The following is a 72,089-nucleotide window of genomic DNA, read 5'->3' on the forward strand; positions in this document are numbered from 1 at the left end:
AAAGAAAAAGTTATAAGAACTGTGGGGGTAATAAAACCCAAAATGTGTAATTGTTATCATAAAAAAGAGAGGAAAGAAAGTGATCTAAAGGATATAACTGCATGTATATTTAAGTGTGTAGGATAGAAATCCATATTACTCAGTATTTGTTGGATCATTGAACAGAACTGTATGCAATCTCACTGTATGAATGTCCACTTTGTATGCTTTAATTTTGTAATCTGGACAAATGTTTCTGAGACGACAATATGTAATCTCTTAACTAGTGATTTCTTACTGAATATTTTTTCTCTTGAAATTCTGTATTACTTGTACCCTTTTACTGTTTTGTTTTGTTTTTCTCTCTAAACAAAAAAACAAAGTAGTTGTTTAGATGATAAGATTCAGACATGAAAAAATGATCAGACAATGAAAGCATACACTATTCTTTTTGGTGAACTGAGATTAGTAGTATAATTATCATATATGTATGTATAAAATCTTTTCCCTTTTTTCTTTGCTCCTTCCCCATCCCAGTTACTCTTTCCTTGTGAGCAGTTTCTTTGCCTTTCACTTTCACAATATCTATTGTACATTTTGGATCTTATTTACTCTTTCAGTTTTTTTTTTCTTCTCCCATTTTTGTCTTAGTGTCCAGAATAATTTGGGTCAACTCTTGGCAACTAGAAATTGGGCTGTAGATATTTATGTGAGAAGACTTTGTAAAAGTGGACCTAAAAGAAAAGAAAGAAGGAAGGAAGGAAGGAAGGAAGGAAGGAAGGAAGGAAGGAAGGGAGGGAGGGAGGGAGAATCTGGACTTGGTCTTTCTAATCTGGAGCTCCAGCCCTCGTTAGTAAACTGGACTCCTGACTCAGGGTATAAACCCATAACCTGTGTCAGCTAAGCTTGATTGCTGACTCCACTGCCTCGGGATCAGGCAGGATGGGTGGAGCAGGGGCTGGGTGGGCCTGGGAGTGTGACCTTGGGTGCCCTCTGCACCCTGGCCCCTTCCTCTTTGGCACCATTCTGCTGTTTCAAGGCTGCCTCCATCCAACAAAGCAGCTTTACTTCACTGTGCCCCGCTGCCAGGTGCACACTAAATCTAGAAACCTCTCCTCCTTTAAGGTGTGGGTGTCAGTTCTGTGTCCTCGGTGGGAAATCTGACAACTGTACCACCAGCACGGTGGTACAGCACCAGTCTGAGACTTTCTTCTCTTCCAGACATCGCTGGAGGTTCAGCTATCAGCTCCATGAGTGGGGAAAATCAGTCGGTGTTGGTGGAGTTCCTCTTCCTGGCCTATCCCTCCCGCCTGGAGCTGCGTGTCTTATGCTTCTTTGGCCTCAGCCTGGTCTATGTGTTGATCGTCGCTGGGAATGTGCTCATCGTGGTGTCCATCCAGACCGAAGCCCGCCTGCACATGCCCATGTACTACCTCCTGGGCAGCCTCTCGGGGATAGAGCTGTGCTACACCGCGGCGGTGGTGCCACACATGCTGGCCAATGCCCTGCGGTCCCAGCCGAGCATCACCCTCCTGGCCTGTGCTGCTCAGATGGTTTGCTTCATTGGCCTGGGCAGTGCAGACTGCTTGCTCCTGGCTGCCATGGCCTATGACCGATACGCTGCCATCTGTCACCCCCTGCAGTACCCTCTCGTCATGACAGCAGCTGTCTGTGTCCGCCTGGTGGTGGCATCTGGCATCCTTGGCTTTTTCCTGTCCTCACAGCTCGTAGCCTTCATCTTTTCTCTGCCATTCTGCCGCGCCCGGGGTATCCAGCACTTCTTCTGTGACGTGCCCCCTGTCCTGCAGCTCGTGTGTGCCAGCGGCCGCATCCACGAGTGGTCAGTGCTGGGGGCGGCCACGCTGGCCATCGCTGTGCCTTTCTCCCTCATCGCCGCCTCCTATGCCTTCATAGTGGCCGCAGTGCGCAGGGTTCGGTCAGCAGCAGGGCGCCGCAGGGCCCTCTCCACCTGCACCTCCCATCTGGCGGTGGTCCTGCTGCAGTATGGCTGCTGTGCATTCATGTACCTGCGCCCCGGCCGCAGCTACCGCGCAGGGCAAGATCAGCTCATCTCCCTCGTGTACACGCTGGGAACCCCGCTGCTCAACCCCGTCATATACACCCTGAGGAACAGCGAGATGAAACGGGCGCTAGGGAGAGTCCTCACCAGGACCTGCCGCTCCTGCAACCTGGAGAGGCCAGCGCCTCACAGGCTGGGGTTTGGTGACAGCCAGCGTGCCTCCATGTGCAGTAAGGGAATCTCTCAGCTGATGCTCAAATGAAACTTAAAAACAGTGTAAGTTATAAATCATTGCTTATGGGTGTGCAGCAAAGGCCTTTGAAATGCTCCTCCCCTCTCCACCCAGTAACTTCTCCTCGAGGAAAGACATAGCAGTAAAAGAGCATAAAGTAACACAGAATGGCAAGTATAAGGCCCGATGTAGCTGTCAGCTGGAAAATGAACAGCTCGGTGGTTAGGTATTCGATTTATGGAAAACGTGACAGTGGGATTCTCTGTGACCGCTGTGAGTCAGGAAGCAAGGAGGTCCAGGCCAGCCATCGCAGGGAGTCCGGCCACTCCTGAACCTGGAAGGGGAGAAGGGACACAAACTTATCCAGGGCCATGCAGAGCTGGATACACACGGAACCAGCGGGAAGAGCTGTGGTTTCTGGGGAGAAAGCAGCTTCTGAGGAAGGGAGGCCACGCAGACACAGCGGGATGCGCCCCTCTGCTCCCAGCTGCCCCGTCCTGCCCTGGCTCCCGTGGGCCAAACCCACCTGAAGTGACAGGACCAGGGCACTGGGGACACTGTACGCTCTGGTCATGCTCCTGGGGGGGCAGTGGGGCACAGACAGGGGTCAACAGAGAACAGGCAGGATGAAGCCCTTTGGTACAGTACAGCAGTGAGGCAAGAATGAAAAGACGCAGCGGCCGATTGCTTCTCAGTGAAGTGCTGGGGGAGCAGTTTCAGTGCACAGGTTGGATGGGAGGGCTCAGCGTTAAATTGTGCTTTGAAGTACTAGTTACTAGTGGTGTTTAACTCTAAGTGCTTACTGTGTGCTTTATATATTATATGTTATACCTATACATGCACATATACACATACATACATATTATACATATATACACATGCACATATATAGTATATTTTAATGTATACATATATATTATACACATATACATATATTATGCATATATGCTACTTGTTTATACATATACTATGTATTGTACTTATATATTATACATACAAATATATTATACATATATACACATACACATATATTATACAACTGATATCACTTGTATAATGTATAAAGTACAGGAATATCCATTTTCTATCAATCTTCAAAAAGCCCATTGTTTTTTTCATTTTTGAAACTATTCTGGGACAGGATTGCTCCCCATATTTGGACCTGAAGAGCTATAAATAAAGTATCTGCTCCCAAAATACAGCCGTGGGACAGTTATAGGTACTTGCTACAGACATTCTTACTCCAAAAAAGAGAAACTAGAAAGAAAAATACTCCAAAGAGAAACTGAAATCAAACAAGGCAAACTCCCTTAGTTTCTAAGACCTGAGAATAATCACTGGAGGACATACCTGTGCCCCTGGATTGTCAGGTCAGCCTGTGACCCAGGATTCCACACCCAGGGGCCCAAATAGTCCCTTGCTAGGCCATGGTTCTGTCTCCATGGTCATACTTTTTTTTCCTCCATGAAAGGTAGAATATTTTATCACCTGCATAGTTTTATCAGGCTTTTTCCTGTTTGGAGAATTTTGGGAGTCTGATAGCTTCCCTTCATTTCTGTCTCTTTTGGTACAAGCAGTCAAAGTTTCTACTGATACTTTCTCAAAAGCCTTATGGGTTTCCCATGTATGTCACGGGGATTTACCCCGTTAGCCTGGAGGGTCCTCTACAAACCATTCCTGATTAATCTTACCTCTGTGGCTTCACTGAGGTTGAGGGAGTCACACAGCCTGATGCCCACACAGTCTTCTATGTGTATGAATACCCTCATGTTTTTATTTTTACCAAAGCACTCGCAAAGCATTGGCCAGCTGCAACTTTGGCTTTTCCTCTCAAGCACACTTTCTTGGCAATGCGTCTCCTGAATTTAGCATCTTTTGTAATCTGAATAAGCCAAAAATTTCCCACGGTATCAAGTCCTGGTTCCTTTTGGTTTAGCAGTTTTTCCCAGAGGCGAAAACAAGGGCATCCTCAGAAATCTGGGAGGAGGAGGAGGAGGCAAAGGAGGCTCATGATGGGGTGGTGACATTGATCATTCAGATGATTGATGATGATGGTGGTGATGGGGATGATGACAGTGGTGGCAGAGTGCTGGCAGTCATGTAAACTATTGATGATAATGAAAATGTTGACTAAAGAGACACAATAGTAGTGGTAGTCATAGTAATGACAACGATGTTGATGATAGCTAATCTCTGACAGCTTATGTGGTTTGATGGATTTATATTATTAGCAACATTTTGGGATGGTGATACCATTACTACATATGATTTATAGATAAGGAGACTGACACACAGAAAGGGGAAAGGATTAATTATCCAAGGTGACAGAATGAGCATGAGCACAGCCAGGGATCAAGCTCAGGCAGCGTGGCACCCACACCCCGCATCTCATCATCTCTGTCTTATCCTGTTCCCCGCTGCTTTTCACAGAGCACAAGGAGGCTGCATGGCTTGAGGCTCCCATCGAAGGGGAGCAGCAGGAGTTGACATGAAAGGAGGCAAAGTTGAGGATGCTGGCGGATTTATAGGCCACACGAATGACTTTGATTTTGTTCTAAGCAGGATACGAAGCCCCCAAAGGATTTGAACAGAAGAGCAGCACAATGAGGCCTGCATTTTAAATGAGTAACTTTTCCCACAGAGGAGGAGAAGAGCTATTTTGTAGGAGTGCTTCAGGATTCTTAAGCATCTATTGTAGCAACGTAGGCAAGCAATCATATTTTGGATGCATTTTAAATGTAAAGCCAATAAAATTTCATGCAGACTGTATTCAGGGTGGAAGTTCAGGGAAGTGGCAAAGAATTATTTTTCTAATTTTTCCATATTTTTTTTCCTAATGAAGTGGACTAGTGGGAGCCACTTAGTGAAAAAAAAGAAAGTCGAATAAGACCTTCAAATATGGTGGAGAAAATTAAGAATTAGGTTTCGGTTATGCTGCAAAAATATCTTCTGGCTGTCTAAACCAGGATTTATAGCTGCAGACATAAATTTATAAATTGCCAGCAGACAGAAGGCTTTCTCAAGCTTTCTCTCAGACAGTTAGTAAATTAGTACTGTACTTGGGTCCTGCTAACTGAGTAGGTATTTTTTGCTCTTATCACTAAAAGGGAGGTGGGTGACATTAATTTGCTTCTGTGGGATGGTGACATTAATTTGCTTCACTATAGCACAAGTTTGGTGATTTATATGTTTACCATAAGGTTGTGTACCTTACTTTAAAAATCAACAGCAATGACAAACAAAAACTACAACAACCACTATCACTGAAAAAGACCACAAACTTGCTTCCCTCATTTTTATTTCGTTTTCTCCTTACCTGGATTCTCATTTTTATCTTAACACTCAAATTTTAATGTGCCTTGGGGATCACTGGTCCTTTTTCTTTCTGTTTTTACAGACACCTGAAAGAAATCTCATTTGATCCCAACAGTGACTCACTTTTATTTGTATTTATTTATTTATTCTGCCTTTCTTTGAGACAAGGTCTTTCTATGCAGTTCAGGCTGGCCTTCAGCTCACGTGGTAGCCCAGGCTGGTCTCGAACTCACAGTGGTTCTCCTGCCTCAGCCTCCTGAGGGCTGCAATTACAGGTGTGTGCCACTAGGTCTGGCCTCATTTTTGATTTTAAAGATATTCAAAATGATCCAAGGTGCCTGAACGGGGCTCATCGGTTGAAAAATACTGTGACTAATATGGCAAAGTAGAAGCCAGAGGCTCATCACAGCCTTGTCAGGGCCAGGAATTGAGATAACTAGAAGACAACTACTTAACAAGGAGAGAGAGAGAGCGAGAGCGAGAGCGAGAGCGAGAGCGAGAGAGAGAGAGAGAGAGAGAGAGAGAGACAGAGACAGAGACAGAGATAGAGAGAGACAGAGAGAGACAGAGAGAGACAGAGACAGAGACAGAGACAGAGAGAGACAGAGAGAAATTGCTGAGAGCACTAAAATTCTTGGAGAAAGAGAAAACGGTAGAGACAAAAGAACGCAGCAGATTGGAGCACTGAGCCTGGTTCCTGGAGAGCCAGAAGCTAGGAGAGGGCATCAGCCTCGGTGATAAAGAGACTAGGAGTGTTTCCCCAGAAGAAACCCACAGTTATAAGCTGCAAGTAGGCTGCAAGCTGCAAGTGGGGTTTTACTCTGAAGGTGACTCCAGCATGGCAAGCTCACTTTGGAGAAGAAATTTCTAGCACCCTGGATATTGAAGAGTGATACAGTCAAGAGCCACTTCAAGGAGTGGTCTATGATTTAACAGTAGGATACTCCAGGGCATTAATCACTTTCCGGTCAGTGGAGCAAACACCAGTACCCACAGTATAAAGGAGGAGAGCTTTCTTTTGGCTCATGGTTTTCAGATGGCTCAGTCCATGGTTGCTAGGCTCTGAGGCAGAAATAGCATGGTGGAAGGGCTTGGCAGATGACAGGCGCTCACATGTGGTGCCAGAAAGCAGTTAGAGAAGGGTGAAGCTGGGGGTAAAAATCTACCTTTGCTGGTCATCTCCCAGGAGTCCAACCCCAATGGCACCATCTCTGAAAACACGTGGAAATCAAACAATTCATTTTGAATGTTCAATAGATGATTGAAAAAATTGAAAGGAAGGGGGCTGGGGATTTACCTCAGTGGCATAAGCGCCTGCCTTGTAAGCAGGCAGTCATGAGTTCGATCCCCGGTACTGATGAAAAAGACAAAAAAAAAAAAAAAAAAAAAAAAGAAAGGAAACTTAAAAATTCCTAAAATCAAACAAAAAACAGAAGTCCACCACACCAGAGTTTCTGAGATACAGCAAAGGCAAGCCTGAGAAGAAAGTTTATAGCTATAAGTTCTACACTAAAAAAATCAGGGAGATTACAAACGAATACTCTAGTGCTGCTTGTCAGGGTCTTAGAAACATCTAAACCAAACTCAAGATGAGGAAAGAAGTAATAAAGGTCAGAACTGAAATAAAGGTCAGAACGAGATAGAGAGAAGAAGAATAACACACATGATTAATGAAACAAAGAGTTGATTCTTTTTAAATAAGATTTAAAACCCTTACCAAACCAAAGAAAGAAAAAGAGGGGAGACTTTAATGAGTATAATTAGAGTTAGAAACAGGCACCTATGAAATCTGGAAGATTCTCAAGGGATAATTCAGAATTCTAATAAATTAGAGAGTTTTAGATTAATGCAATCTGCCAAAAGGCAGCCAAGAAGACATGAACACTTGAACATGTCAATCACAGGCCGTGAGACTGAGACAGTAGTTAAATGTCTCCCCCAAAGAAAGGCCCAGGAGCAGAGAGATTAACAGGTAAATTTTATAAGGCCTTTAATGAAAACTAACATCTGTGTTCCTAAAACTACTCCATGAAATAAAGTGGTTCCAAATTCAGGGGCCAACATCATCCTTATTGCAAAAACTGGATAAGCGCAAAATGGCAATAACACCACAGACAGTGAGGATGACAGCAGTGGGCATGAGAAGGCACACAGCTAATGGGTCCAGGGAGGGGAAAACACACCGGGTTAAATTCAGGAGGGGAACAAGGAAGGGGAGAGAAAGAAACCAACAAACAGACAAAAATGTAGTTAGCTTGGGGGCTGGGGATGCAGTTACCACTGGAAAAAAAAGGAGAACGAGTCCTAAGGACCTGAAGTGTCAGCGGAGGGAAGTTTGATCAAAAACCAAAAATAAGTAAGATAAGGAAAATGAAGTCAAAGGTCAGAAACCAGGATTGGAGAAAACACTGCACAAATCTTTGGCTCTTCAGCCGTTCATAGCACTGCTGTTCCAGGAGACCCCGAGTCCATGTCCCCCCACTTTGCCTGCCACACAAGAGGAGGAAGCCACGCAGAGCTCCCTGTGGGCCCGAGCTCGGGGCCCTGCAGGTGCAGCACAGCCTCACTGGACCTCAGTGCCCAGCTATCTGGGCTGGCGCAGGGGTCACGGGCTCCCTCTGGACACCAGGCTGGCCTGCACTGTGCATGCGGGGGATGTGTCTGCAGCAAGATACTGGAGGCCTTTCTGGATCCAGGAAAGGGACTAAGACTCCCTACAGACTCCCCAGGGAGCTGCTGCCTGAGGTGACCACACAGCATAGCTCAAGGGCCCTTTGGGCCTTCGCACAAGGACTCTGGAATCCTTTTCCAATATTTTCCCTAGTTGGTTTCTGTCAGGGGGAACTCCTGGGAAAATCCTGCTCTTGGGACCCATTAATTTTAAAGCGATTTCATAAAGGACACTGAGCAACCTAACTGGATCAGGTGAGGCTGGACTCTGGGTGAATCTGGTCCATCTCTGCTGCTGAGGAGGACACAGGTCTTCCCAGGCATACAGAGGATTGCTCTGCAGAGTCGCCGTCCTGAGGGCATCCCTGGCTTCTAAGTTGTCTCCCTCTTGTGTGTCTGTGCCGAGGCCCCCAGCGTTCACTGGGCATCCACTGGGTATCCACTGGGCAGGTGATACTTGCTGTCCGCCTATCCACGCTTGGCCCTGGTGCATTGAGGAAGAAGGCACTTGGCTCTTTGTGGTGTGGACGCGCCTTCCACATGGCTGGGGCTCTCAGCTTTTCTGCGGAACATCCAGGTGCTTCTTGGTAAGTTTCCATGGGTGACCAAAGGAGTGGGGCAGCTATCACAGTGGGGAGGGAGACTTCATTTCTTTAATTGATTCAATTTTGATTTTCTTTCTCAGATTAATAAAAACAAAAAGTTCTAGTTTGCCTTCTATTGGAGACAAATAGTCACATAGATCAATATTGGAGTTTGTGGAACAAATTCATTAAGAAAGTAGATACATCTGTCCAATTAACAGGCAAGGGAGCCCTGATAAGTTGTTTAATTGCCCAGCTTCACCTATCTAAGCATAAATCCAGTATAAAGTTCAGGTCTTTTCATTTTCTTTCAGTGTCCCTGTATTACACTAAGAAAGTAGCAAGAAACGTATTTCAGGTATTGTCATTAATCCAGAAACATTTTAATGATTTTATGTGGAAACAATGTAACATGCAGTGAAAATTTTGATACAAAATAAAGCTGATTTTTTAACATGGAGGAATGGAAACCATTATTTGGCTAATTGATGTCATTAATCTTGGAGGAAAAATACGAAAATCTTTCAAACTACCTCAAAAACTTTCATTTCTAGAACACAATGAAGTTTTCCTGTTCTAGGGAACACAGTTTAGGAATCAGTTCCTCAGAAGATTTAAATTCTTTATTTACATGTTGTTCTCTTTCATGAATCCATAGTCAGCAGAGCTTCTAACACTGAAGCTGGGGAAGGTGAGGATCAGGGGCGGGTGACAGCTGACCAGCGCTCTGAAGGAGGAGTAGGCTGGAGCTGGGGTGTTCAGCGGACGGAAGTGTCCAAGGTACAAGGAGCAATGATGCAAGAGACCACAGCAAGGGGCTAAAGTGCCTGACAGAGCCGGGGCAGAGACAGCGAAGGGAAATGAAAACAATGCACTGCCCTTAGCCACCCCAGTGGCCATCCCCCAGCAAGTCCACAGAGCAGCCTTGTCTGCCCTTTGGAGGTTGTCACCTGAATTCTGCAGATTCCTGACTTTGTCCAGAATCTAAACCAGCACATGGCAGGCCCAGGACTGTCTACTTGAGACATCAGATGTCTCCTAAAAATGTAATAAAGTTACACAGTGGTCATTGCTATGAAGATAATTATTGCAGGATAAGATTTGAGATGTTCATAAATTACTTCAGAAAGAGGCTGCACCCCTCCTCTGTGGGCTTAGGGTCATATGCAGTCTGGCTTTGGTCTGGGTACATTATCAGAATCATATTAATAAGCCTTTTCTTGAAGGGAGACACTAAGTTATACACACACATTCTGATCTGCACTGCTCTTTTATTGAAGATACAACCGCATCTTGACACAGACGTCAGTTTATACATGCTGTCACCCAGCATGGAGGGTTCTGGCCAATCTGAGACTCATGATCCCATCTCTTGTGGTCGAGGATCTGGTTCATGACACCTCAGTGTCCACCCTTCTCCCTGCAGAGGCAGCATTGCTCATGCAAATGTCACATCCCTACGAACAGAATCAGTGTTGTATGTTTTCCTGAGCAGAAATCTTCCTCATTTATTGCTGATGGTATACAGTTACAATTTTTGTACTGGAGTTCTCTCCCATTTTGTTTTATTCTCCTTCCTTCTCTTTCAATCCTTTCCTGATTATTCTGATTTCAGCAGAGCCACTGCAAAGCCTGAGAGTATGTCGCTCCCAATGGAGCATCCCAGGACAGGGAGAAGAGGCAGAGGGGTGGCTACATGCACCGGACCCCTGTTTCATCTCAGGAACGTTATCCTGAAGAGTAGTCACTCTTCATGCATTCCTTATAAATTCCACATTCATGTCCCTAGCTGTGTTAGTGAATTGGGTAGCACCAAATAATGTCAAGGTGAAGATTAGTGAAGAGGGTCTGGGCTTCAAACCCAGATCTTACGAAGAATCCTATCTTCAGCTCCCTCCTTTCCTTCCTTCCTAACATGCTGTTGAACTACCAAAGCAGTAAGAAACTTTTCCAAATCACTGGGGAAGCACAAATTTGTGTATGGGTATTGTAAAATTTAGACATACAAAAAACATAAATCATCAACAGAAAGATCCACACTCCCAAGACATTGTTCATACCTTGAGATATGTTCTTTAACTTTTTATGAATAGATAAAATTATTTTTGAAATGGAATCACAATACAATGCTGCTCTGCAATCTACTTTTTCATGAGCCTTTCCAACCTATTAAATAGTATTTTACAATGTCATGTAAAAAATATTTCTTAAAGTTCCATTACCCAGGAGACCACAAGTAATGAGCATCCTCCTATTGTTGGTATTTAGGTGGATAAAATTTTAGCCTTTACACTGAAAAGCATGTTGAGAATTCCTGTCAACAATTTTATGCATATATTCACTTTATAAGAATAAATTCCTGAAAGCAATTTTGGTGAACCAAATGGTATGCTTTTTTCAAGTGTTTCATTGCGCATTACCAAATTGCACTCTGCAAAAGTTTACAGCAAGTCCTACATCCACCAGTATATCTGGGGATGTTTCTTTCTTTGCAACTTTAACGGCACTAAGATTTTCTTTTTTCCACTACTGGAAGTTTGTAACCCAAAACTAATATCTTGCTTTGATTTAATTTTATACTTGTCTGAATACTAACAAAATTGGGTTTAATATATTTGGCTCATTTTACATGCTTTGGTTATGATTACCCTTACTTTTTGCTGAATTGTAGAAATTCACTTGTTATTAGATTTGCTTATTGTGGTTTTTAGCCTGTTAAATTATCAATATTTTTAGAATCTGACCTTTTATCATTTGGTTACATATGTTTCTGTATGAACATGAGATATGAAAAAGTATTCTATACTTTTAATTTTATTTCACTGTTTAAAATATGAGTCAGTGCATCAGAAATAAATTTTCATAAATACACATTGATGAATTGGCTTTAAAAATGATTATTGCATTGTCCTGGAGCACTAGTAATTGATCTGAAATAACAAGTGCGGTTAATATACATCATATGTGTATTCTGTGCTGAGATTTCTCTCAGTACTTCACAGAATAACTTACGTTATTCTCACCACCACCTTCAAAGGGAGGTACTTGGGTTTTCTGTTCTGTTTTACAGATAATGAATCGGATACACATAAGAGATAGCATACTATAATAATTCATTAAGAAAAAGACTCTAGCATCAGATCACCTATGTTTACATTCACGTTCCAGTACACACTAGCATGGTTTAATCTCTTTGCCTTAATTTTGTCCTCTACAAAACTGACATAAAAGCCCTTTGACAGAGGGCCATATGAGTTGTTAAACATAGAACAGTATCCCCAGCAGAACAGTGAGCATTTATTGGTGATTGATTGATTAATCTTTTGCTACCAGGAATTGAATTCATGACCTCATACTTGCCAGGCAGGCACTGTGCCACTAATCCATGCCCCTCCCTCAGGGAGATTTACTAGTGACCACTCCTGATCCCTTGTGCTGGATCTCTGGTGCTCTTTCAGTCCCAATTTAATGAATGTGCAATATGTTTCATCTCCTGTAATTCTCTGATATAATTTTGTCTCACATGATGCATGTTTTGCTCCAGTTTAGTTCACTTTATTCTTAACATTCTTTTGCCTTTCCACTTGTTTGTTCTGGGATTTTTGATAGAAACTGTATGCAATCCATGCATGCTTTAAGATTCATTTAACCCTAAAAACTGAGCTTGTACATTTACATGCAGAGCTTAGTATCTTTTTCTCCAATAGCCCTTTCAATTTTTGGAAGTTTAATTAATTATTTTTGACATAAGCTTTCACTATTTATTTATTTATTTGTTTGTTTTATTTTTTGTATCAGGGATTGAACTCACCACTGTACGCTTGCAAGGCAGCCGCTTATGCCACTGAGCCATATCCCCATCCCTTAATTATTTATGTTTGAAGCTGGCCTTAAACTCACTCTGTGGCCCAGGCTGGTCTGGAACTCATGTGAGTCTCGTGCCTCAGCCTCTGGAAATCTGGGATTACTGGCTATAGAAATGTTTCAAAAACATTTATTCTTAAAATTTTGCAGATATTTTTCTATTTTTTTTTTTTTTGGATTCCTCAGGTGGAAATAGAATTGAAGTCATATATTATGCATATAGTCACTTTATAAGAATAAATTCCTGAAAGCAATTTTGGTGAATCAAATGGTATGCTTTTTTCAAGTGTTTCATTGCACATTACCAAACTGCACTCTGCAAAAGTTTACAGCAAGTCCTACATCCACCAGAATAGCTGGGGATGGGGAATAGCTTAAATATGGGGATGGGGATGGGGAATAGCTTGAATATGCTTACATAATGGATATTTTTCCACCTCAGATGTTTACAAAACTCTTGATTGTCCTAACGCATAGTTACAGACTGCTGTGGCATTTTTAGATTTCTTACTGTACTTTTGTATGTCAAGAAAATTCTAAAAGTTTCAACTTTTACTTACAGCATAGAAATTTCAAGTAAGAGGAACCATAAATAGACTATAAATGAGAAAGGACTAGAGAAAAGTATGTTAGCTTGATTTTATATGTAGTCAGAACAACAGCATGGAAATTGAGTTAAAACAGTGGCAAGCAGCATGAACAAGGTAGGAAGGTGCTGTACAAGGGCTTCTGGTACAGCAAAGAATGGGGCAGAGCTTTGCTAACTGAGCCCAGGAGCCTCCTCTAGCCCCAGTCTGGGCTCAGCACTCTCCTGGTGGAGCCACCTGCAGGGATGAGGCCACAGAGCTGTTACTCACCCAGCGACAAAGTCTGAAAGGGACCTGAAGGCCACCTATAGGTTCCTGGAATGGCTCCCTTCACCTCAGTAGTGATTAGACAGATGTATTTACTATGCAAAAAGCAAGACAGAAGGAGAGAACTAACAGTAGGACCCTCCCAACACCAGCACTGCATTGTGCTTGTCAGCTGGATGGAAAGTACTAGAACAGCAGGCTATGTCACGGGGCGTCCTCGGGTCCCCTCCCCAGGGTCATCGCAGAGGAGTCTCCGGCTGGGTCATGAAGGAGTCCAGGCCTCAGCGCGCCAGACCTTCCACCCCGAACTTGCTCCCGAGCTCTGCCTCTGAAACTGGACCCTAAGCAGGTAATTCCAGACCCAAACCCGGTTTCCAGTCCCTGGTTGCTGCTGGGCCATGAGCCCCGCGTGTCTTCCCCTCTGTTTCGCTGCAGAGATGCAGGCCTGGAGCCCCGCGCTCAACCAGACCGGCCCCACCGGCTTCCTGTTCCGCGCCTTCTCGGTTGCCCCCGCGCTGCAGGCCCCGCTGTTCCTGCTGTTCCTGCTGCTCTACCTCCTGACCCTGGGCGGCAACGCGGCCATCCTGTGGGTGGTGAGCGCGCACAGCGCCCTGCACAGCCCGATGTACTTCTTCCTGGGCATCCTGTCTGTGCTGGAGATCTGCTACACCTCCGCGGTGGTGCCTCTCATGCTTTCCAACACTCTGGGTGCCCCGAAGCCCATCCCCGTGGCCGGCTGCGGGGCCCAGATGTTCTTCTTTGTCACCCTGGGCAGCACCGACTGCTTCCTCCTGGCCGTCATGGCCTATGACCGCTACGTGGCCATCTGCCACCCGCTGCACTACGCCCTGCTCATGACGCGGAGGCTGTGCGTGCAGATGGTGCTGGGCTCCGTGGGCCTCGCGCTGTCCCTCTGCCTGCCGCTCACTGCCCTGGTCTTCAGCCTGCCCTTCTGCGGGCACCGCCCTGAGATCCACCACTTCCTCTGCGATGTGCCCGCGGTCCTGCGGCTGGCCTGCGCGGACACCCGCGTGCACCAGGCCGTGCTCTATGTGGTGGGCATCCTGGTGCTGACCGTGCCCTTCCTGCTCATCTGCATCTCCTACGGGTTTATCGCAGTCGCCATCGTGCGCATCCGCTCCGCCCAGGGCCGCCAGCGCGCCTTCTCCACCTGCTCCTCGCACCTCACCGTGGTCCTGCTGCAGTATGGCTGCTGCAGCCTGGTCTACCTGCGGCCGCGCTCCAGCTCCTCGGAGGACGAGGACCGCCACTTGGCGCTGGTCTACACCTTCGCCACCCCTTTACTCAACCCCTTGATTTACACTCTGCGAAACAAGGAGGTCAAAGCTGCCCTGCGAGGGGCCCTCATCAGTAAAGGGGGTCCCTAAGGCCGGCTGAAGCTTTTGTTATGTTAATCAACAAAAGGGACAAACAGAATCACATTGTACCCTGTGCCAAAGTTTGCATGTGGCATTTCTTCACTGTGTGGATGTCTGTGCTCCTTCTGTTTTTAGAAGGTCCCATTATACTGGATTGTAGCTCACCTTATTGATCTTGAACCTCTGTACCTCTCTAAAAGCCCTACCTCCAAGTACTAGGGGGTGTGAATTCAGGATAAGTACAGTTTTGGGATGAGGAGCAAACAGCACATATATGGCACTTAGGGTAGAGTCTCCATTTGCCTAGCTTTGAGGTCTGTCCTGGTGGTTGCTGGATCATATTCTGGGTGCGTCTGGGTGGACTATAATGCTGTGGCCTTGGAGTGCCTATGTGTGATCCATCGCTTGTTTCTTTCTGGCATTGTCCCCTTGCTGTACTTCCTGGTTACCATGACCAAATAGCTTTTCATGTCCCATCCTCTGCCATGATGTTCGTGGCTCATAGTCAACTGATAATAGATGGAAAGCATGACCAAATTAAGTCTCTCCTATAAAATTATGTGTGTTGGATGCTTTATCTTAGCCACAAGACAGTGGAAGGGTACAGAAAATTGGTACTGGAGAAGTGGAGTCATTGCTGTGACTGTACCCAAACTATGGCTTAAAAACCTTTGGAACTGGTTTGCAGAGGAGTTTGGAAAGTTTTGGAGACATTTGCTAGGGTTTCCTTAGAATACTATAAACAGATCTTGAAAAGGGATTTCAGTCAAAGTCCAAAAAATATAGACTGATAGGAATGTGGATAGTTAAGACCAGGCTTAGTATGTTCCAGTTGTGAACAAGTACATTATTGGAAATGTAATACTGGTGAAGAAAGTTTTTCTACGTCTTGCCCATGTCCTGAGACTTTGCTGGAGACTGGTAGTGAAGGCTGATGGACTAACTAATCTGGCAGAAGAAACTTCAAGACAGTGTAACATTTAGGCTGTGGCATGGATACTGCTGGTTGCTTTCTCTGACCTATAGAGAAAATCAGGGACAAAAAAATAGAGCATAAATATTTAAATTTTGGCCTAGAAAGAACTACATGTAAAATTGGGGCCAAAGGAAATGTACAAGAGATTAGCACGACTGAAAAAGAACAAAGTACCTTTTTTTTTGTACTGGGGATTGAATTTATGACCTGTGTCTCCAAGGCAGGTGCTTACACCACTGAGCTAAATCCCCAGCCCCAAACAGAGTACTTTGAACAAGCACAAGAAGTAAATTACCTTGAAGACATCTCAAGAATTAACAGGGATACATTCATCAGAGGATAAAAGATGTGACTTGGTTACTTTCCTCTCATTGCTGAGACAAATATCCAACACCCAAAATTAAGGAAGGAAAGGTTTATTTAGCTTACAGGTTTTGGAAGTTTCAGTCCATAATCAGCTGGCTCCAAGGCAGGGTGGCATGGTACCTGGGCAACACTTCAAGGCAGCAACTGGCAAAAGCAACCAGAGCAAAAGGTAGGGGGCCAGCTTCTTTTACTCCCTTATATTTTAAGCAAGCCACCCCACCTTCACCCTCAGAGTAGGTGTAACACTCACACTACCACTGTGCCAACCTCTTGCCCAGGATGAGGATATTGAACTCAGCTTCTCAAAATGACACAAAGTATCAATCATAACAATCCACCACTTGTCAACTTGGCAAACAGACATTTCTTTATACCAGACATGCTTGTTCTTAACATTTCACAACCTGAACATTGTAACACAGGTTTAACAATCCTTAAGAACCTGTATTAAGTCTACCCATATTGTATTACATGAGAATCATAACATTTTGCCCCTGGACCCCCCAAAGACTCAAATCCCTTTACGTAAAAGGAATTTAGTTCATTTGTAAGAGTCGCCAAAGTCCTAACAGTTTCAGCATTGCTTAAAAAGTTCAAGCTCAAAGTCTCTTCTGAGGTGGAAGGCAAACTCTTAGCTGGATTCCCCTGTACAAATGAAAACAAAGTTAAACACATCCAACATGCAAAGGCACAAGATAGACATTCTCATCTCAGACGTTACAAACAGGAGGGTACAAAGGATTGGGACAAAAGAATGTCTGAAGTCCAGCAGGGCAAACATTAAGTCCTGTATTTGCACATCCAGCATCTGAAGCCATCTGTGGCAAACTGTGACCTCTGAAGGGCTTGTGTGGTCCACTCCTATGGCACTTCTGGTGGTTATAGCTCCCACAGCTTCTCTCTTAGGCCCACGTTGTTCTATCCTTGCAGCTTTCCTTAGGTAATCCATGTTCCTAGTTTTTCAAAACTTCTGGGGTCTCTACCGCATGTTTGCCTTCACACTCACAGCTTTACACACTGGCCTCTCAGGGGCACACAGCCCGGCCTCCCAGGCCTTCTGAAATTGAGGTGAAAGCCTTTTTAATCTCAGAACTCTTGCGTTTTGTGTGCACCTAAAGACAGCACCACATAGATGATGCTGAGGTCTGCTGCCAATTGGCGCAGTAGCCAGGATCATGGATTGTGCAAAAGTGTAAACCTTTCATTTGAGAGAATCCCTTGGTCCCTTCCCCGAGAATGGCCATATATAGATTTGGTTTCCCAGAATTTATTTCAGTGTGCTCAGATGTCTAAATACATAGAAACCTGTTGCAGCCATGGTCTGAGTGGGCTTGACTAATGTTTGTACAGGCAGAAATCTTGTAATTGTCCATGTGATGCTGATTTTTGTCAGCAGTCAGAATGCAAGAACTGTGGGGGCAGAAATGTATCCATCTAGATTTCAAGGAGGTGCCTGGGAGGCCAAGGAAGGAGCCCTTGAGAGGACAGTGCATGAGGCTGTGGGAATGAAATGAAAGTTGTAGTGGTAACCTCAGAAACTTGGGGACACCAGCAATGTAGAATATCTTCTGAGCAAAGCTACAAGGTTTGAATGGAGCCACCTCAACAGAGAGGCCATGTGGGCTGCAACCCATAAAGTCATAGGCATGGGACATACAAGTCCTTTTGAATTTACATTTTCCCACTGTGTGTCACTGATGTCAGACATGGAGCTACAGATCTTAATGTTTGCTTTGCTTTGGTCTGATTGTCTGCTATCCCTTTATTCCTTTGTTTTGGAATAAAAATGTGTACCCTCTGCCATTATATATTGAGATTATGTAACTTGGTTTTGATATTTACAGAGGTTCACACTTAAGAGTTTGCCTTGAGTCTGAGAACAGACTTGGACTTTTGGAAAGTTGTACATGGGATAGTTGTATTATATTGCTCCAAATTATGAATCTGCTATTGTCTTTACTTAGGTGGCAGGTTGAAGAGGGGTGGGATATGACAATTGGGTGCAGTTTCACCTTGACTGGCATTGGGAACAACCTAAGGGATTGGTAGAATACTCTTGTAGGTATATTATGGAAGATCATGGAGCTGAGGCCTTGTGATCTGTGTCTGGTCCCTCTTCCCTTCTGCTCTGTCACTCTTCCCCTGCTCTGCTTTCTCGTAGTTATGAACTAAGCAGCCACTCCCTTCTACCATGATTATTCTTCCATGAAGCAGCCAATCATTCTCCTTTCTCATTGTGTTAGGTATTGTATCTCAGGGACAAGAAAGCTAACATAACTCAACCATTCATATTCATGTTCATGCAGTATACCACATTACAGCAAAATAAATTGATGGGGCTCTTGGATGGGTTGACTTAGCTTTGCAGCCTGGTTCAGAGAGTGGCGCTTTATAACTGCTTGCATCTGTAATTGGAGACAAATTTTGACTCTTACATTACCACTCACATCACTTGGATGGAGAGCATTTAGAAAAGTAGATGAAGGGAACAGAGGTACCCATCCATCCAACAATGTCTTACTATGTCCTACATTTTGTAAAGCAACTCTTCAAAAATGCTGTAGTGTTGGACCAAATGCTTCATGGAATGAGTAGTTTTTTGGGGAGTAATTATGCTTTTTTCCTGTATGATTTTTCAGGGACTGGATTTAATTAATCCCATAGGGAATTTCAGTGGAAAAAGTGAAGCTTACTAGCATACTTTGTTTTGAAAAAGCTAAAAGTTTTCTTTTCAAATAAAAGTTAAAAATAAAAATTGAATACACCAAGAAATGTGAATGGCATTAACGATTAAGAATGTGAATGCCCTCCTTGAGGAATTCCTGTAAATGCTGCCATCTCAAGAATCATCATGTCCCACTTTAGACAAGTGCAAAACAAAAACAAGGATTTCACAGAGAGGCTCTGCAGTGGGTCACTGGGGATGGGGCCCAAGGAACTGAAACCTCAGGATTATCAGCAACATTTCAGGAAGATCAGTAAAAATAAAAATAAATAAGCTTTTGAGCCTTAATGTAAGTCAATATAGACAGAAAATCTGACTTGCAAATGTTGACTATGTAAACTTTGATTTGCACAGAGGCACTGGGTGCTTGTTGCAGATAGATGTCTCTGCCCTCTTTGGAGAGGTCCTGACTTGGATGGTATTGAGTGCAGGACCCTGGGGGCAGCAATTTCCCAAATACTGCCAGGCATTCCCATGCAGGAAGCCAGCCAGCAGCCTTCCTAGAGATGTACTATTTTATAAGGAACAAAGGTTTATATGGAAACTTGGTTCTGTTTATTCTTCCGTTTGGTAGTAATCGCTTTATTATAGCTCTCCCATATCCTAAATCCCTAACCCTATTCTGGGAATTCAGTTCCCAGGGCAGGTAATATAGTGAGTACTTTATGGGGCAATCTTCATGTCTCTCTGTCTCTGTTTCTGTTTCTGTTTTTCTCTTGAGCATTTATGTATATATTTATACATACCTTTATATACTTGGGAAGAGGATCTCGGGAATCCTGCGTAAGTGCCTTTGTCACATGGAATCTAGTCTTATCAAAGCAAGTGACAAAGTCAGAAGCCACAATGTCTTTAGGATCTAGTCTTGGAACTTCCTCCCATCCTCATTTCTCTAGTGTGTTATTAAAGGCATAGATCAGCACAGGTGTAAATGCACTTTATGGCTTTTTACAGATACTATTTCCTTTTTTGCTTTTCTGAGGTTTCAAATTATACTTAGTCTAAAGTCCTATTTCCCACATGGTTATATTTTCATACAGATGGATTCTATTCATTATTTAAAGACTTATTTTGCAGCACTGGGATTGAATCCAAAGCCTCGTGCCTGCTAGGCAGACATTCTGCCACTGAGCCCATCCCCAGCCTGTATAGCTTTTGATCCACCCTCTTTATATTATGGCTCCTTGTATTTTTTATAGCCTTTGTTTGCTCAATTTATATGGTAGGTTTTGCTCCTTCTACTAGTACATTCTTTCTCTCTGTTATACAGTTTTGTGGTTTCCCAGTTCTAATGCAGAATCAGGTCTCATATTAGGAATCCATATTTTAATGGGTATTATATTGAGTATTAGTTTATATTTATATTTGTAATATCACACCCTATGCAATTGTTGGTCATTGGGGTACATTTCTTGCTATCTTTGTATGACAAAGCACTTTATTTCTGGACACATCCCAAATAAACCGACAAAGAACTTTCAGCTTCTATCATGGTCAGGTAATAAATCTGAATTTCAGCTTTCCCTGTGGGAACTAGTTCTCATATTCTACCATTGATGAGATTGGCATGAGTATTTTTCATCTGTTTAAAATTTTAGATATTTAAATGTTACATTATCATTCTGATTTTAATTGCTATAATGACTAATCATGTTGAAAACTTTTTAATATTGGTCATTTGTGTGTCTTCCTTGCTTTGTTTCCTGTAAGTAGATACTTGATATGGCATAGCATGGATTAGAAGAATCAATATTGTTAGGATTCTGATTCTTTCTCAGTTGATCTGTAGAGAGAGAGGTTACCTCATTCATATCACATATCAACATTTCTGTGCGTTTGTGTCTAGCAAGTTTCTGATTTTTAAAATGTATATGGAAAATTGAAACAATTCTGCTAGCCAAAATTTCACTTGATTTCGAGACTAACCATAAATTACAGCAACCAGCATGGTGAGATCTTGGTGTAAAGATAGATTACTGGAACACAGTAATGAAACTAGATGGAGAGAAATGTTTACATGATCGTTAGATTCGTGACAAAAGGGCTAAAACAACACAACCAAACAAAGGCAAAGTGTCATATATGGAGTGTATTAGTCTATATTCTCGTGCAAGTAACAGTACCATAGATTGGGTAAATTGTTTTAAAAATGGGTCTATTTAGTTCTCTGTTCTGCAGATTTAAAGGCTCCCTGTTGGTGAGAGTCACGCTTTAGAGTACTGAAGTGACACAGAGCCTCACAGGCAAACATGAGGCCTGTGCGCGCCTGTGCTTCTGTGTGGTTTCTCTCCCTCTTATAAAAGTTACCGCGATTCAACCGTGAGGTCTACGCCCTAACCACCTTATCCAATTCTATCCCACTTTCCTAACTCTAAACACTAAATAATACTACTTTTTAATAACTTCAAAAAGGAACTGAATTGCAACAAAAAACAAGTAAGACAAACCCTGTTCAAGTGATAGTCGGCAGAGACAACTGAATACTCTTATAAAACATCTGACCTTGAACCTACTTCACATCTCACCAGCAAAATTTGAGCTGGATTGTAGACCACAAAGTAAAAGCTAAAAGTCCAAACATTCTGTAATAAGGCAAATTCATTACTTGAGTCTAATTTACAACTGACAGGAATGTACTTCTAGACACTTTTGCGGGGTCAAAAATGTTAGGTGTTTTGTAAATGCTTAATGGTAGTGCTACTGTTTGAATCTGAAGTGTTCTTGAAAAGAATGGTGGTGAAGGCTTGGTCTGCAGTGTGCTCCTGTTGGAAGTTGGGGAACTTTAAGATGTGGCACCTACAGGAGGTCTTAGGTCATTGGATGTGGCCCTGTGAAGGACACAGTGAGACTCACCTGTTCCCCTGTGTTTGTCATTTCCTGGACATGTAGTGAGTTTTCCCCACTATGTTCTCCCACAGTGAAATGTTTCTTTGCCATGAGCCAGAAGCAATGTTGGGTCAACCAACTGTGGACTGACCTTCCAAAACTGTGATGAGTTAGGCTCCAGATGTGCCGTGGTGACAGAAGGCTGGTTTACACAAATAGGAAAGAAATGATGCTAGTGTATGTGATCCAACAGAAATAAAAACTAAGAATCCATGATTGTTATGTACAAAAATCTGATCTCTTGTAGGCAGTGTTCAATCTTGTGGTCATAACTGAAGTGCTAAAAACCATAATTTGCTTTTGTGTGTGTGTGTCTGTAGAGATGCACTGGATAAAGAAAGCAAGAAATCTATCTGAACGATCTCTATCTCTCACTCTGTGCAAAGCCACCTAAGAATGGATTAAGGGTCTTAATGTAGGACCTGAAACTTTGAAACTAGTAAGGGAAGCAGGAGAGCACTTTAACATCCTGGTACAGGCAATGATTTCCTGAAAAAGATTGCAATAGTGCAGGAAATAGAAGCAAGAATAGACAAATCAGACTACATTCAAATAAAATCTTTCACACACAAATGAAACAATAACAGTGAAGAAGCAGCCTACAGAGTGGGAGAAAATGTTTTCCAGCTACTCATATCACAGAGGATTAATATCCAGGATATATAAAGAACTCAATAGCGTTAATGCTAAAAGAACAAACACTGTAATCAGTAAATGGGTAAATTAGCTAAATGGACAATTCTCAAAAGAAGTACAGATGGTGAATAAATACATGCAATGTTTAACATCTCTGGAAATTACAGAAGTGCAAATTAAAACAACGTTATGATTTCTTCTTACAATAGAAAGAGTGGCAATGATCAAGAAATCAAATAACAGCAAATGCTTGTGAGACTGCAGGGAAAAAAGAGGCCTTCTCTATTGTTGGAGGGAGTGAAAACTAGTGCGACTATTATGAAAATCAGTATGGAGCTTGTTATAGATTAAAAACTGGTGGTAAACTTAACGCTAGTGGAATTAAATCACATGGTGCTGAGCATGGATTTCCACCTGAGGAAAGTTGCCAGCATAAATAAAGATGTGGACAAGGAGAGGCAGAGGTGTTGTGGGTTCTCCCATGGGTTGCTCTTTGAGCTGTTGGTTCTCCTAGAGCAGCTCATCATGATTAGCTTTCCCAGTGTGAGTTTGACCATTGTCATCAAAGGAGCTCTGGACCTTGTTGGTAAGCGTGGCTGTGGTTCACTTTGGGGGAGCCCTGGTCCTTACATCGAGCATCGCTTCCTGGCTCCAGAGGGAAAGGTGTGTGCTATTTAATATCTAGAACAAACTCGTCACACTGGCTTTCTGGCATATACTAGACTATGCTTATGGTTGGAGGAGCTCGGGGCCTTCCATGTCACTGAGGATGGCTGTTGTGTGACTTCTCTGCTCTAGTACAGAACCCTCAACCTACTAGCACAGTTCCTTCATGCCACTGGCATAGACTTTCTAGCTTCCACCACTGACCCTTGGGCCTTCCCAGCAAGGATCCAGAAAAGGGACTGGTGTAAATGCTTCTTGTGAGCTCTAGACCTCCATTTGGACTTGTGGGAGGCATTGTCATGAGCTCTGGGTCTTCAGCTGGACTCATGTAGGACATTGCTGTGGGATTCAGGACCTTGACTGAACATTCTATGTCTTTAATGTTGTGGATAGATTCCCTGTATTTTCTTGTCTAATTCTGGGTGACAATCATAAAATAATATTATAAATTCCACATCCTGACTTTAATTGTTCTCCTCATGACCCCTGACTACAACAGAGATTTCTCAAAGAGCTAAAATTAGAAGACCCATCTGACCTAGCTATTTCCTTCTGGGTCTTTTCCAAAGTATTAAAGACATCACATTAAGAGATATGTACATACCAAAGTTTATAGCAGAAAAATTCATAACAAGTAAATCCTGGAAGCAGCCTCAGTGTCCATCAATAGACAAATGGATAGAAAAATTTGATATCTATATATAATGGAATACCACTCAATTAAAGGATAAATTTGAGACATTGTAGAAAAACAGATAAACCTAGAGAACCAGGTAAGTAAAATAAAAACTATTACAAACTTTGGAGGGAATGTAAATTAGAACAGGTACTGTGGAAATCTTTATGGCTGTTTCTCAAGAAACTACAAATAGACCTATAGTGTGATCCATCTGTGAAACCTCCAGGTACATCTCTGAGTGAAATGAAGTCAGTATATGAAGAATTACCTATCACAGCACTATTCACTGTAAGTAGATGAAATATAGAATCAGCTGAGATGACATTAACAGATGAAAAATATGGCTTGGAAGTTCATATTGGAGTTTAAGTTAACCATTAAGAGGAATAAATTATTGTCATTTACAGAAAAATGGGTAGAACAGGAGATTTTCATGTTAAATGAAATTAGTTGGTTCCAGAAAGTATTTTAATATCTTCTCTTATATGCAGAAACTAAGACAGAAAGTAAGGAAGAAAAAGAGAAGCAAGCAAACAAGCAAGAAAGAAAAAATAAAAAGGTAATATGACAAGAGAGAATGAATTTAAACTTTTAGGAAAGGGGAGGGGAGAGAGGAGTATGTGGCTTAATGACATAAAACAAAGCAAGGTAAAACAAAATGAAACAAAACAATTCAAGCAATGCTTACATGGAAAATATAGAGAAGCAACTTCAAAACAAAGAAAAAGCTGAAATTTAATATTGTGTTTATAAACATTCATGTTTTTTAGGACTTTCATGTTGTCAAAATAAAAATAATGCATGCAATTGTACATTTACTAATGACAGCATCAGGGGTACTCATCTAAAAATGGATAAATCTGTCTCTGGAAAGCACCATTTGTCAATAATACTTGCCTTTATGTACTCAGAGACAATCAAATCATATGGAAGACCACCTGAAAATGTGGGAATGCCAGTGACATGTTTTCCCTTGCAATGTGAGGAATACTTCGATGCTGACAGTGGAGACTGGTTGAGTGTACATTTGCAATTCGAACACTGTGGTGCTATAAAGGCAGTATTTTTCTTTCATCTACTTTCCTTAAAACATTATCACTACAGAGATGTTAGAAACAGTGAAGAATTACATGTTTGACTAAATTGTGAAGGTGATTGGTAAGCCACTCAAGCCATGTGGGCCCCAGGAAGAGAAAAATCGGTGCCTTCTGAGAATTGGCCATGCTGAGACTGGGAGGAGACCACCAAGAAGTCAACTAGCCAGGCTTTCTGGTAAATCATGCAAGGCATGCGGCGCCCATGGAGAGAGAAGTCAGGTAGCGCCTCCTGGGAGCCTACCAGTGAGCAGGCTGAGGAACTGCAACCACCCCTGCACTGTTTAGAACTAACTGGTTCAAAGGTCAGGCTGAGTTGATAGCAACTGAGGCGGAAAAAGCAAGTACTGTTTTGGTACTTGTACTGTTTGGTTGACTTTTTAGGTCTGGGGCCAGCGGTCTGAGCATCTATTGGGAGGATAACAGTATGCAATAGCAGTATGGAGGATTTCCTTCTAGCTTGTTTTTGAAATACGATATTGTTCTCTCACTGTTTTGTTTTGTTCTAATTGTTTTACTTTATTCAATGTTCTGTTTTGATTGGTTTTATTCTGCTTTGTCTTGGTTTGATTTTGCTACATCTTATGGAATGGACAACTTTTATGAAGATGGCAAGATATACTGTGGTAGACATTTTCCTAGTATCCTGCTTTGAAGTTCTGTATCACTTTGACTGCTTTGTTTTGATTGAGTTTATTTTGTTGGGTTTTATTATCTTTAAAATAAAATTCAGAAATTTGAATAAAATTGTGAAGGTATGTCATGAAAGAATGTCTATAAAAACAGGAGACCATTTTGCAGTAGTTACTTGCCTAAAACACTTTCATCATTATGTAAATCAGTGCACTGCTTCAGTCTCCAAAGAAAAAAACATCAATTGAGCTACCATGTCCCTTTCAGTGAAAGTTGAAAAATCAGGCAAAGAGCAATGGTACAAGCATGAGATTATTTTGTTTATTACCTGATAACATGGAAACTAATCAAAGCATTCTTATGCCAGGTTATACTGGCTATGGCAATAAAAGTGTTCTTTAGAGAACGTTTGAACTATGGAACAAATTCTCTTTTTTTTATTTAAAGAGAAAAAAGAAAGGAAAAACAAAACAAAGCAGTAAAACAGTACAAGTAATACAGAATTTCAAGAAAAAAATATATAGTAAGAAATCACTAGTTAATAGGTTACATATTGTCATCGTAGAAACATTTGTCCAAATTACAAAATTAAAGCATATATCGTTTACATTCATACAGTGAGACTGCAGACAGTTCTGTTCAATGGTCCAACAAAAGCTCAGTAATATGGTTTTCTATCCTACACACTTGCAGTTATACCCTTGCATGTATATCCTATACATGCAGTTATACCCTTTAGACCACTTTCTTTTCCTCTCTTTTTTACAATAACAATTACACCTTTTGGGTTTTATTATTCCCACAGTTCTTATTACTTTTTTGAAGAGAATAAAACCACATGTGATTGAACAAAATGGAGTCAGTTGGAACAGAAGGATGGACACAGTACATGATGCAAAAATAGAATACCAGGTGATCAAAAATGGTTATCATTGGGGCTCTTGCTATTTTAAAAAGAGTTGCCTATATCATCAGGTATAATAGAATTAACCAAAACAGTACAGAACAAGACCAACAAAACCTACACTGGAGACCTTATACGACTTCAAAAGAAGATAATAGTCAAACCATAAGGGGCATCGTAGTAAATCTTATTGCCTTCAAAGTGGTTGCCTACACCCTCAAACTTGATACTATTAAACAAAACAGAATATAGTAAAATCAGACAGAACAAGATGGGGAGAACAATACTGGGGTTCAAATCAGGTTAATAGGAAAACAAAAAGTTACTATATCACGGTATATTTTAATTTAGTTTTGCCTTAATTGAAAAAAATAAGAAAAAATAAATTAATTTTAAAAAAGGGGGAGATTGATACAAAAGAGGTCATTGTAACAGAACAACACAGGTCAGAACCAAACAATTTAAGCATCATTGTGTTTCACCACCAGATTACCTGACATAGTAGTAGTCACCATAGTGTCTCTTTCCTTGAAATATTTGAGTATAACTTCGTATACTATAGCATGAAACATATCAAGACAGTGTGAGGCCATTCAAGAGAATGAAAGAATTAGAACCAGCTAACAGAAAACGAACAACAGCTTCTATATTATCTCTTTGCCAATAAAAAATTTTGTTTATACTATTGCATATAGTAAAATATAGTAAGATATAACATGTTAAAACCAGTGGAAACAGATGAACAACAGCTTAATTGGACTTCAAAACAAGATGATATCAAATCAGCACTAGCTATTATGATGTCTTGTTTTCTTCAAAATAGCTATTCGTATCACAGATACTAAAATCGAGCAACGCAGGTTAAAACCATTCCAATTAATGAGTGAAAACATTATATGGCTTCAAACTAATATGATTGGGCATCATGATTACCACGTATTTTTATGTATTCTTATCATTTCTTACACTAGGGAAACTATTCGGTATTTATACATGTGAGTTTGATTTATTTCACTTATGAGTATGGTTTCAAGCTGCGTCCATTTATGTATAAATATCTCAATGTGATCATTCTTTATAGCTGAGTAGTACTCCATTGTATAAAAATACCTCAACTTTTTTATCCATTCTTCAGTTGATGGACACTTAGGTTGTTTCCAAGATCTGGCTATTACAAATTGTGCTGCTGTAAACATGGGTGCACATATATTATTGTGGTTTGATGTTTTCAGTTCTTCTGGGAATATTCCAGAAGTAGAATAGCTGGGTCGAATGAGACTTCCAATCCCAGCTTTTTGAGGAACCTCCAGACTGACCTCCACAGTGGTTGCACCAGTCTGCACTCCCACAAACATTTGTGCAGGAGAGTTCCTTTATTCCCATAGCCTCTCCAGCATTTATTATTGGTAGTTTTCTTGTTCCTGGCCATTCTTTCTAGAGTGAGATGGAATCTCAGTGTTGTTTTAATTTGCATTTCTCTAATGACCAATGATGATGAACATTTTTTCATGCATTTATTTGCCATTTGTATTTCTTCATCTGAGAAATGTGCATTCATCTCAGATGCCCAGTTTTGGATTGGGTCTTTGAAGTTTGGGGGTCTGATTTTTTTTTCATTCTTTATATGTTTAAGATAGAAGACCTTTGTCTGAGGAACAGTTCAGTAAGATTTTTTCCCAACTTGTGGGTTTTCTTTTCACTACGCTGGAGATTTCTTTTGACATGCAGAAACTTTTTAGTAAGATGTGATCCCAGTTATTGATTCTGGGAATTATTTCCCATGCGGTTTGATTCCTGTTTATGAATGTCTCCCTACCCCTATGTCTTCAAGATTTTTACCTAATTTGTCTTCCAATACATTTAGTGTTTCTGTTTTAATATTCAAATATTTGATCCATTTATATTTTAGTTTAATACATGGTGATAGAATGGGTCTAGTTTTCATTTTTGGTTTATGGAGAGCCAGTTTTTCCAGCACCATTTATTTTTAAAAAAAATTTTTTTTTTGTCTTTTTCCTTTTTATCAGTACCGGAGCTCGAACTCATGACTGCCTGCTTGCAAGGCAGGCGCTTATGCCACTGAACTAAATCTCCAGCCCCTCCAGTACCATTTATTAAAGAGACTGTCATTCTTCCGGTGAACATGTTTTGCCCCTTTATCAAAGATAAGGTGGTTGAGTGTGTTTGTAGTTGTGGTTGTATCTTCTAATCGATTCCATTGATCTTCAGATTTGTTTTTATTTCAGTACCATGTTGATTTTACTACAGTTGCCTTGTAGTATAACTTCAAGTCAGGGATTGTGATGCCTCCTGCCTTGCCTTTGCTGCTTAGAACTGTCCTTACTATTCTAGGTTTCTTCTCGCTCCAGATGAATTTTAGGAATGATTTCTTGAGTTCTATGAGGTATGTTGATGCTATTTTTATCGGGATTGCTTTGAAACTGTATGAAAGTTTTGGGAGAATGGCCATTTTCACAATATTTATTCTTCCTATCCACGAGCAAGGGATGTCTTTCCATTTCTGAGATCATCTTCAGTTTCATTTTTCAGTGTATTATAATTTTCTTGTATAGATCTTTCACTTCTTTAGTGAGAGTAATTCCTAAATATTTCATTTTTTTGGTTGCTAATATGAAGGGTGTGGCTTCTCTTATTTCTCTCTCTCTGATTTTCTTGTTAGTATAGAGGAATGCTATTGATTTTTGAGTATCGATTTTGTATACAGCTACATTATTGAATTTATTTATTATATCTAGGCGTCTTTCAATGGAGTTTGGGGATCTTCTATATAGAGTATCATGTCATCTGCAAATAATGATAATTTAACTTCTTCTTTTCCTATCTTTATGCCTTTTATTTCTCTTTCTTGTCTAATTGCTCTGGATAGTATTTCCAGTACTATATTAAATAGGAGTGGTGATAAGGGACATCCTTGTCTTGTGTCTGATTTTAAAGTAAAGGCCTTCAATTTTTGGCCATTTAGTATGGTATTGGTTCTTGGTTTGTAATAGATGGCCTTTATTATATTTGAGGTAAAGACCATCTATTCCAATTTTCTGTAAAGTTCTTATCAATAAATGAATGTTGGACCTTAACAAAAGCTTTTTCTGCACCTATAGAAATGATCATGTGATTCTTACTTTTGGCTCTATTGATTATGTTGTATTACATTTATTGATTTATGTATATTGAAGCATCCCTGCATGCCTGGGATGAATCCCACTTGGTCATTGTGTATAATCTTCTTGATGATTTGCTGCATCCTATTTGCCAAATTTATTGAGGATTTTTGCATCTGTGTTCATTAGGGAGATTGGACTGTAGTTCTCTTTTTCAGTTGGGTCGTTTTCAGGTTTTGGTACTAGAGTAATATATGCTTTCAGGAATGATGTAGGAAGGATTGCTTCCCTTTCAATTTCACTGAAGAATTTGAGGAGTGTTGGCATTAGGTCTTCTTTGTACTTCTTGTAGAATTCTGCAGTGAATCCGTCTGGGCCTGGGCTCTTCTTTGTAGGTAACGATTTAATTATGTTTTCAATTTCATTAATAGAAATTGGGTTATTCAGCATTTTACATCTTCATGACCCAGCTTTGGTACTTCATATGCTTCTAGGAATCTATTTCCTCTGTGTTATCAAAGTTTTGAGAGTAGAGGTTTTTGAAACAGGTGTTGATGATCTTCTATATTTCTATAGGGTCTGTAGTGATTTACCTCTTTCATTCCTTATTGCATGAATTTGAGCTTTTTCTTCCCTTTTTAAAAATAAGGTTGGCTAGGGGCTTGTCGATTTTATTCTTTCAAAGAACCAACTGTTTTATTCAGTGATTTTTTTGTTTATTTAGTCTCTGTTGCATTGATTTCTGCTCTGATTTTTGTAATTTCCCCTGTTCTTTTTGCTTTGGGCTTGACTTGCTCTTCTTTTTCTAGATGTTTGAGGTGTAACATCAGGTTATTTATTTGTATTTGTTCTGTTTTCCTGATGTGGGAATTCAGTGCAATAAATTTTCCTCTGAGGACAGCTTTCACTGCATCCCACAGATTGTGATAAGTTGTATTTGTGTTTTCTTTTGTTTGTAGGTATTGTTTAATTTCTTCTTTTATTTCCTCGGTGACCCATTGATTACTCAAGAGTGTGCTATTCAGTTTCCATGTGTTTGTGGGATTTTTTGCAGTATCTTTTAACATTAATTTCTAATTTCATAGTGCTATGATCTGATAGCATGCAAGGGGTAATTTCAACCCTTTTGCATTTATTTTAAATATGTTCTGTGAGTTAATATATGATCTGTTTTCGAGAATGACCCATGTACTGCTGAGAAGAATGTGTATTCTGTTGTTGTTGGGTGGAATACTCTGTATATGTCTATCAAGTCCATTTGTTCACAGGTGCAATTCAGTTCTTTTATTTCTTTGCTGATTTTCTGTATGGTTGATCTGTCCATTGGTGTCAATGGTCTGTTAAAATCTCCTGTTAGAATTGTGTTATTGATAATTTGGTTTTTCATTTCTCTTAATACTTGTTTTATATAACTGGGTGCTCTGGAATTTGGTGCATATATATTTAAGATAGTTATCTCTTACTCTTGGAGTTTTCCCCTAACCAGTATTGTAGTGACCTTCTTCATCCCTTCTGATCATTATTGGCTTGAAGTTCACGTTGTCTGCAAACAGAATAGCTACCCCCATTTTTTTTTTTTGGTGGGTGGTTCCTGTTGTATGAAGTATTGTTTTCCATCCTTTGACTTTTAGTCTGTGAGTATCCTTTTGGGTTAGATGGGTTTTTTTGTAGACAGCACATGGTTGGATTTTGTTTCTTAATCATTCTGCCAATCTGTTTCTTTTAATTGGTGCATTGAGACCATTTACATTAATGGTTATAACTGTTATATATTGGTTTATTGTTGACATGCTATCTTTCTGCTGTTGCATTTTTATCTTTCTGTTCTGTTTACTTGTCTGCTTTGTTTAATGGTTTTTTCCTAAATGTATCTAGGCTGTCTTTCAGTATTCTTTGCAGGGTTGGCTTGGTGATCATGAAGTTCTTCAGCTGTTCTTTGTCATGGAAGTATCTTATTTCTCCATCGATTTTGAAGGACAGTTTTTCAGGGTACATCAGTCTAGGTTGGAAATCATTTTCCTTTATGTTCTGAAATACTTCACTCCATGCTCTTCTTGACTTTATTGTTTGTGCTGATAAGTCTGCAGTGATTCTGATAGGTTTTCCTTATAAGTGATCTGTCTTGTCTCTCTGACAGCTTTTAATATTCTATTCTTATGTTGGATTTCAGGGATGGTGTTTATTATATGTCTGGGTGTATTTTTATTTTGTTATGACTATTTTTTTTGTCTTTTTCATTTTTATTAGGGATCGAACTCATGACTGCCTGCTTGCAACGCAGGCTCTTATGCCACTGAGCTAAATCTCCAGCCCCCTTGTTATGACTATTTGGAGTTCTATATGCTTCACTGATCCTGATGTCAGTTTCTGATCTCATGTTTGGGAAATTTTCAGCTATTCTCTAAATATCCTCTTGACATCTTTTATGTTGTCCCCTCCTTTTTCATTTATCCCTATCAACCTTATGTTGTCCCTCTTTGCATCATTTTGCAGATATTGAATTGTCATTTCCTAATTTCTTGTTATTTTTAAAAGATCTTTCCTTTCCTGTTCACTGGCTGCAATCTTGTCTTTGAGGTCTGTAATTCTATCTTCAGATTCATTGAGGTGGTTTTTACAACTTTCAATGGAGTTTTTCATTTCCTGTATATCTCTTTGCATCTGCTTTATATATTCTGTTTGTTTCTTATATTGTTCACCCAGGGATTCTATCTTTTTGTTTAGTTCTTGCAATTTTTTAACTATGTCTTCTTTAGATATGTTCAGCACCTCCTTCCTTTCTTTTATCATTTCTTCTTTTACCTGAGAGATTATTTCTAGTTTGAATTCCTTTAAGGCTTCCCAGAGTTGCTTCTTTATTTTGGTTACTATTATTTCAGGTATGTGGCATGTAGTTTCTTCTATATACATGGCTCCTAGGCTTTCTTGGGATGGGCTGGATGTTTGAGAGTGCATTTTGGTTTTTCCTTTTTGTCATTTTCCTATATTTTCAAGCTTCAAATATGGTTCCATGCTTCACCTGGGCATGTTGTAAATTGTCTCTTATGTCCTAGGATCCTGGGGCTCCTCTGGTAATATAGCTCCCTCCTTGGGCAGTGAAGCCCCGGATTAAGAGAATGTTGCCAGGCTCCTCTCAGGTAGACCTAAAGCCTCCCCAAGCTATACCACCCCCCTCCCCATGGCAGCAAAGCTTCCCTCCTCAGCAGGGCTGCTCCCTGCTGAGGCGGTGGCAGTAGTGCTGGAGCTCTCCAGGCTGAAAGAAGGTTGTAGGTAAGGTTGGAGCGGTTTCCCACAGCTTGGCCCAGTCCCTTCCTTCAGGTGCGGCAGCTGCCATGTGCTCTCCGGGTGAGAGAGGGTGGTCCCCAAGATTGGAACTGGGTCCCACGGTCTGGCCCACCTCACTCTTCCCAGCAGGAAGCCGCAGCCTGGCCCCCAGGCAAGGGAGAGAGGTCTGCCAGGCTGGGACGGGTTCTGGCTCAGCCCAACTCACTATTCCCGGCCTGGAACAAATTCTTAGCGCTGCTATGAAGGAAGAAAGTTGTTTGATTCTTATTTTGTAAAGATCTGAATTGGAAATACAGATTTATTTAGCTATGCAATGTCTTTGACATTTTTATTTAGTAGTTCCATGCAAAGAATAAACACAAGAATTTTAAATTGCAGTTAATATCAAGTGACAAAAGCAAAGCTAAATGTTTGAAAGAAAACTTTAAAGATTGTGGTTACTATGTGCCCCATCATTAAATATTTACCATCCAGAATACTGAGGGTCTTGATATTCCTCATGGGTAAAAAGGAGTCACTTATAAATTTGGATTTTTAGAATTTTAATTCCTAAACTGTGTGTTGGAAATTCATGAATGTGGAAGGCTTTTTCTCGTTAAAGGATAATTTAGATTTGACTAATATTTTGCAGAACAATTCTTGGGCAACATTATGCTGAAAACACTTTTGAAAATTTAGCACCCCTTTATTTTGGAGACGTGTTACTAAAATAACTGTTATAAACTGCTGATGTTGCTCTTAAGTTGACTTAAGCAGCTGTCAGCAGAGATGTACGGATGCATGTCAGGACTGTGAGTGGGATACCTAAAGGAGATTCTCTGAGAAAGTGTTGATCATCAAGCCAACGTAGCTATGGGAGTTGTTGAAAAAGTAAATACATTTGAAACAATGAAGACATAATTGTATATGTGTGTAAGGTTTTTTCACTTTTAACATAGAGTATTTATTTGAAATTGTTATTTCATAATTACTTTTTCTGCAGTTAGAGTTCTTAAGTAACAAAAACAATATGAATGCAATACAAATCCTCTTTTTGAACAACACGTATATTTTTGGTGGAATGTGATAAACGATTCAATCATTTAATTTTTAAACTTGTGGACATGGTAGGCAAATGCATTACCACTGAAGTACAAGTGCAGCCCTAAAAGGTTGTTGTGTTTGTTGACTCTAATACACCTCAAGCTTGCATTTGGCATGCATTTGAAAAACTAATAAATTTAGTGGGGAAAGATTTAGCAGATTGGGATGCAACTCCATTTGTGAAATCATGGTTAAATGATATCCACATGTTGGCTACTAATCTAAAAATTTGGCAAAGTTAAAAATACCATTCTATGAACATGTTGTTTCTTATGCTTTAATAAAAGCTTATTTTTCAAGAACTAGAACATCATTTCTCCTTCAGTTTAGTTTGTTTGAATATGGATCTAAATTGCATACATAGATACTTTTGAATAAAAGGAGCTTGCACAGAGAATGAACAGAAAACAATGTTTTTCTTTTTAAAAACTGGATGATAGGAACTTTTTAGTCTCACATTCCATTTCATAACTACTATTTTTATAAAGGTTTTACTTAATCTCATTGATCTGATACCTGTATTATCATAATTCTAATGACACTGTGCAGTAATTATTTACTTTATTCCTGAATAAATATACTGACTTCAAAATAACAATGTAGATGTTCAATAAATTTGACTCTTTTCTCACTTCAAATACTTGACATCTCCAATTACTGTGATCATCTACAATTATGCAATAAATGTTACAACTTGCTGCCTTTTCCTGTAGGCTGATGGAAATAATCTTTCTTGTACTAAGCTTGTTCCGGATCATATTTTTGTACAATTTTTCAAGATTGGTTGGTGTCACTTCTCTGGTATTCGTTCCTGTTCTCTTTATTCCTGTGGGGTTATGTCAATTTTCTCTCCTTCATTGTCTTGCAGTAGCATTTCCAGGGAAACTGGAAATAAATATTCAGCCTAGCCCAACACATTGAACCAGTTTTCCAAACATTATATTTGCATGGTTGGGTTATAAGTTTGTTGTATTATATTTAAAGAACCAGGCTTGGGATATATAATTCTTTAAAATTTCTTGCCTCTTCATTTGTGGCCTAGGATGAATTTTATTTTTTCAAATGTCCCATGCATTGCTGGCAGAAGGAAGAATATCTATTTGTTGTACTCAAGATTTTGTACATATTTGAAACCAGCTTTATTTTAGTGTTAGTCACATTTTTTACATCACTAGTTGCATTTAATCATTTTTCATTTTACATTGCAAATTCTGAAAAAATTGAATTAAAATTCTCTATTATTGAGAAATTATTTTTTCTTATATATCTGCTAGTTTTAAAGAATCTTAAGACTATGTTGTTTTATTTTTACAACTTTATAGCTCATTTCCACTTAATAATTTCTTTTCTAATTATTCTTGTCTTTATATTTCTCCAAACATCTTAAGCTGAAGCTATTTTGTATATTATTCCTGCAGTCGCTTCTCTAAGCAATGTTGTTTTATATGTTCAATTTTTTATTTTTAAAAATTTTCATGTAATGCAATTTATTTAATTAATTTATGTACCAAACAATGTACCCATTTAAGGTGTACCACCCATTGCTTCTTAGTGTTCACAGAGTGGTGCAGCTATCACCACTATCAATTTTAGAACACTTTCATCATATAAAAATAAATTCCGTGACTACCATTAGTCATGCTCTTCCTATTCCCCCAGGGTAATCTGTCTTTTCTTGTGTCTCATTGAGCTGCTTTACAATGATTGATTTGAATTCTCTTCTAGGCAATTTGTAGATCTCCATTGGTTTGGAGTCTCAGCATTCACCTTTCCTATGCATCTAGTGCTGACTAATTAAGGTGTTGACGCACACAGCTTGAGGGTTTATTTTTTCTGTAAAGTGTGCTGTGTGTGGATGGGCCAGACCAGATGAACAGGGACACCCCTTGTCTTAGTGCCTCCATCAGTAAAGGACAAAGGGAAGTCAATACATAAACACCAGGTCCCTCACCCCACAAGCAGTATTACTTTGAAGCTTGTTTCAGGTTTTCGGAGAGCTCAGCAAGATGTGGTCATATTCCCCTCAGATACTATCTATTATGGAATACAATATGTGTTCTTTTCCCTGGTTGCTGTTCCACTCAATACCGTTTAATTCTCTCATTATTTGTAAAATAAACTACTTGAAGCTCAAATCCTTAATTCTGGGTTTCTTTACGAGGGAATTCCATCTCATACACACTCCTAGATTACAGGTCTGTCCTTTGCAAAGTAAATCCCCCCACTGTCTCTACCAAATGAAAACATTGTAAAAAAAATGTTCCTTGCTGCAAATGGGGAAGGCAAAAGAAAGGGAATCTTAAGAACCCAGAAGACTCTCTTTTTTCTTTCTAATTCACCAGTTATCCCCTTCACTTTTGCTATAGAAATACCTTACCTGATATTCACCACCTGTGAGCAGTGGGGTATTTATTACCTTCCAGGCTCTTCATTGTGAAGGTGTTCTCATTTTGTCATCACATTGGAACAATTGTTTATCTGGGTGTAGAAACCGGGCTTAGTGTTTAATTCCCTCTGCCCTTTGAAGAAAATCAACTCCTTCTCTGTTGACCTTTGTGGTTTTTGACGAGAATTCTGCTGAGATTCTGATCATTATTACTTTGTTTCTGTCTCAGGCTTCTAAGAGGTTTTTCCTTCTCTTTGATTTGTCTAGATTCTAAACAATATATAGTAACTTTTAAAACATGTATCCTTCTTAGAAATTTATATGGTTCTTCAAGCAGAAGACTTGCTTGTTTCTTCAATTACCTACTTAGTATCAGATTTGACCTTTTCTTCTTGTTCTCTGTTATTTCTTTCTGAAACTTTTGGTTAGTCTTTTTGGAGTCTTTCAATCTATTTTGCCTCTCTTAAGCTGTCTGTCATGCATTGTCTCTCTCTGTATTAAGCAATATTTAAGTTCTAAAAGTTCTAACATCTTTAATTCTGCACTCAGTGTTATTTAGAATTTTATTTATTTTATCCATTGAACAGTTAAATGTGTTTGATAATGTACACTTTGTTTCCAGGTTCCTCTTTGTTTTCCTTATTTCCTATGTTGATTAATAGTCACCTATTTTTCTTTTATTTTTTTCCTTCTCTTGTTTCGTGGGTACATTTCCTCCATAGTTATGGCTATCCTAAATTATGTTTATTTTGAAGTTTATGCATTGTACTATGATTTATATTCTCTTTATAAACAATATTTATTTCCTCTTAGGTCTGGTTTATCCTATTTATTGCTTTTCTTGGCTGTGTTTCATGAATAAGATTCTTGTATTTGACCTACTCCTGTTTGAGAGCTCGTTGTATGTTGGTGTATTTTGTTTCATCTTTATTGAATAAGTCCTCTTTGTCAATTGGTTTTGCAGTTTAAATTCCCGTAAACCCAGAATTTAACATTACTGAGCTAGAGTTTTGGCAGAGATATTTGGTTCTGCTTTGTCAAGTGAATGACTCAGTTGCTCCACTTTATTGCAGAAACGAGGACTGGTTATGAACATAAACAAAATGGGGATTCAGGATTTAATTTAACCTCTGGTCATGGGAAAGGCATCTCTGACACTCTCTCCACGTGTTCATTCACTGCATCCCCAGGGTCGTTGCTATCAAATGCTGAGCAGAATACTGCCTCAGCCCTCACTCACCATGGTGGTGTCTTGTGTTTTTCTGGACTGCAGATATCTGTGAATATAGGTTTGAATTCAGGTACATATTTTTAAAATACATATTACATCACTTATATGTGTTTAAAGTAGTGGAAGAAGACCTTTGTGTTTCTTTTCAGATGATTAATGGAAAATTTATTAGTGGATTTGATTTGTTGAAGCATCATGTGGCAGATTACCATGAATCAATTCAAAACATTTTAGCCCCTTGATGAGCACAATCAAACTTAATCAAAAGTCAGTAATGCTGGCCTGTACAAAGGTGATTTCACAGAATAGCACACACCTCATTTGAGTTTTTTTCCCACTGGCATTGCCATACTGCTGATTGAGCGGAGCGCTGAAGTCTTCCAGTGTCACCGCATCTATTTGACATCCCAGGTGGGGAAGGATGAGCTATTCCTGGGGCTGGGGTCACAATGCTAAGCGTGTCTTAAATAATTGAGTGGAATCTGTCCTTAGGAAATTTCCCTAAGGTCCTTGACCCCAAAAGCTGTTCTCCAGTGGATCATTGTGAACCTGTCTAGAGATCCATGTTGAATATTTCTCTAAAATGCAGAAATAAAGAAGAAAAAGGGGAGGCAGCTCTGCAGTGAGAGAGGCACAGAGGTCTGACGTGGTTCAATTCTCTATTACTTTTCCTAAGGATATAATAATAAAAATATTTAACACTTATTTCTTTATTGTAGGACAAACATTGTCCTAAATATCTAAATGCACTATTTTATTAAATGTCATACTGACCATTGAGGTAAAGGCCATTATTATGCACATTTTGCAAAGAGTGTAAATGAGTTTAATTTACACAGTTTGAATCATTATTGTGCTATAGTAGCCATTTTATCTTAATTATTGCATTAGTACAGTTAAAGATGTTTATTCAAACTTCATGAAACAGTTTTCTTATGGTTGCAAAGTAGCTATCAGCTTTGTAGATATTCATCCTTATGATGAGAATTTTTCAGAGAAAAAGCAGTTTTGTTCTTTTGGTCTGGCTTCAGAGAGAGTGACAGATCTCCCTTTTGTGAGACCTCTTCGGGGAAGAAACAAATCCTTGTCAGTGTCCAGCACGGTTAGACTGATGCCAGTTCCCACGCTCTGTATTTGCCTTTCTGACCTCAATGGAGGCAGAAGAGTGGGACATTTTCTTCTACTCTGTTCCCACCAGCAGAAATTGTTATGTTGTTCCACAAGAATTCAGCAGCGTGACCTTTATTGTCTTGATTGGTTTGATATAAACCGATTCTTTCTATTTTCAAATTTCATGATTGTTCAGAGCCTGCAGGGTACCAGGTAGGCTGTACCCTAGGTGTAAGCTTTGAGCTTAATGAGTGAAAAAGTATATGGTTTATAAAAGAATAAAGAAGAGAGAATATTGTGTGGGTGATGTCCTTTCTCTGGGCACATGGGAAGAGCAGCCCTTGCATCCTGTGATGACCATTAGAGATCCAGTTTGTTGTTGACTGATGTATTCCATCATAGTTCCACTCCATCTCACTCTTTTAACTCATGTAGTTACTAAGACAATTTCTTCTTAAATTAGTTAATAATGAATTCATCTTGTTGATGAAGTAGTTGATGACTTCTCTAAGAAAACAATTCTGGTAGAGATCCTTAGAATTATATAACACCCATTAGATTCCAGTTCCAGAGATTTTTTTTAACTTGCAGAAAACTGTTTTTTTTTTTTTTTCTGGGTTTGAATGTGTCTGCTTGAAGCCCTTTGAGTAATCAATAATACTATTTTATTCTTTGGTATTCTGTTTTTCCCCTCATTATTGACAATGAGTTCAGTGTTTTGTTAAAAATCATCTACAGTTAGTAATCTGGAGGAAGATTTGAGGTCATTTTTCTCCATTTCAACACAAAACGCAGACAGAAATTTTCAGTTTTATGAGTTCATTAGACATTCTAATTAAACAATTATGGATGTGTATTTGACAGACGTGGCTTCCCAACACATTTGTTAAACATAGCTAAACTGCTAACATGAATTCACGTAAGGAAAAGATGTGACTGTATTTTTGGATGAGTTCTTGTTCTCTGAACTCTGTCTTTGATTTCAGAATTTCAGGGACCAAAAAGATTTAGACTATAGAGTATCCCTCATTATTCAAGCAATCACCTGGGGCTCTAGCTATATTTAAGCTGATGATGTAGTAGACATCTATAATGCAGGATCAAGCTATGGATCTTTGGATTCCTCGACAAGTATATGGAATGCAATTATCTTGGATGAGATCCTAGAACTGTACACTTTGACAGTGTCTCAGGATAATTCTCAGAAGTACTGATGTGTGAGAACTACAGCTCCATACTTTGTGTAAGACTCATGGAGTTATTTTGAATTAAAGAACTAAAAATGTTACTCTTATACATAAACATGTGAGGTTTCTCTGCAGAGAACATCACACTATTAGTATGGGGCAATGTGAGATCCTTTAGTACTAGGATCATAATATTAGCCTTAACATGGAAGTCACATTACATGGCTGTAAAACACATCCACATTGTCCTCTACTCATATTCCCAAAGCACAAAGAGCTTTCTTGTGTGTGAAAAAACTGCTCAGATAAATTAAAGACAATACATATTTGTAATTAAAAATATGCCTAGACAATAAAGACCCAATAAAAATTTCACTTGGTTTGCAAATAATTTATAATTATTAGACTAAGCCTGATAAAAGCTTTACTAGCAACTTTCCTGAATGCACTCTTGAACTCCTTGTTCCTCAGGCCGTAGACCAATGGATTCAGCATGGGGATGACCATGGTGTAGAACACGGATGCGATTTTATCAGTGTCCATGGAGTGACTGGAGCTGGGCTGCAGGTACATGAAGATGATCGTGCCATAGAAGATGGAGACTGTGGTGAGGTGGGAGGCACAGGTGGAGAAGGCTTTCTTCCGTCCCTCAGTTGATCTCATTCTCAGAATAGTAACAAAAATAAATAGGTAGGAGTTCAGAATAACCAAGAGAGTGAAAAAAACATTGAAGGCTGCCAGCAAGAAGAGCACAATCTCATTGGCATAGATATCAGAGCAAGAAAGAGCCAGCAGTGGGGGGATGTCACAGAAAAAGTGATTAATCACATTGGAATGGCAGAAGGAGAGGTGGAAAGTGAAGGCCACATGGAGGGAAGACTGCAGGAGTTCACTGGTGTAGGAGCCGCAGATGAGTAGGACGCACACCGCAGTTGTCATGGTGGACGTGTAGTGCAGGGGTTTGCACACTGCTGCATAGCAGTCATAGGCCATGGAGGCCAGCAGGAAACTTTCAGCAGTGGCAAAAGCTGCAAAGAAGAACATCTGGGCAGCGCATGCATTGTAGGAGATGATCTTATCTCTTGTGAGAAGCCCCACCATTACCTTGGGTGAGACAGCCGAGGCATAAACACAGTCTACGAGGGAGAGGTTGCAGAGGAGAAAGTACATGGGCGTGTGGAGTCGGGAGTCCAGCACAATCAATGCGATCATCCCAAGGTTACCAACCAGAGTGAAGAGGTAAAGGACAGAGCAGACCATAAATAAAGGGACCTGCAGCTCTAGGGCATCTGTTAAACCTACAAGAATAAACTCAGTCACCTCTGAAATATTCTCCAACAGTGCCATTCAGGAATTATTATGAAAGGCACCTATAACAAAAAGAGAAAAAGTTATTGTCGCTGTACACTATGATGAAATCTGAAGGGTAAATCAGAATTCTTGGTCATATGAGATGTAATCTACAAATATGGTGATGTTTAAGAAATTTATTGCATTAGAAGGCACATTATCATTAACTGTATCTCCCATACCAAATACTCCACCTGCCTTCAATCACACTCACGCCGTCATGCTTACCCTCTTCTGCAGCAGCTCTGGAATCCTCTTTCATGAAGATCTTTAGTTGCACTGATGTGGCTGTCACAATGTCCTGAGTTAATTCAAACCATTTACCTTTTAATAATCATGTTGGCCTTGGGGAAGAGCCAGAACTTCCCTGGTTCCAGATCTAGGGAAGAAGATGGATAAGACATAATAATTTTCCAAGCCTGCCTCTCTGCCAGATGGCACTTTCTAGGAGCACTCACTATAGTTTTGATACACCTTATAAAGAGACTCAGGAAAGAGGACTTCCAGAATGCTTCAGAAAGTGGCAGGAATGATGGGAGGAGTGTTTTTAAAATGAGGGGGAGTATTTTGAGGAGAATAAAATGGCACTGATGGAGAATATTTCAGAGGTGACTGAGTTTTTTCTTGTAGGTTTAACAGATGCCCTAGAGCTGCAAGTCCCTTTATTTATGGTCTGTGCTGTCCTTTACCTCTTCACACTTCTGTAATTTAAAAGCAAGTTAAACACACACTGTGTATTTTGATCACTCCTTGTATTATGTCAGCTTCTGGTCCAGTACAGGAGTCAGGAAGAGGGTGTGAGTGCTGGCTCTGGGTGGGCTCAGTGGACATTTTCCTCTGGAAGTGGCACGGCCTGTCAGTCAGAGCTCTTTGCTGAGTGTGGTTGCCACAGATACTCTGTGCTTGACTCTGGGGCTCAGCTCACCTGGAGTGTGACATTCTTTATTAACTAACCCACCGAGGACTCCTTTCAGCCCTTGTAGTAGCTCAGAGGCTTTCGTGTCTGAAACAGGCATAGAAAGCTGAATTAGCACAAATATAGTGCAGGAGCCGCAAGGTAATGACTAAGTATGGTCAAATGCAGTTCCCACCTCTGAAAAATGCGTCAGCAACTCGTTCTTAATAGGTGAAGATGTGTAGTGATTCAGAGCACTGCTCTGGGACTTTTATGAGGGCTCTTAATTGTATGCCTTCCTTTAAACATAGGTTGCTATGGAAACCGCATCATCTATGAGACTTTTCTTAGTGATGTCATGGCGTCTTTCAGCAGCTTGAAAACTAAGGAACAGAGTTTTGGAAAGTTGAGGCAGAACTTTAGTTATTTTCTTTTTATGTCACAGTCTTTACTTCTTGCACAGGCTGGTGCTTTCCATTTCCTTCCACCACCCATCTCTTATTTGTGGGGAGGGGGAATTCAGGAAAATAGGAGAATTACTGCAGCTCTCCACCGGAGAGTCCATGGCCTCAGCCAGACCACAGAACCCCCACACTGTCTAGCATCTGCTTGGGGTCACCCCAGGGGTGGCTCAGCTGTGTGGCTATTGTTGCAGAGTGAGGGGCCCCTTCCGAGTATGTGAGGCCGCTGACTCTGGAATCTAGAATCGCATACACGTCCCCTGGACTCATGATCCTTCATACTCAAGGAAGGAGATGAGTCAACCCTTGTCTTCCATGGCAGCCAAGGTGAAAATCATCCCTTCAGAGGGATAATGAATATGAACCTTTTAGAACCATAAAAGATGCTAGCATTTTAAAATCAAGCGATCAGCGATAATAATTTCCATAGCCTGTCTCATGTCTTGTTGGAGACGGCAGAACATTCAGCCAACGATGCTGAACATCCCAACTTTGATGCTCCTAAAGAGATTAGCGTAGGGGTTGCAAAGCCAAGCAGACACTGAGAATGCCACAGCCCCTGAAATTAAAAAGGGAGTTATCATCTGTACACTGCAATTCTAGCAGCACATTCTGCATACAAGACGGGAGTGTGGTTTCCCTTTAGAGCAAAGCCATCACCCCATGTTTTTATCCGGCATCTGGGGGTAATGAGGGCAGAAGTCAGGACACTGCAGACTGCGTGTAGACTGGAAGAAGTAGTGAATGCCGAGAGATGACTCATAAGTACGTGCCTGTGGCATAACCTTCCTGAACTTTCTTATTTGTAAAATAAAAACAGTAGAATGCTGCATTGCTCCCCATATTTTCTAACTGGCCATGAGTGTATGTCTGTGAAATACTTACTTTTCCTAGGACAGAGCAAGGTACCAAGGACAGAGGATGGCCTCACACTTGAGAAGCTCCATAATCAGCCACGGAGCTCTGCACTGTGGAGCAGGATCTGGACTTGCACTCTGCACAAATCACGATCCAGGCAAACTTTCCAAAGTCCCAGGGGAGACAGTGCCACCCAAGCGGATGTCTCCTGAGGCTCCTGATCCTCCATTGACCTTCTCAGCCTGATCCTGGCTGCAGACAACAGAGGACCAAGTCTGCATTTTGGCTGAGAGCATGGGGCACAGGAGCATAAAGAAAGAGCCCCTCAGCCTCAGAGCAGCTGCCCAGCAGCCCAGTTAGGCAGCACAATGCAAAGCTCACTCCAGGCTCGGTTTAGGTGCTCCCAGGACCGCATGCACGCTTGCTCATGTTTGGCTTTTTCTTAAAGCTCTGATGATCTCCCTAGTATCATTTTTGTTTTTTTTCTTTTCTTGGTTTTCTAAATGAAATGCCCATTTCTCTTACACTACAAAGCTGGTCTGGGGATGCTTTTTTTCTCCTACTTAAAAAAAAAATTAATGGAGCCGGGCATTGCAAGTCTGTAACGCCAGCACTTGGGAGGCTGAAATTTGAGGAGAGTTGAGAGTTCAATACCAGCTGGGCAACAAGTGAATTCAAGTTCAGCCTACACTGCATAGTGAAACCCTGTCTCAAGCACACACACACACACACACACACACACACACATCAGTGCATAATGGCATACAATGTAATGTTTCTATACATGTATGTACTGTATAATGATCATTGTACAAATCAGGCTAATTACCATTCCTCCTCTCTTACACAGTTATCATTTTCTTCTGCTGTTGGGATACAAAAACCCTCTGCTGCGGTTATTTGAAATGCACATTGCACTCTCTGGAACTGCAATCACACTACTCTGGGATAGTTCTGCAGTGAGATAGGTAGAGCAATTTCTTTCTTCTTTTAAAAATCAAGAGAATGGATTCATTTTTCACCCAAAGCCCGGAATATAATCACCTATCTTTCATAATGTGGCCAAGGTAGTTGAAGCTTGAACTGTGAGGTTATGTGGTTTTTCTGCTGTGGTATGATGTACATACAAATATGCATTAATAGATCTCTGTCTGTATATATCAATATTTATCTTTACCAGTCACTTCTTTTTTGGTATGATGTATAATACAAATTGTCATTTTTTTGTACTGGGTATTGAACTCATGACTTCACACTTGCCAGACAGGTGTTTATGCCACTGAGCTGAATCCCTGGCCCCCCAAAATTTGCCATTTTAAACATTTTAAGTGTCATTAATGATATGTACAATAGTTGGAGCCAATGAGCAATCTATTTCCAAAACTTTTCATTATTCCCAAACAGAGACCCTGTAACCATTAAAGAGATACTCTCCATTAGATTCCCAGCAACCCACAGTCATTTCTAACTGAATTTCTCTCTGTGAGTTTTCTTATTCTAGGCATTTCTGATTAGTGAAATCGTATTTGTTCTTTAGGGTTTAGCTTATATCTCTCCACATGGTGCTCCCAGGTTCACTCATGTTGTAGTGTACATCAGAACTTAATTCTTTTTCCATGATTGAGTGACATTCTATTCTACAAGTATAATGCCTTGTATCTATCCCCTTATCCCTTGGTGAAGAGTTGGGTTGTGCCCACCTTTTGACCATTATGATTACTGTTGCCCATAAATATAGTGGTTTTCCACAATGGTTGATCCATTTATGAAATTTGTTTAAAAACATGGTGAAAGGCTAATTTTTTTTAAAAAAATTATTATAGTAAGAGTCATGATGCCATGAATCCTGCTCAAAATGTTCTCCCTCAGGTGGAAAAGATTTGTCCCATCCTGGAAGTCCTTGCACTTGAGTGTCCTTAGTTGCACTGTCATGGTGGCCTCCATGTCTTGAGCTGATTGAAACATTTACCTTTCATGGTCATTTGGAGTTTGAGGAAGAGCCACATGTTCCCTGATGAGGTAGATATGGTGTCTTGTGCCTGAGGGTGTTTCCTCATGCTCTTATGAGGCTGCCTTTTGCTGGCATCATTCACTGCACAAAGACACTCAGGGAAAAGGGCTTCCATAATTGTGTCAGACAGTGGCAAATATTTCCCAAGAGTGATGGAAAAAGGTGTCCTAAGCAGGGGGAGATTTTTAATAAGGATTAATGGCAATATTTCTTTTAATGTGATAACTTTTTTCCTGTAATAAAATTCTTAAGGTAAACACTCACTGTATGTGTTTATCCTCCCATATATTCCCTCCAACAGTGTATGAGTGTTCCAAGGTTTTTTAGTTTTAAATTTTTTTATGAGTCTATGTTTGCAGTATGAAATGATTGTGTTCCTCATGGGGAGCTGGTAGATGGACATCACACATCTTCTTTCCTTTTTCATCCTTTCTCCCTCCGTTTATCCCCCTTCCTCCATCTTCTGGTCCTCTTCCCCCTTGATAGATCAAAAGGTCTATCTCCCTTTTTCCTAGTGTGTTTATTTCGATCTCTGTTTATATTTTGAATTTCTTGTGTAAAAGAAGTCATGCAGTATTTAAGCTTGCGTGTCAGATTAATTTCACTTAATATTATGGCCAGAGATATAGCTCAGTGGCATAAGCACCTGCCTGGCAAGCACAAGGTCTTGAGTTTAGTTCTCAGTATATAACTAAAAAACTATTGTGGTCTTCCATTTTTCTATTCAAGGCTCATATTTGTCCTTCCTTGTGGCAAAGTGATACTCCATTGTACATAAATACCACATTTTCTTTATACATTCATCTATAGGAATTTCCTAAGACTTAACTATTGTGAGTTGTGCTGTAGTAAGCATGAGTATGCATGTGTCATTGTAACACGTAGAGTATTTTTTTTGAAAATTTTTTGGGAAGATACCTGTAAAGAAAATAACTAGGTCAAATGGAATTTCTGATTTTAGTTCTTTGAAGGATTTTTATGCTAATTTCCATAGTGGTTTTACTAGTTCACATTCCCATCAATAATGGAGAAGTGTTCCCTTTCCTCACAGTCTCTGCAGCATTTGTTGTTATTTGATTTCTTTATGACGACCATCTCAGTGTGGCTTTAGTTTGCATATGTCTAATGGACAGTGATGATGTACATTTCTTCATTTATTTATTGGCCATTTGTTTTTCTGTGAAGAGTCTATTCATTTTGCTGGGTCATTTTTAGATTGTATCTTTCATATTTGGGTTATAATTTGAATTCTAGTTTTAGTGTTTAAAGGAATCTCCAAAATGTTTGTACTAGTTTACTTTCCTATCAACAGTGTAGAAGGGTTCCAACTTCTCTAAATCCTTGCTGCTTTTATTTTAAATTATATTCATCCTACTAGTTGTACAATGGTATCTCATAGTTTTGATATGAAATCCCATTGTAGTTTGATATGAACTATTGTTTTTATTAAAACATAATATATATCAATACTTGATATATATATTTGTGATATATCAAGTATTAACATTTAAAAGCATGTATCACATTATATTAGGGTTTTATTAGAGAGAACAGATATAACACGAGATATACAGATATAAGAGAAACAACAAGATTGTCTTATGACTGTCAGCCACAAAGTCCAATGAGGAAGTGTGTAGAGGGTGTCTACACACTGAAGGCCAAAGGATTCCATCCAAGGTCTGGAGTTCACCCTAGTGTCTTGTACAAGTCCACACCAGCTGGCTGAAGGGTCTGCGACAGAAGGCTGAAGGCTCTACCATGAAAGGCTAAAGAGTCTATGCTAGAAAGCTGAAGAGTCTACACTAGAAGCCAGGAGAGAAGGTCCAAACCAAAGGCGAAGACTGGAGCTTCTCCCAAGAATGGAATTCATTCATCCTGTCCTTCCTCCTTCCCTTTTATACCTTCAGGTAACAAGTCACCATAGTGTGGATCTTTTACACCCTTCGGTGTAGAGTTGCTAACCCCATTTAGTTAAGCTTCTAAGTGTCTCAACTTGACACAATCAACCAACCACTACACCCATCTAAGTAGGATTTCTTTCAAGAATACAAGGATGATTCAATATCTAAAAATAAGTCATTTAAGGAGAGAGAGAGAGTAAGAGAGAGAGAGGGAGAGGGAGAGAGTATAAATCTACATGGGAATCATCTCATTGATCCAGAGAACTTGGAAAAATTTTGTATGCTTTTGTGATTACAGAGGAAAAGACTATCAGGTGTGGTGATGTAATCCCAGAAGGGATTGGAGGGTAGGGGCAGGAGTATGGCCATGAGTTTGATGCCAACCTCGACTATATAGTGAGTTCAAGACCAGCCTGTATTGCGCAGTGAAACCTGTATCAAAGCAAAACAATAACAAAAAAAGAAAGAAAAAAGAAAAAAAGAATAAAATAAAAGAAAGACCTCTCAGAATAGAAATAAAGTAGAATTTCTTCAACTTTATAAAAAGCATTTATGAAAAACTCTACTACACTAAAAATTGAAAGGCTGAAATATTTACCTTCTAAAGTAAGCTACAAAACAAGGATATCACTTTCCCTATGCACTGGGAACTTAACTGCATATTCTGTCTAAAGTAGATGGAAAAAAATGAGAGACATCTAAATTGGAAAGGAAAATCTCAAGTATATTTATTTATAGGTGACATGATCATACCTATACAAAATCCTAAAAAAAATGCACACAATTTTAGAGAAAATATGCAAAGTCAAGAGTTGTAGAATATAAGATCAACAAGCAAAAACTAGGAATGAAACTCACAAAATAATTCCATCTACAACAATACACATAGATAAAATCCTCGTGGATGAATTTCACCAAGTTCAAGTGAAACTTCTCTATTGACACTACAATATAATGCTAAAATTCAAGATCAATTAATGTCTTAATCTATTTGGGATGTTAAAACAATGTACCTGAGGCTTGGTAAGTTGTGAAAATTTTAATGTGTTTTTCAGTCTGGCCTTTGGGGAGCCCAAGCTCAAGATGCCCGTAGCTTCGGTCTCTTGGGATGGCTTCATAGATCATATAGTTTTATCCTTATATGGCAAAAGAGTGGAAAAGGCCTCAGCTCATTCTTATTAGCATTTTTATAAGTGATTAACCCACTCATAAGGACAGAGAAAGTCCTTGTCAAAGTAATCAGGTAAGAAAAATAAGAGGCATCCATGTCATAAAAAAGAAGTAAAAGTTTCTCTGCTCACAGATGATATCACCTTATGTTTATAAGACATTGAAATGCTATGAGAGAAAATGTTATAATTAATAAATTCAGTAAAGCTGCAGGATAAAATATCGAACACATAAAAATCTTTTGTGATTCTATACACCAACAATGAGGAATTGTAACAATAAGTTAAGAAATCAATCCTACTTACAGCCACATCAATAAATAAAATGCATAGAATAAACAACCAAGGAAGTAATAAACTTGTACACTGCAACTTATAAAGCATTTCTGAAATAAATTAAAGATGTCTGTAAATAGAAACAAATCCTCAGTTCACGTCATGCTGCTCAAATGTCCATGTTATCTAAATGCTAAAAAGATTAGTGTAACTCCCACCAGAATTACAGTGGAATTTCTTAAAATAGAGAAGATAATTCTAGTTAGCATCATAACTGTCTATATTTATGGAGAGAATTATATTTTTATCCTGCTTGGATTAATTAAAATAAAAAAGTAAACAAAATTGATGATAACTGAATGAAAAGAAGAAGAAATACAAACAACTAAATACATGAAAAAATTAATATAATAGGCAATTGAACATTGCAAATTTATGGAATTATGAGATGAATGTTTACTTCCAACTTTGTTATTTTTTTCGTCAAGATTATTTTTCAGAAGTGGAACTATGTAAGGTTCCTTCAAGAGCTTTGTTAATTTTAGGGTTATTTTAATTTTTTCGTTTTTCTGTAGTGTGGATGGGAGTCGCATTGACTCTTTTCAGACATACAAGCATTTTGTTGTGTAAAGACAATTTCAGACAGAAGAAGAGAAAGTGCAAAGGCCCAGGCAGGGGTCATTTTGGCTCTCAGAGAGAGTAGGAGGCCAGTTGGAGATGAGGAAAGAAGAAGATGGAGTAGATCACATAGTCAATCACTTTCTTCACAGAATCCAGAAAATAACCTTACCACTCACATCACATGCTAGAAATTCCTTCTTAAACTTCTCATTGTGTTTCCATTGTACTCTCTTGTTTTAAACCATGGAGAATTTTTTATTTATTTGTGTAGCATAAGCTAGGATGACTCAAGACAAACCAGCTAATAAACCAGGAGTTTTGGGAGATAAAATGAACAAATTTAGGATTCTGGGAACTAAATTCGACAGATCGCATCTTCCATGTATGCGAGAAATACCTGGTTAGCATTTTATTCCAGTATTTGTCCTTTATTGGTTTACACTGCATTTTTCCTTACAAAATGCTTATCATTTTATGCAGGCAAGTATTCACGCTTTTATCATTTCTTTCTGTGTTATTAGGATTAAAAAATCATTTTGGTCCAAGAGACCACAAAAAGACAAAGATGCATTCATATTGTCTGTATAACATTTGCTACATATACATCTGGTTTGTTTTTACTTAAGCTATGAGATATGGCCCAAATTTCTCTTTCCATATGGTTAAGCAATCATTAGTTGTTACAAGAGATGTTTCTTTTTTCAACTAACATTACACACCACCTCTATACTGACTTATCATGCATATTTGATATGTTACCAAGGTTTATGATTTCTTCTACTGATATACTTATCAATTTTTATGAAAAAGTTTCATTGCATATTAAGGCTTTATATCAGGCACATTAATTGTCTTCTCCTTATGTTTCCTTTTACAATTATTCTTGGCTTTTTTTTTAAATTTTGAAGGCAGTAAAATACAACAGAACAAGCCAGAAAAAAGCCAATTGAGACATTGCCATGAAATGGTACAGAACTTCATAGCAAGACACCGAGATAATAGTAATGGGTACCATAGCATATCTTGTTATCTTTACAATAGTTGTCCATTTGATAAGGTATGGCAAAATCAAACCAAAAACAGAACATTATAGAACTTATTAAAATAGAATATTAAATAGACCAAAACAACCAGAACAAAGCAAAACAGTGAAAACAATATTGGCCTTCAAAGACAAGATAGAAGGAAATCCCCATATTTCCTATATTGCATATGGTCATCCTCCCAAAAGATGCCCAGACCTCTGGCCCCCAGTTGCTAACCTGGGACAGGGGATGGGATGTTAGATTCTCAGCATCCGCACCCGTAGACTCTGGGAGACGCTGACTTGTTCTCTTCCTGGCTCTCCCCAGAGCTGGTGTCCTGCCTGCCTGCTTACCAGGAAGGAGGGCCTGTTCTCGGCTTTTTAAATCCACTTATCTTTCCTGTTGTACAATGGATATTAATATATTTTCTTCCTGACAATATTTTATTTTTCTTGAAAAGTCTCCACACAAGTGTTATAAAAATGATTCCTTTTTTGAAAAAAAAATAACTGGTGATACTATTTTTGAGAGTTTGGTATGAATAATTCTAGCTGTTACAATACATATAACAAGAACCTTAGAATTGGTATTGGAACTTTTTCAATCGACAGTGTTAAAAGTCTGAAATGACTTACAAAATTAGAAACATGAATTGATTAATTTATCAACTAGAAAACAATGCAGATGGCTTCAGGCCTGATTTGCTCCAAGACTCCAAGTGCTCTCCAGAAGTCACATCTCTTAACTTTTCATTCTGCTCTACTTGGATCAACCCAGTGGTACCCCAGCCCCAGGTACAAATGCTCAGAAGTCTACCAGGATGCAGATCATTCTTAAACAGCACAGTTACCAGCGCGGTGTAGCTGTAGCTGCTGTGAGTCCTGACAGCTTACAGCTCAGAGCTGTGCCCTCCCTCCCCTCGAGAACTGTCCTCAACCGAGGGATCCATGTCTCCTCCAATGCCTGGGAAGCCCTAGGTCCACCTCGCGGGGCAGCTCAGAGTCACTGAGTGATTGATTTGGGCTGCAAATTTCCAACTCCTCGCCTGGAGCCAAAACGAAATCGGTGGAATAATTCATATCCCAGAGCCGCCCAGGGGTGAGGGCACAGCTGGACTCTACTGATAGGACTTCTTCTGAGCTGCCCCCCGCGTCTTGGCCCCTCATGGGTCCCTGCGGTGAGGCTCCCTCCTCCCCTCGGTCCTGTCTGGGGTCTTCTCTTAAACCTGACCCTAGCCACGTCTGTTCCTGGAGTCCAAAGGAGTTCTGGCAGGACGCTAAACATCACCAGCAGCAAGAGCGCTGTGGGGCTCAGTGTGCTCCAGACCCCCGATCTGCCCTGATGAAGGATGACAAACATCACATGGTCGCCCACTTCCCCCGACGCCAGGCCACACTGAATGGGGGGAGGGGTGCTCACGACTGCGCCTGCTCCCTCTGTCTCCTTCCCTGGGCCCCAGTCCCCACTCTGTTTTCTACACAGCCTAGCCACTGTCTGCAAACAGCATGCATGCTCTCACGGCACGATGATTGCGAGTTACTTATTACAGGAAATGATGGATAGTAAGTACTGTCAAAATACACGAAAAGATCGAATTCCCCGGGTTGTTAAAGTACCGGACTGTGGCAGCCTCCCTTCCTAGCACATACTCCAGCATCGTCTAGTATCCACAAAACCGCCCCAGTTAACCTGCACATTTGCTAATTACCAAAGAGTTTATGGAAGAAGCCCTGTCACAGAAGCTAATGGGGCCCAGGCCCTTTGGAGCTCCTTCTGCTGGAAAAGCCCTGATCATACAGTGGTCAGTGGCCGAGGCAAACAGGAATGAGAATGGCTCTGCCACCAAATGATGATGCAGGCTGTTAGCAGGAGCAAGAAGGCATCTTCAGAAATCCCTAGTCCAGCCAAGAAGACCAGCCTGGCCAGGAAGGAACAGCCATGACCAAGGAAGAGCAGGGAAATTTAGGGACAAGTTGTGTGGTTCTAACAAATGAACTGTGGGGCTCAGAGACCAGGGGAGAGAGGAGAGCTGGAATAGCCAGAGGAAGCTGACCCGGGGACCCCTGGAAACAGATCTCCAAGGAAGGTCAGCTGACAGGTGACTTAGCAGAGCTGCCAACCAAGTGTGTTTAATCCCCTAGGTGGACCTGATGCCAGGACCCAGAAGGCTAAGGTGTGAAGAGACCCTCACCAAAGGCCCTCAGATGGGAGTCACAGGCTTGTTGCTTCCCCTAGCTGACCACAGCACGGCCAAGCAGAGCCAGTGGGGACAGGTTCACTCCCTGCTTGAGTTGAAGACTAAGAGGCCGGGGAGCTCCTGTGAACTCCCTCAGGGTTGAGAAGTGGAGATAATGAGCAGCTCCTGCAGCAGCCTCCCCACAGGGTAGGGTTTTCCCAGGAGCCCTGAGGTCACCCCAGGTACTGATCTGAGATTCAGGGGAACCTGCGAGCCCAGTGCACCTCTCCCAGTAGCCTTCCCCAGAGCGTTATCAAAACCCATCAGCTCACACAGAAGAAAGCCTCGAACTGGCTGCACTCATCTACGTGAGCACCTTAGCTGAATCCGGGTGCTTTGTTCCAGCATGTCATTAGGAGACAACTGTCACCCCAGGGATCCTGGGAAGACCCCAGCTCTGAAATAAGGTCCACCATCACCAGAGAAGGGAAACTGGGCAGGGAATCTGCTGTTTGCCATCAGACCTTATCATCTGGATTTCAGATTGCACCCAGAGACACAAGAAAGACTGCATCATACTGGGGAGACCTACAGCATTAAATCTGTGAGTTTATCCATCACTAGGTACATTTTAGAAAGTATAAATACTTCAGTAGACTTATTGGTGTGAGACTACAGAGCTTAGACAAGTGATTTGCCTATAGATTGCTGTACCACCTATGTGTACTGTGAGAGAGACTAATTGTATGGGTTAGAGGTCATGCTTTGGAACAAGACAGACTTGGGTTGAACCCAAGATTCTCACTGAGAAGTCATGTGGCCTTGGATAAGACACAGCTAGGCAGGCTTATTCTCTTCCAAGACAAAATAATACCTAGCTCCTAGGTGGTCAGGACTGTATGAGATAATGTGTGTAGAATGTATAACATCATTATTGGCACAGAGAAGATGTTCAAGAAATGGTTTTCAGTGTTTGGAAAAGCAACACCGTCTGTTAGTTTTGCTGGGGTCTGGGAACCAAGATAGAATCTAAATATCTCTTTTTTTCTACCTGTGAAATCTTAGGCAAAACAGTTAATATTTATAAGTCTCACTTTCCTCAACTGTTGAATAAAGATGAATATTTTTACCTTATACTTTTGTTGTCATTCTGAGAAGAAATAATCCTCTTCAAGTCCTTAGGTTCTACCTGACTTCCTCATGAGTTTAAGGAATGTGTAATTATATTTTGAGTTCTAGATTCTAGTGAGATAAGGAAAGCTGATTTTTATTGAGCTTGTTCTGTGTTTCCAGCAGACGCAGCCTTTGCAAGCAAGAGAAGGAAGAGTATGGGGGTAGGTTGCAGGGTTTGGGGACCAGCTTGTCTCAGAGGGGTTCTTTCTAGATGACACATCTCTCTTGCCGTAGATCGCCTTATGCTCCGTGAGGCACATTATAATCAAGCTACGTTACAGGTAAACGTATCAGCACACATGACCCTCATCTCTCTGAAGATGTTCACTGTCCGTGAACCTTCACTTTTCTGTCTGTAAGCTGTTCTGGATTCAGGAGAGGCTATTGCTTCCCTGTACTCCAGGTTCAGCTAGTGATGTTAACCCCAAGCTGTTTCTTCAGTAACTTCCTACTAAACTGGTTATCACTAGCTGGCCCTGAAACTTTTCCTTTGTAAAATAGCTTGCAAATTGCCTTGCTGAAAACTAAACAAATTATGTGACATTTAGTAAAAATCCATTCTGAGTTTTCAGAAATCACTAGTATGTTTTCATTTCATTCATGGGAAAAATTTGAGGTTCTAGTTGGTTAAACAGTTTCCCCCAAATACATAGAGAGATACAGCACAACTGAGTCTTAACCCATAAGAAAAGAAAAAAAGAAGGAAAATATGGATTACAAAAAATCTCCTATAGAAATCATCTTAATCCTCTGCTCCCATGGACATGGAGCATAGCCTACTGATTTTAGTGGCTTTAATTTTAAAAGTTTGGGCTTGGATGTGCAGAAAACATAATTTTCTTCTCTTAGGAAGACAATATGGTGTGGAGTTCAGAAGTAGGAGTGAGAGTCCTGGGATCAATGCTGGTTTTATTCCTTCATGGTGTATATGGTAGCAAGTTAGATAACACTCTTAACCTCTCTGTCATTTTGTCTTCCCTATAATAGTTGTATTTTTCCCCGTCTTTCAGGTTCACAGGAAGCACTGGGGCTAAAATAGGCTGGGGTTGATGTGCGCATGGTACAAACCCAGTGTGGCTGAACCTGGATCCCCCAAATCTGCCACCAAATTTCTGGTCAGATGCTCTGAACCATTTTATCCTTGATCAGGAGAAACCCAGGAACTAGGCAAGAGACAGACACTAAATGAACTTTGACAATTTGGGTGTTAGGTGCTCAGAAAGGTGTTGAAATTAGCCTAATTCTCACCTTTGATTAAAAGCAGGGAGGTTTTCATGACTCTATAAATCATAAATATGTAGCAAAATGTAGGGAGATAGAAATTTATCATCAACACACAATTCATCATCAACCAACTCTTCCACCTCTACTGATAGTTTTGGATGAGTTAATCTCTCAGGATTTTAACCCATCTTCCTAAAAACTGACAATAATAACTGCTTAGTGGGTTATTTTTAGGATTATATAAGATAATATGTGCAAAGTACTCACAGTCTTTCACAGGATGTTTAAGCTGAATGTGCCATGGAAAACCAAATAAGGACTATGATCAAATTACAAATAACAAAGTAGGTTTGCCTACATTACACAGATAAATCACAAAAATATAGTGGATGTAAAAAAAGAAAAGTGGGGGTGGATATTACACCTCACATATGTAAATTTCAAAACACACCAAAACATAGTGTTTTTAAAAAAGTGACTGATTTCTAAATCTCTATGACATGGAAGAATATCTATCGTGAATACACGACAGTGGATACCAATAAGGGCAAGGGAAGGAATCGAGGAGGTGGGGAAGACACAGGGAAAACAATCAGATAAGATGAGCAAGGGCATTGCTAGTGAAGATCCTTATCAGGAACGTGGAGGTATGGTTCGTTTAATTTTGGATCTGAGGTCCCTTAGTGTTGTTTTTAAGAAACTGTCAGTCACTTGAGACAGAGCCTCCATGTTTCATGTGCTCAGTAGTTAGTAACTAAAAGTGTGTACATTTATAAGAGTACAGACATTAGGAACACCTTTTCGATATCCTGTTAACCTTTATACCCTGATGTATAAATCACGGGTTGTGAGAGACTAAGAACTCCACTGATCCTGTAAATAAGCTCCACTGTTTTTCAGAGCAGGAAGTGAAGCCCAAGGAGAGGAAGTAGGCCTCTGGTGTGTCCCAGCTATCTAGTGCCTGTGGTAGTGATGGACTCTGTGGAGCTGGAACAATTCTGAGTGAGTCTTTGGAGAGGTTTCATCAGCCCTGGACCCTACAGCAGAGGGACTGAGCAGCCTGAGAAGGGTGTGTGTCATGCGATGTTCGTTTGTCCCTCCCACCTGTGACCCCTGACTGGAGCCTGAGGAAGCCCTGGACTCAAGAGCAGCCTCCACTGCCCTTCCATGAACCTGTGTGGAACCAACATGGCTTTCATGTTTCACAGATGCCCAGGCTTCTTGGGGGTCTCATCACAAGTACAGAACCTGTTACCATCAGGTTCTTGGGGATTAGACTTTAGGTAGAAAGGAAGTATAAAGGGTCTCACATGGAAGCCAGAAGATGTGCCTACTATTTCTAGGTCAGGAGAAAACTTTTTGGCTTTGGAGCAAGTCAGTGACTTTGCTGTAACTCAATTATTTATCACCAAAACTATAAACTTGTCAGTCATGTCCAGTCCTCAGAGGTGGAAATAGGCACAGATGTTTATGAGTATAAAAATATAAGAAGGAAGGTATGAAGAATGAATGATTTTATTATAATAAGTTTTATGAAAAAATGATAATTTCTTATTCCTACAGCAAATAAAATTCCTACTTCTGGCAATGGACAATAATTTCCTACTAATGTAATTTTAATATTCTTGGAATTGGAGATTGATTGAGGAGTCTGCATTAGAAAGTTCCAACCTGAGGAGATTGGGACTGTAGTAATAGAAGGCCAGGACAATGGTTCAAGGACAGCAGTGCTAGGTGTTGGAATCAGGACTCTTGTATGTCTGCCAACAGACAGTCTTATCTGTGTAATCTCAGTTTCTCATCCACAAATAAAGTTCTTTATGGTAGAGTTGTTGTGAGAATCTATAAGGTATTGTGTATGGAATGTTCTAGAACAGGAGGATGCCTTTCTATGCAGTTGAGTTGTTGCTCAGAATCTATAAGATATTGTATGTGGAAAGTTCTAGAACAGGAGAGATTGATAAAAAATGTGAATCTGGGATTCTGTGTAAAAACTTCATAGGATCACTTGACCCAGAGGCCCTTTAATGAAAATTCTAGATGGATTTGGAAAAATGGTGAGCTGTAAGCACACAGTATCATGGTGTAACTCAGGTCTGTGCCAGATGGGAACAAGAAGTTTTAGGAAATGGAATGTTATCATGACTCACATATAAAGCACACTAGACATAATTATCCAGAGCAATTGGTAATGTACAAGAAAAGGGCATCTAACAGGATGTTTAAAGGAATCTCCTAGAAGCAGCAGAAGTATAGTGACATTTCTTTCTCTACACACAGAATCATATTGTTTGATACTTTAATGTATGGCATGTAAAAGGGCTGACTAACAAATATGGTGTATGCTTATATTTTAAAAAGTGTTACAGTAAAATACACATTACTATTAAATTCTCTCAAAATTACCCCACCCCCTTGCACTGAACACACGTATCCCTTCCTGTTTGCCATTTTGAAGCAGTTCTCGAAGCCCTCTATTTTGAGTGTCTTTACAAGGTGGGATTAAAAATTTGGCAGAATGCTTTTGCTGATTGCTGTCCAATGGAAAGGCAACTCATAAAAACATAACATTAAAAAAACGATGTGGTGTTCTCATCCACCTTGTTCACTCCATGTGGCACTGTACAGCTTCAGTATCTTCTCCTAAATCAAAATGGCCATGAAAGTTAAACAATCTCAGTTAGTTCAGGACACTAACACACCCATGATAGCACAGCTGAAGACATAAGAGAGGACTTGCTGGACTGCTTCAGAAACGCCAAAATCGATGGGATGAGTGTGTTCAAAGCGAGGGGGACCCTTTTGAAGGGGATTCATGGCAATATGTCTTTCTCTACAATAAATTTTTAAACCCACTTTGAAACCCACTACATTTTTGGGTACACAGCTCATATGTAATTGTAACAGGGAAGTACTACTTACTTTTTTCATAACCCATAGAGAAAATATAAAAGAATTAATTAGAAATTATTATACAAATAAGCATTATTGTATGACTGGGACAAAAGGTTGAGGACAAAAGGTTTCAAAAAGTGACATGGAAAGAAGTAAGAAAGAATAGGGGAATATTTTCAATGTCTTCTTTAGATTCCAAACTTACTCAGTTACTGAAACACAGATAGATATACCTGTATCATCTGTATTTATACCCGAGAGAGACAAATGTATTATTTGAAAAGGTACAGATAACAGCATAACAAAGTTTATATGAGAGAAATGCATTACCTTTCAGAATAGAAAATCAACAGATGCTATCTAGAATTGGTGATAATAATTTCTAATTATATTTAACTACCTCTGTGTGCCGACCACTGTTCCATCTCTCTTAAAGATATTAACTTATTTAATATTCAAGACAATGCTGTGGTGTAGCCTTGCTTTTTCCATTTTAAGGAAGAGAAATTGAGGCACAGGGAAGTTAAGTGTCTTGTCTGAAGCTCATAGCCAAAGAGTGACAAGATCACCAGATGTAATAAATTACATAGAATTAGGGACAATAAATAATGAAAAAATTTAAAAGACAGTATACTGAAAATGATGACCTTTATCTTTTATTTTAAAGAGAAAAAATTAAAAATAAAAATAACAATAAAACAGAGTTTCAAAGAGGCTAGTAAGAGAGTAACAATAATAAATATGTATTGTTATCTTCATAGTAGTTATTCAGAGTGTAAGATATGAGCATGAGATTGTGTCCAAACAATATTATTTTCAATGAACTAAGAGAAACTAGCTATAAAACTATCTTAACTGTCTTGTGTGTACATATATATATATATATATATATATATATATATAATTCTTTTTCCTTCCCTTCCTTTCCCCTTTCCCTCATCACAGTTTTTGTTTTCTTTTGAACAACAGATGATGTCCTTTAAACTGAAATGGTAATGTTTACAGTGGAGAGAAAAATTCTTCTGTCTATTACTACAGACTAGGCAATTGTGTCTGCACAACACAAATAATCATATAATGATAAAAAAAACAATTCAGTGCATGCTATGAGGGAGCAGTGAAGACAAAGAGCAGATTCATCATCCTCCAACTTCTGAAAGGCTTTCCTGAGAAGATGAGATTAAAGTCCTTGTATCTGGAAGGGATAAAACCAAGGTCAAAGCATGGGAGGTACAGAAGCAGAATTCAGTTCCTAAGAGACTGAGCAGAACTGGCCCAGAGGATGGGGTGGGGTGTGCCGTAGCAGAGACTCCAGCCCTGTATAAGGACACCATAAATGCCATCTTGGTCCCTCCCACCCTGAGAATCACATGTTTCTCATCTTCACAGCTCTTTCCACATCTGAACCAGAGTTCACCTGAATCAGAAGCACCAGCTCCAGGCTCAGCTCCACCACACAAGGAGACGCCCAAGGAGAATCAGCCAGTCTCAGTATTTCTGCAAATCAACATGTGTAAATACATCCAGAATTATCACCTTAACTTCTGCCATTGAGAAAAAGTCCTCTCCTTCACTTCTGGGACTTTTGTTTTACCTTAGTCTCACCCTCTGAGCAGTGGTCCACAGTGAGTACATGGCTCAGAATAATCTCAGCTCAGTCACTGAGTTCATCCTCATGGGCTTTACCGACCACCCCAACCTGCGGATTCCCCTCTTCCTGGTGTTTCTCAGTTTCTACCTTGTCACCCTGCTGGGGAACGTGGGGATGGTTATTCTCATCCGAGTGGACGCCCAGCTCCACACCCCAATGTACTTTTTCCTGAGCCACCTGGCCCTGCTAGACGCTTGCTATACCTCGGTCATCACCCCTCAAATCCTGGCCACCCTGGCCACAGGTGAAATGGTCATCTCCTATGCCCAGTGTGCTGCCCAGTTCTTTTTCTTCACTATTTGTGCAGGCACAGAATGCTTCCTGCTGGCTGTGATGGCCTATGACCGCTATGTTGCTATTAGCAACCCGCTGCTCTACACGGTGGCCATGAAGCCCATAATCCGCTGGAGTCTGGTGGTGGGGGCCTATGTTTGTGGGGTGTCAGGGTCCATCCTGCGTACCACATGCACCTTCTCCCTCTCTTTCTGTGAGGACAACCACATCAACTTCTTTTTCTGTGACCTCCCACCCCTGCTGAAGCTTGCCTGCAGTGACACAACAAACATTGAGATCATCATTGTCACCTTCGGCAACTTTGTGATTCTGGCCAATGCCTTGGTCATCCTGATCTCCTACCTGCTCATCATCAAGGCCATCGGGAAGGTGAAGTCTCCAGGAGGCAGGGCCAAAACTATCTCCACGTGCGCCTCCCACCTCACTGCTGTGGCCCTTTTCTTTGGAACCCTCATCTTCATGTACATACGGAGCAGCACAGGCAAGTCCCTGGAAGAAGACAAGGTGGTGTCTGTCTTCTACACCACAGTCATCCCCATGCTGAACCCTCTCATCTACAGCCTGAGGAACCAGGACGTGAAAGCAGCCTTCAAGAAGGTCACCGGTAGGTTCCAGGTGTCCCACAGCATGTAGACCTACAGAAAGGTCCTTTTGAGGAGACTTTCCCCAAAGTATGCAAGGTGGCTTGGTTTATCCTGAAAATAGCAACATAATATTAGAGCGGGAACTACAGAGCATGTATGCTATCATTTTTGTCTCATGTGGATACATTTCGACACTCACATCAGGCGAATCCTCTAGCCACAGATAGACAAGCACAGGAGTGTATGGCAATGAGACGAGTCAGGAATGTGCTGAAATTACACCCAAGAAGTCCGTTGAACCTTAGTGTTGTCCTCCTTTCTTACTTCTGGCCCATTCCTGAGCACTCAGCAGTCTCCTGCCACTCTCTGATGGCATCACTTACAGAATCTGAGATCCCAGCGTTCTTCATTTATTTCGTCATATGCCACGGCTTGCCATCATCTTCCTCTTATCTTCCCTCCTATCACTTACTGTGCTTTTGTGTGAAAGATTTATCTGGGGATGCCTGTGAATTGTGCTGAGGGTCTTCCTTTTTACTCCTTTCACAGTATGTAAGTGAACGATCATCTCAATTACCAACCAAGGAGTATGGTACAGACCACAGCGTGGTCTCAAATTGGTTGAAAGAAGATGTTTGAGAACCAGGCACCTTCTCCACTACTATTCAGTGTTCATCCCCATTACCATGTTTGCATTCTTTTTCACATGAGAATAAGAGAATTTGGAAATTACCTTTTCATTTGGTAACTCATTAGCTTTGTGTTTCCTGCCTCATTGTTATGTTAATGTCTTAAAAAACCGAACTAAGTCACCTAATCTTTGAGAGAATATGGTTTTATGGCTGTGTCTGGTTTCTTCAGGAGATGGTGAATTGCTCCTTCCTACTGCCTGCATCATGAATGGTTCTCACCAAATATGTTGTTTCAAGGACAGCAATGCCAGAGAGTAGGAATGGATACAGAGAGGCAGCTGAAGTATGAAGTACTTTCTCTAGCGATGATTTGATTAAGGAGAAATAACCACAATGCCTGTTTCATGCTGCAAGACCCTTGCGAGCAGAATCTTTGTTCCGTTTAGTTCTAATTCAAAATCTAGAACAACAGAACTCTCAGTAACAGCTTTTGAGAGAAGATTTATGCTCCGTGACTGTTCTCATTTGTGTTTTGTGGTAACATGAAACAAATAGAGTTAAGTATAAAACTCCAATTTTGCAATGAAGAAAACTTCATGATTCAAAGCATACTAAGAGTACACAGCCCCAGGCAAGGCACAGAGTCGGACTTGAATTTATTTCCTAATTTTACCTTTTATTCAGTGTGTAGCTATGGATAAATTCTCAGATCTGAAGGAAGAATTATAATTTCTAATTCTCAAAGATGTCATAAAAATGAAATGACAAAAAAGTTGACTAGCATCAGGCAGGTACAGATTGTTCTCTTCTTTGTATTTTCCCTCACTTTCTGATGCCAATCCTGTGCCTGTGACAAAGCTGAAAATCATTGTGGACCAATGATGGCAAAGACCAAGAACTGAAGAGTATCAGTTATTCAGCTCTTTGCACCAGGATGATTTCTTGGGGATGATTATTAGCATTTACTCACAGAGAGACCTAAGGGCACCCTTTGTACTGAATATATTGCTTTCTGCCCAAGAACCCCTCTACCCCACTTTGATACAAGCAGTGAATCCTCCTGCTCCCTCCATTTGAAAACAACCTACCACACAGCCTAAGGCTCATTGATCTGGAAATAAGCACCTGACTCACGTTCAATTTATAAAAATTTTCTGTAGGCATTAAGAAACTGAACTTGTTAAAAATATTCAGAGGAGGAAAGCAGATTGATCAAAGTAAAAAAAAAATCCAAATACTTTCTTTTGTGTGTGTGTGTGGCGGGGGGAGGCGCAGAGTCTTGCTATGTAGTCTAGACTGACTTTGAACTCACTATGTAGCCCAGGCTGGTCTTAAACTCACGACAACCCTTCTGCTCAGGTTCCCTGGTGCTGGGATTACAGGTGTATGCCAGAACACTTGGCTCCTAATTACTATTAAACCTATGAAGAGCTATTTACTTACCTTATTTTCCTTAATAATAAGGAAAAAGACATTTAAAATCACAACATGCTTGCAGTATCCAAAAATCAAAAGGATGACACTATCTTGCTAACAGAAATGTGTAAAATGGACAGAATATATTGGTTTAGAATCTTTGGAAAAGAGCTAGACATCATCCTTCAGGAGTCAAAGATGCATGTGACCCAGTTATTCCAGTGACTTAGCTGTAACTCTCCAGAAACTCTTGGCTGTGAGCCGCAGGACATGGGCACAGAGATTTCATAAAGTGCTGTTGTACTTGCACAAAGCTCAGAGTTCCTGTCTTCAGCGTCTCATTCTTGTGGTTATGTTGTGGGTGGGGCCCCCACAGCATTGTGTTCAAGGCTGGGTTGCTGATGTGCATCCAGGAAGTGACCACATCTTGACTTTACCTATGGACCATTCCACTGAGGAAGTCATAATTTGATGGCGTCATTGGGAGGTGATGGAAACAAGAGCTGAGGACTTGTGGAAGAGAGTGGACCCTTGCGAGTGACACGGGCTGTGTCTGGTTGGCCTCACTGTCTTCCTCTCTGCCTGGAAGCCACACAATGAGCACCTTTGCTTCACCATGCTTTCTTCCTCTTCATGATGCTCGATTTCACCAGAGCCTCAAAAAAGGGAGCCAGCTGACTGTGAACTGAAACCCCCAAAACCATGAGCCAAAAATAAACCTTTTTCCTTTAAACTGTTTTCCTCAGATGTAGTGTCACAGTGATGGAAAACTAACACAGGGCTAATGCAGAGTGTGGGAACAATTCCTTTGTGTGAGACAGAAGTAAGAACCATTTCTCTGCTTAAAGAAAACAGCTAGAAAAAACACATACTCACACACTCACACACACACAGGGGATACATTGTCAGGGACTGATATACACAGGTGAAAAACTTTTAAATTAAAAAGGAAATGACTATATCCACTGAAAAGCTATACTAACAAGGGGAGAGACCTCCTAGGGGAAAAGACCTCCTAGAACCTGAAGAAGAAAAGGATTCCATTTATTGTGGTTTGATAGTGACTGCCTGGATATTTATTTACGTTTTAAAATGATAACTGAATCCATTTTCTGTGTATATACCTATGCAGGTGTATCTCTATGTATTTATATAAAACAATTTGTAGTCTAGGTGTCTGAGGCCCCGTGCAGGGTGAAGGGCTGAGACGTGGGTCCTGTGCTCCTTTGAGGTAACTCCATCCTTTTCCCTTGGCAGCACAGTGGGATTTCAAGGTCCTTGCCTGACTTGGCTTTTCTCTTATCAGCTGTTGTTAACAATTTGTTAGTGATTTGCTACCGTAAAGCAGTTTTACTTGCATAGCTCAGGAATAAACTCAGGGTCTTTGACACCAAGCTACACCTCCAACCCATTTTTATTTATAGTTTTGAGGCCAGATTTTGATAAGTCACTAATTTGCACAGATAGGGCTCAAAATTGGGATCCTCTTTTCTCAGCCTTCTAGCATGCTACAAATAGAGGTGTGCACTATCACATTCAGCTGCAGCCTTTCTTTTTATGGATCATTTGATTGATAGATAAAATTTAAAGGTGTTTGATGTGTGTATATATTGTATGACTGCTAAGTCAAGCTAATTAACATATAAATGCCTTACCAATTTATCATTTGTGTCCATAGTGAGAAGGCTCAAACCCTATTCTAGCATTTTTCAGGTATCAGTTTGCAAAGCATTTTTTATTTAAAAATTAAATGCACAGCAAGACTGAGCATTATTTCAGAGGTCAGTCTGGGGGCAGAAGGCCAACCTGGAGACTCTGCTGCAGAGCAGGATATGGAGGACTGAAGACCTCCTGTGTCTATGGCTTCCTCGAAGTGGTGAGACTCTGATTGGAGGAAGTGGCATCCTTTAGCCAACCAATAGGTGAAAGCAACCTGCTCAAAGCCTTAGTAACTGGGTTTACCCTGTCCTTTGTCTGGACTGTAGCTGTCCTTCACACCTCTCAAGTCACCTGTACTCCTGTGGTGACCTCAGGTGAGACACTTACCGCTCTGCCTCAGCTTCTTCATCTGGAGCACAGCAAAGAAGGTTTGCATTTCTCTCATTTTCTTTCTGGTGCTGAAATAAGTGGAATGGAGCTGACAGAGCTTTTTCTGAAGAACACAATGGAAAGCATAGAAAATGCTGTCTCTTGGGGTCTGACCCTGAGTCTCCTGAACCTTTTAATCCCCAGACCTAGTGTTTGCTACACAGATGGAGAGCGAAGTGGGTATAAAACCCTGCAATCAGTCTAACTCAGAGAAGCCAGTTTCACCCCAAAGCTGAAAGCCTTGCCTCATGCATTAAAGTGAAATTTACTCACAAGTCTGGGCTGAAATAATGCAGGCTAAGAGCCGGTAAATATTTAATGTGGATTGTACAGAAAAAGAGTTTCTTTCACTTATCCATAACAAAATTGTACACAGCATTGTCTTAGGTGACACCTACAAGTTGATAAGACCATAGAAGGATTCAAGGGGATCAGAAAACTCTATTAGTCACAAACAAGGTGACTAGGGTTGTTTGAGCAAGAAGCAGGTGGCCCACACAAGGGAACCAGAAAGACACAAAGTCTGGAATTTACATAGCAGCACGGCCTAAATCCAGGCACACCTCTGGTTCCACTACCTTCTGGAATTTTGTGCAAAAGTGCATTTCCACCATATGCATAATATCAATCCAAGGAGTACTAAAGAATTGTATTTCCTATGTATTTCAGATCCGTGTAGCAGAAATCTACTCAGACCTGCTCTGAAAACATGAGAAAATGTTAAATTTGCTTCTTAGTTTTTCTCAAAAAGACAGAAACCACTCTTTTCCTAGGAGGTAGTATAAATTACCATATTATTTGGGAGATAAAATATATTCTAGCGACTGCTGAATGTGCTTTCCAAATTACTGAAGTTAATCTAGGTGTTATCTCTGACTTTTTAGACAAGGTATTTATCTTCCCAAACATTTTCACTCTGTGTTCTATCAAGCAGAAGTAGGAATACATACCTTGCTGAGGCAGTAATCCTTAACCAGTATAATACATGTAATTGGCGTAGAGGTTTGCGACTCCCCTGAACCATGCTATCAGCAAGTATTCAAAACACCAATGGAGAACAGACCCAGTGCCCTCCAAGGTCCTAGTTGGTGAATTTAGAGAGAAAAACCTTTGTAACAAGAGGAGATAATGCAGAAATGAATGTCAGTGTTGGTATACTTTTTATCACTGTGAGTAGTGAATTAAAGGAGGGAAGATTTATTTTGGTTTGTGGTTTCAGAGGCTTCAGTTCATGATCAGCTGAGCTCATTGCTTTTTGGTCTGTGGTAGGGCAGAAACTTTATGAAAGAAAGATGTACTGAGTGAAAACTACTCACCATGTGGCAGCCAGAAAGGGGAGAGAGAGAGAGAGAGAGAGAGAGAGAGAGAGAGAGAGAGAGAGAGAGAGAGAAAGAGAGAGAGAGAGACAGAGAGACTGGTTCTGGGTTATGCCCCTAACTCTTCCGATGAGGCTTCACCTTTTGTCAGCCTATTTAACTCTGAACTGACTGATGGATTATGAGATTATTATTTTCATGACCTAATCATTAGCATTTCATCCCTAGTTTCCAAAGTCTCACAACCATTTCATTACGCAAAGTCCATTTAGTTCAGCTCCAAGGGTTCCCAACGTCTCATGGTTTCCAATGTTGTTTAAAAGTCCTAGTCCAAAGTTTTCTCTGAAATTCAAGGCAAATTCTTGGATGTGAGCTACTGTAAAATCAAAAAAAAAAGTTACATATTTCCAACATATAATGGCACAATATGTATGAGATAAATATTTTTATTCCAAAAGGTAGGGGTAAGAAAATGCCAGGAGGGAATCAAACCAAATCTAGACCGAAATCCAGTAGGACAAACACTAAGTTCGAGGCACACCATCTTGGTTTGATGTGACTTCTGTAGAATCCAGGTAGCCTTGCTCTATAGACTTACTAACGACAGTCTCCATGGCCTCTCTCTTGGCCTGGCCTGCTCTCTGCCTCCAGCTTCCTGTTCTGTGTTCCCGGCATCTCTCACTTCCTTAGGTCTCCATTGCAGCTTCAACTCCACTCTCACAGTTTCACGCAGTGCCCTTTCAGAGGGGCTTGTGAGGACTCTGGTCCTGTCACATGTTGCCAGGCCTCTCATGGTTCTTGCTGAAATCTAAGCAAAGGGTCCACAGCTCTGCAACTCCTGACATCAGCTTGCCTCCACAACCAGCCTCATAGGGACAAATTCAATATATGATGTCAAACTGAGTGGTGGCTGAGCCCACACGGACCATGGCTGCAGTGGCCTCCAGTGGCCAATGTGAGAGCATATTTCTCTGGGTGCCCTGAACGTGGAGGGTACCCAAGGGCTCATTTCTCCAAGCAAAGTCCTCCTGAGAAGTTCATATTTTGTGTCTGTGAGTTTGAGAATGTGGAGTCTGGCCAGCCCCTTACATGGCCTCAAAGCTACTTTCCTATGGTCCAAGTACAAAGCTCTTTGCTTTTTAATTAGAGGCACTAATCTCTTCAGCAGCCACCTCTTTGCCCACCCTGATTTTATGCATCTGTTGTGATCAAACTGCTCTGCTTTTTGCTTCGGATTCTCACTGTAAATAGCAAGTAGTCAGAACCATGACACAGTGTGCATACTGTGCTGCTTTGAAACTTCCTCAACTAGATTTGTTAATATGTTACATTCAAACTCAGCATCACGTGGAGTCTCAGGGCATGGACAAAATGCAGATAAGTCATTGCCAGAATGCCATCTAAAATGTCACCCAAAAGACACACACAGTGAAGATTTTGTTCCCAGATTATGGGCTTTCAAAGCGATTGGCTCACAAAAGTTCTATTTCATTAGCTGATTAATCCATCAATAAGGTCATAGTTGGATGGCATTGTCAGGCGGTGATGGAAACAAGAGGTAGAGCCTCCAGTCATTCTAAGTGGAGTCCTCATTCTCATCTAAAATCTCTGGGCACGTTCTTTGCTCTCTGAATTCCTATCGGCATTCTAGTCTGTCAAGATCCCATGAGAACTGTCCACTGAACTCTGCACATGACATCAAAGGCTTCCCCAGCCCACTTTCCAAACACTTCCAAACTCCTCCTACAAACAAATTCTGAAGGCTCTGCACCTCACGATCATATATAGTCAGAGCAATGACCCCATCTGAGTTTCCCATGTTCTGTGTTACTTGGCTTTCTATCTCTGTGACAAAATATCTGGGACAAACAACTTAAAGAAAGAAAGATTTATTTTGGCTCATAGTTTCAGAGTTTCTTGTCCAAGGCCATCCTGTTTATGTCATCTGCCAATAGCACCATCATGTTTTTACCTTGCCAATGGATTGATCAACTGATGAAGTTAAAACCCTCATGTGCCAATCACTCCAAAAGCCCGGCTGTGTGAACCAAGCCTTCGACACAGTGAGCCCATTGAGGGACATTTTACATGAATATCATAATGTTATAGGAAGACAGATCACCGAGAGGGAAGTGATGAACTGTGAAACACTGTATCTCATCATCTGAGTGTCCCAGAGTTGCTGTAGAAATCCTCCCATTCTTCCAGCCCCACCTTGGATTCATTAGATCTGCTGTGTGCTTAGTCCATCTGTGGGATTTTGAATGCGATACTGGTGCTGAGTGCCCCCTGAAACAAGTTTGGGGAGAAATGTGTTCTGACATACTGGTAAAAGTTAATTATTTTCTGAATTTTAATTTTTTATTCAACCAAATGCAAGACAACGTAGCGATCAGACGCATTCCAATTTCTTTTCAACACTGGGCCTTATTTTCAAACTAAATAACACGAAGTGTCTCATTTTTTTCAAGAGTTAGATATGTGAGTTTTCTAGTTAGGCACTTATAACTATAAACTTCCCTCTGAAAATTGTGCTCGCTGTATGCTGCAAATTCTGGAATGTATTGATTCCATTCTTATGATTCTAGGAAATTTTAAATTTCTTTCCTAATTTCATCAGTGATCCATTGGTTATTCAATACTGCATTGTTCAATCTGTATATGGTTGTATAGTTTCAGCAGTTTCTTTTGTCTTTTTCTCGTTTGATCCCATTTTTATCGGATAACAATTTCAGTTTTTTGTGCTTGTGAAGAAAGACTTTGTGATCTAAAATACGGTCTGTTTTGGCCAAAGTTCTATGAGCTGCTGAGACCAGTGTGTTATGCAGCTTGTGGGTGGAACACCTTCAGGTCGTTAAGTCTGTTTTATTTATAGTATAGGTTAACTCTGATATTTCTTGTCAGTTTTTTGTCTGAATGAGGCATTTTTTTAGTGAGAATGAAGTATTTATGTCACCTGTCATTATTGTCTTGGGGCTTGTCTGTTCTTTTCTGTCAAGTACTCTTTATTTTATGAAGTAAGACGCACCAACATTCATGATATATGTATTTGTAGTCATATCGTCTGATGCATGGTTCCTTTTATCAGTATGTGACCTTTGTTTCTTCTGAATTATTTTGGCTTTAAGTCAGCTTTTTTCTATTCTCCTGTGAAGAAGTTTTCCATCAGTTTTGGCTTTTTTGCTTAAACGTGGCTATGTTTCACAAGTTTACGAAGGTCCATACTGTTAATTCCATGGAAACAGAAAAGTTATTTCTGAGCTCCTTAGTTCAAATACTTTAAAAAGAGAATTTAAATTTTCAAGTTCTCTATCTCTTGAGGAAAGAAGTACATAAATTAAAAATCTTAGACCATAGTAACATAGTAACTGTCTGCTGTGTCTAAAAGAAGAGTTATGTGACAGAAATATACATCACATGCTTTTGAACTGGGCTATTTTTGGGGTGGCATTATGATATCTTTTTCAGGCTTGCTATTATTGTGGTTATAACTCATTTTGAAACTTCCTAGTGTAGACATATTGAATTGTGACTCATATATATTAATTTGTTTTATGATTTAATAACTCCTACCCTTGATGTAGTGTTAACTATTTTTGTTTAGCCATTAAGCTGCATGTGTGTCTATAAATTACAAGTTACAGAATTCATGGTTTAGGATATTCCTAACATTCCTAGTATCTCCAAAGGCCCTGTTTGTGATTAACATTTTTGAATCATAAGATCATACATACAAGTTTCTCTGAGGCTCTTAAATGGCTTCTCTGAGTAGATATAAGATGAAAGAAGAAAAATAGCTGTTGTAAAACTTTGTATATAAGAGACAGTAGAGCAATAAAGCAGAAACCATAGCCTATGGAGTAAAACTGAGTGTTACAATTTAGATATAAAATATCTCCCATGAAAAACTCATTCAAAAGTTTTTCGTTTTGCCAGAAATTCAGGTACTTTGCATCAAGACAAGAGGGAAGATAGCTTGAGGATATCTCAGAAATCAGAGAGATCCCATCCTTCACAAACTCAAAAGTGCAAAATTTAAACACTTTGTAGTGAGAAGAAAACCCAAGGATGCTTTTTTGAGAAGGGTCTTCATTGGAATTTATTCACTGAGATTTGGTTCACAGTTCTTAGACATCCATACACTCAGAAGCCTCTTTAGATATGATCCAACTGGGTCCAGTTACTGTTTGAGCTGGAAGCAGAGCTTAACATTATCCACATGATGCTGGTTTTATGGGCATGCAAAGTTCAGAGTCACCCAGATTTTAGAAGAAAGCCTGGGAGGCCAGGCAATGTGCCCCCAGAAGGCAGTGTGGGAAGCTGGGAGAGTGGAGCTGAAAGTGCGGTGGAGATCCCAGAAAGATGGAAAATACAGGAGTGTGGGTCATCTGGGAAAAGCCACAGGCAGTGAGCTGAGCCACCCCAAGAGAGACCATAACAGCTACAAGGAGCAATGCCCTAGGGGCAGGGTTGCCCAACCACTTTGGAGCTATGCCTCACCAGAATTGCCCCTGGCCATGGAACTACAGGATCTAATACATTTCCTGCTGGGTGTTAGTCTTTCTTTGATCTCTTTACTTTCTATCCCCTTGTTTCTCTCATCTCGAAAGAGAATGATTATCCTGTACCATCATATGTTGGAAGTGTTTTCCCTTCTTTCAACTTACAACCTCATGCTTCTCAGGCAGGCACTTATGCCACTAAGCTAAAATTCTGTCCCTCATAGTAACCTTCTTGAGAAGGGTAGCCTAAGGATCCATTTCACCATGATTGTCCCATGAGATGCTCAGTGGGCAGCTATATCCATGATCCAAGAGAGCCCAGAGACTGCACCAGCCAGCAGCAGATTCTGGCATCATGATAATTAGTGGCAGGGTGGAATAGATGAGATAACTTTAATAGTCATTTCCAATTTTATAATTCTGTGACCCTAGGAAACACATGCCAAGAAGATTTTGCAGACAGAGGATGGCAGATATAAAACAAGTGGAAAAAAAGCAGAGATGAATCAGTTGAATGAGGACGATGGTCAAAAATGGGAAAAAATGATCTGGCAAGTGTAGCAAGCACTTGGTGACATCTTCCAGCTGTGAATTTTCCACTATAGTAACCACATCTTGTTCATCAAACATTTGAGAACTTGAAGGAAAGATGGGTCAAAAGAACTTGTTATTTAAAGTAACAGCCTCTCAAACATAGCCCGTCTACAGCCTTTCAAATGGTAACTTTCATATGCCTTTTTTAGAAGTTTAGAAATCGGCATAAGAATGAATATGGTGCAGAGCCCGAACACAAATGTGTCCTCTCCTAGTGATTTGCCTGAGGTTTTCTGCAGGTCTGAAGATGAGGAGCCCAGAAAGGATGATCATAGCAGTTAGGTGGAGACCCCAGTATTAGAATCCATGGTATCTCTGGGTCTCAGTCTCTTTCATTTAGTGTCATAATATCCACCCTAGACAGGTAAGAAACTAGATTCTGGGTGGGGAGTTGTAACTCCACTGAGAATATGATGTTGTGCCCACAGTTCAAATGTTGGACTTCTTTTTTATTATTTTAGCCTTAATTCTGAAAAATAACAAGGCAGTTTTTAAACCATAATAGTCATACAGTTCCTGGGTTTATATGCTGTATTCTGATCATAGGATACAAGAACTCTCCTGTCACTCAGTGTGTTTAAAACTATTCAGTACCACTAAGTGCAATCAAAACCACATACCTGTCTGGAATTCTTCACACCTTACCTGCCTCTCACTTTGAGACAGAGACCTCAGAGCTGTGAAGCTTTGACTTTACTGGACACTGGATTTCAGGAGTCTGCTGCTCATGGTTAGTTGCCTCACTCATGTGCACCTTGGGGTGAATTTTAGTCTGCATGGCATATACTTTTAAAGAAATGTTTTTCATTTGTAATGGAAGTATAATAATTGTACAAATTTATAGGTATATACACTATCTCTTAATATAACATATACTCTTACCATTTTAGTCTGAATCAGAGAAGAGAGGTAAATTTTTTTGTGATGGTTATGATTTGCCAATTTGGTGTCTCATATAACTGATTTGTGTACATTGCAGCCCTGGAATAATTCCCCCCTCCAGTTTCATAAACCCACTGGGTGAGGAGAGTCTGGAATTGGAGCCTTGGGAAGCATATGGAGACACCAGGCCAATGGATGATCCACAGCCCTCACCTCTCGCTGAGGGAGA

General features: G+C 40.3%; 4 protein-coding genes across 4 annotated transcripts; 3 read left to right on the forward strand and 1 right to left on the reverse strand.

Moving 5' to 3' along the window:
- Positions 1 to 1,229: 1,229 nt before the first annotated feature.
- Positions 1,230 to 2,261, forward strand: LOC134471110 (olfactory receptor 10W1). Its single transcript, XM_063229081.1, has one exon. It carries the CDS (start codon positions 1,230 to 1,232, stop codon positions 2,259 to 2,261), a length of 1,032 nt encoding a protein of 343 aa, XP_063085151.1.
- Positions 2,262 to 13,916: 11,655 nt separating this feature from the next.
- On the forward strand, positions 13,917 to 14,906 carry LOC100732640 (olfactory receptor 10Q1-like). The gene has a single exon (XM_003464306.2). It carries the CDS (start codon positions 13,917 to 13,919, stop codon positions 14,904 to 14,906), a length of 990 nt encoding a protein of 329 aa, XP_003464354.2.
- Positions 14,907 to 15,877: 971 nt separating this feature from the next.
- LOC101787070 (olfactory receptor 5B12-like) lies at positions 15,878 to 41,210 on the reverse strand. Its single transcript, XM_013146396.1, has 2 exons — positions 40,249 to 41,210; positions 15,878 to 15,917 (listed from the first exon to the last, which is right to left on the reverse strand). The coding sequence occupies exons 1-2, from the start codon at positions 41,208 to 41,210 to the stop codon at positions 15,878 to 15,880; spliced, it is 1,002 nt and encodes a 333-aa protein (XP_013001850.1).
- Positions 41,211 to 59,534: 18,324 nt separating this feature from the next.
- Positions 59,535 to 60,479, forward strand: LOC100719942 (olfactory receptor 9I1-like). The gene has a single exon (XM_013146419.1). The coding sequence runs from the start codon at positions 59,535 to 59,537 to the stop codon at positions 60,477 to 60,479; it is 945 nt and encodes a 314-aa protein (XP_013001873.1).
- The last annotated feature ends 11,610 nt before the right edge of the window (positions 60,480 to 72,089 follow it).

This window comes from Cavia porcellus, unplaced genomic scaffold, assembly GCF_034190915.1.
Source record: "Cavia porcellus strain 051 isolate PalLab524CR breed Dunkin Hartley unplaced genomic scaffold, mCavPor4.1 scaffold_17, whole genome shotgun sequence".
Classification (NCBI taxonomy): domain Eukaryota; kingdom Metazoa; phylum Chordata; class Mammalia; order Rodentia; family Caviidae; genus Cavia; species Cavia porcellus.

Excerpts from the sequence above, each read along its gene's own strand:
- LOC134471110 (XM_063229081.1), top strand. The coding sequence starts at position 1,230 with ATGAGTGGGGAAAATCAGTCGGTGTTGGTGGAGTTCCTCTTCCTGGCC.
- LOC100732640 (XM_003464306.2), top strand. The coding sequence starts at position 13,917 with ATGAGCCCCGCGTGTCTTCCCCTCTGTTTCGCTGCAGAGATGCAGGCC.
- LOC101787070 (XM_013146396.1), bottom strand. The coding sequence starts at position 41,210 with ATGGCACTGTTGGAGAATATTTCAGAGGTGACTGAGTTTATTCTTGTA. Across the intron at positions 15,918-40,248 it reads CTAATAATTATAAATTATTT|GTCAGAGAAAGCAACCAGCA; the intron begins GCAAACCAAGTG and ends TTTTCTCTATAG.
- LOC100719942 (XM_013146419.1), top strand. The coding sequence starts at position 59,535 with ATGGCTCAGAATAATCTCAGCTCAGTCACTGAGTTCATCCTCATGGGC.